Below are 71,126 nucleotides of genomic sequence, written 5' to 3' on the forward strand. Positions count from 1 at the left end.
AAATGTGATATTTTGATTTTTAGTTCTGATCTCACTGGGATAAGTCAGGCCTTTCATCAACGTGATTATAATGTTTTTCTCTAAGATGGCCACTCAAGAGATAATTGGCTTTTATGGTAAAGCTATTAAGGAATTTTAAGGTAATAGACTTGAGAATTCGATTGGGAATCGGCTTCTCGACCGTGCTCATCTTTAGAGGTTATTATGGCACAGTATAAAACCAATTTGAAATCAAAAATAGGTCGGTTCGACTGAGATGTGTGGTCGATCATGGGTGATTCCACTAAATTGGAAAATTGATTTTATTGTCGTTTTGGTACCTTGTGTCCGTATTTGAATCATTGAGATTTTCACGACAACCAAGAGTTGCCAATGTGTCGAAGAGGTACGTATGGCTCGAAGAAAATCAATCATAAGTCAATTGCACCAAAAATTTATAATAGCTACCCAGTAGGCAAGGTCACACTAAAAGCGTGTTTGATTGAAAATAACCGCGAATTTGAATTCAATTTCATAAATTGGAAGTCATGTCGTGTCGGGGAGTCATTCTAGGAACATCGACTCACCTTTTGAAGAATTTTCGATGAATTTGAGTTTTTTACGGAAAATTGTTGCAAATGATTAGAAAAATAAACAAAAATTCGGATTGGCCAAATGGAAGAGATTTTTGACATCAGGTGTGAGTGAATGGGTGAAGGGAAGTTATGTGGGCTTTTTCTGAATTCAAATTGAATCTCAACCGGATTTGTTTGTTCAGAAAATTAAATCTCGAAAAGAAAGTGAATTAGAATTCGGAATGGAAGGAAATGGCCGTTGTTGTTGCCAAAAACTTGTTTTTGAGGGAAATTTGACGTAAGAAAGCAAGTGAGGATTAAGTACTTGAGCATGGGGATTTTTTGGGATCAATTTGGACTAAACAAGAACAAGTGAGACCAAGAAGTTTTGGTTTAGGAATTTCTTTTATTTTTCTCTCCTTTTTTTCCCTTCGGCCACACGCTCCCTTTTCCCCTCACGCGCAAGTTCTCTCTTTTCTCTCTCTCACGCGAACCCCGCCCCCACACCGACGTCCCCTTTTTCCCCCCTGCCGTGTCCCATTTGCCTTCTCCATTTTCTTTGACTTTGTTAGTCTTCTTTATCCCCTCCCCCACGTTTTCTTTCCCCTCACGCCTTCTGCTTTGTTTGATTTGTTTTGGACCGAAGCAAACCCACAGAAGCTGCCCCATGATTCCTCTTCTCCTCTGCCGTGCCACACTTACGCATGCCTCACCCTCACCGAAACTGAATTTTCTTCCCTTCAGCTCACCCACGTATTTCGTTCGGTCAGCAAATCAGCAATTTCTTCTCGTGGTTGACTCCAGCAGCGATTTCGTTAAGTCCTCCAATTCGTGTGTGCATAGACAGCCCATATGACGTATTAATTTACTAATCGGATCTTAGAGAGTAGAACTTGCTGAGACGTTGTCTCACTGGTTATTGAATAACCATTTTCAGATTCTTAGATGGCATTGGTGAAGGACCAGAGGCCCGAAGTGAAGGAGGGGAAACCTGAAGAATTGACGATCCTATCGGACTAGATAGTCATAGGGCAAATCTCTTTTGTTGGGAGTCAAGTATTTATTGCAGACTTTGTTTTATGACCTTGCGGTTTAAAACCTGACTTGATTTGTAATGTATATAAGTGTGGTTGCTTTTAAAGTGAAAATTTGGAGTCCTACATTTCTATCACATTGTTTTATTATCTGGGGATTTGTAATTGCTTCTGCGTGTGCTTATTAAAATGAATGGGTCGACGATACATCCTGAGATATCGCTAGCAATCGACCAAGAAGTGAAGGATGGGCACGTGACCGAGGAGCGGGGCGTGACACAAGAAATGAGTATTTTTTTTTTTTTTTTTTTTTTTTTTTTCGTTTCAAATTTGTTCGGGAATAAAAGTATAAATAAACGCGTTTCTGTTCTTTTTTTGTTTTCCGGAACAAAAGAACAATAATTGTATTATGGGGAACAGAAACAAAAACCAAACAAACAGCCCTTTCATAGTTCAATTTGTCATGTAAATTAGAAAATAGAAACCCATACCAAATTCGACCAAAAAAAGAAAAAAAGAAACCCTCTTCACTCGCTTGTTCAGCTTGGCCTTGCTTGCCTTGGTCACAACTCACCTCTCTTCGCTTGCCTCACTCACCTTGTCGCTCACTTCTATTCCCTTACCTCACATGTTCATTTTTATGATTTGTTGCTTTTAGCAAGTGTAAGTTCTCATTGTTACCTTATCTTATATTTATGTTTGATGTATTGGTGTTTATAATTTGATTGTTTGATGTCACATTGTTAATGAATATGTAATTTGAAATAATACATTTGTCATTTCAAGTAATATAAAAAAGGAAACAAAAAAAATTAAACGATTGGTCTTAGGTTGACCTTGAAAGCAGACCAAACCCGTAAGGTCGGTCCGGTCCTCAATCCTAGGCTTAAAGAGTTAGTCCTTGATCTCAAAAATTAAGGACCAACATTATGTGGGTTGATCCCTGGGTTAAGTGTTCGAATGGCCTAACTCGGACCATGCTTGCCCCAATTCATCTTTTTTTTAGAAAGAGCAGCCAGCTAGGGTATAGCTAACGAGGCTAGATTGGGCCAATGAGGGTTGACGGGAGGCCGATGAGGGGCTGACGAAGTCGTGTAACAACCACTTGGGTCACACAACCCCAAGCAACAAGGCCTGAGGTCATGCGACCCAAGCAGCCAACACTAGGGTCACGCAACCCCGACCGGCCGCTTGGGTTGCACATTGAGGGTTGCGTGACCCTCGTTAGGGTTGCACGACCTTCAGTGACAACTACCAGTGCTAGATCTGGCTCACTAGTGACAACCATATCCCAAAGGGTTTTTATTTTTTATTTTTAAAAATTAGACCAAGAAGCCCTTTACAAAAAAAAAAAAAAAATTGCCAACCACTATTTAGGACATAGTAGCTTTGTAAATAATTTTTCATCAAATGCAATTTGCATTTTCCGATTAGGTTTCAAGTCGAAGGCATTTGGCCGAACCAAATGCACCTAATTTAAGTTAGGACAACATCCGGCAAAAGTTATACCTCACGATTAGATAGAAGGAATTTGTAGTTTCCCCGGTCAAAGAGGGTCAAAGAGGTGCACAAAATGGTCAGTCTGCGTTAGGTCATAAATTCACCCAGTGAGAAGCAAAATAACAATTCATCCCTCAGATTGTCAAGCCTTAATATATTGATGCATTTTTGTTGTCATCAGGGCAACATCTCAAACCGTCTATTTCATATGCGTATCTAATTTGACAATGCAAAGCGATACCTATTCAAGGTTTTGTAATCTACACATAAAAATAGATCCAAAAGTATTAACTAAAGCCATTATGTCATAACCATAACGTTCTCGTCCAAACAATGATGACTAAGAGTCTGTTTGTTTTCACTTCTTTTTTCTGTTTAAAAACAGTTTTTTTGTTCCTAGAAACAAAAAAGGAACAGAAACATATTTATTTGCGTTTTATTCCAAATCTATTTTTTTGTTCCCAGGAACACATCTGAAACGGAAACAAGAAACAAGAAAAAATTTGTTTCTTGTTTCGGAATAAAATTTAGGAACACTTTTTCTCTCTCTTCCATTTTCTTCTCACTTTTTTTTCTTCTTTTTCTTTGGCCGTCGTCGGCCTCGGCCGTGGCCGGCGACGCCATCGAGGGCTGGTGACCTCGCCGGAGCGTTGCCGGCCCCCGGCGAGGCAAGCATCGCCGGTCCCTGCTGAGGCCAACCTCACGCCGGGCTAGGCGAGCTCGATCTCGCCCCGGCCTCACCGAGCCCAGGCTCGGCTCACCGAGCCATTGCTAGGTCGGCGTCGCCGGGCGGTGGCTCGGCGACGTCGAGCCTAGCCGACCACTAGGAGAGTTTGGCCTCACCGAGTCTAGGCGAGCTTGAGCTCGCCCAACCAAGGCGGCCGAGCCTCGCCCGCAAGGCCGAGCCTCGCCCGGCTACGGTAAGGCTCGGCCTCGTTGGGGGCGGCGGCGAGCCTCGTTGGGGGCGGCGAGCCTCGCTATCTTTGGGCGAGGCCGTCGGCCCCTCGTTGGCCGATCGCTTGACCATGGCCGAGGCCATGATCGGCCAAAAAAGAAGAAAAAAAAAGAAAAAAAAGGAAAAATAAATAAGAAAATAAGAAAAATAAGAAAGAAAATAGAAAAAAATTAAATTAAAAAATTAAAAAATTAAAAGAAATAAAAAAATTATACAAATTTATCAAACGTGTTTCTATTCTTTTATATTTTTGGAATAGATTTATCAAACGCGTTTTTGTTCAAAAATTATTTTCTAAAGCGAAATACTTTTTTTCTATTTATGTTTAAAACAATTTATAAACGAAATATTACCAAACGCACCCTATACCATCACCTTCAAAATTGCCCCATGCAATGAGTCACCTCACTAGACGCCAAATTAGCTCTTTGCTTAGAAAAGCTTGTATCAGGTGAGTAGGCAAGGATGGTGCACGGTTCTGGGACAAGTATCGATTACAAACCTTAACGTTTGAGATTCATTCATGGAGCACAAGACGATGAAAAGATTAATGGAAACTAAGGGTCTATTTGTTAACTGGTCAAATAGTAACTAATCATATTCTTTTATTTTCCAGAACAAAAAAAAAATAGGAATTCATTTGATAACTTTTTTTGTTCTCACAAACAAATTTATTCTCAAAAATAGATTTAAAAAAATTAAGAAATAGAAAAAAATTATTTTTTTTCCTAAGAATAATTCCAGAATCAAGTCAAGTTTTCTATTTTTGTTTTTTTCTCTTTTGCTTTTCTTCTTCTTTCTTATTGCCAATCACCGACCACGGCGATGGCTAGCAATCGGTTGGGCGAGGCTTGGCTTTGCTGGTGGTTAGGCGAGCTCGCCGAGCCATCGGCAAGGCTCGACCTTGCCCTAGCTTAGGGAGGCTCTAGCGAGGTTGTTGGATCTTGCTCAATCGGTCATCAGGCATTGCCATGGTCGACAACTAGCTAAAGAAGAAGAAGAGGGATGGAAAGAAAAGAAAAAAGAGAAAAATATTATAAGAGTGTTGAAAATTAAAAGAAATTCTAATTCACAAAAAAATTGAAATTTTTCTAAACGCATTTTTATCTTGGGAATAAAAATTTTGGACAATTATCAAACGTCTTCAAATGCTCAAAAACCTGTTCAGAAAATAGAATAAAAAATAATCATCTTTAAGTAGAAATTTTTTCGATAATAGAATGGTTATCAAATGTACTCTACAAAATCTAGCGGATAATACCAGTAAATCAAAGAACTTGAATCTTTAGCCACTTGCACTAGCACATCATGCTCCATTTTTGTATTCGACATCCTACAATACACTCAAATGTGGCTACTTCCCCAGTCGCCTGCATTGTTGCTACTATTGAGCTTCAAAACCTAGATCAAGGCAACCAAGTAGGATTTTTCTCTCGACGTCACTCAATTACATGAAAGGACAACAGATGAACCATCACAAAATATTTAGGATGCGCATGATGACTATTCTATTTTTATTCCAGAACTATTTTTCTATATTTCAGACTTGTTTCTAGAATAGAAATTCATTTGATAAAATTATTTTATTTTTTAATTTTTGGAATATATTTATATTCTAGAAATAGGTTTAGAACATAAATAATGAGTAATTTTCTTTTACTTTTCTATTTCTAAAATAGAAATGGGACATAAAAACTCTTCTCAATATTTGTCATTTTTATTAGTCAATTACTCATTTGTCGTCATCGGCCGCCATTCACCATACGTTGTTGCCACTCCTAGTCACTGCCACTGTTGCCGGTCGTCAGCCGTCATCGCCGATCATCGGTCGTTGGCAGCAACTGCCGTCGTTCACCATTCGTTGTCGCCTTTCCCCACCGCCAACCGTCGTTCATCGTCCGCTATCGCCACTCCCAATTGCCGACCACCATCGGTTGTCACCATTTGTTGTCGCCACTTCCAGATACCAACCACTGCTGTCAAAAATCCAGCTACCAACCATTGCTGTCAAATGTTGTTATTAAAAAAATTTCTATTTTAAAAATACAAATTTTATATTATTATCAAACGCGTATTTTTTTCTTATAAATTTATCTAGAAATAGAAATAGAAAAATCTATTTCTCTTTCGTAAATCAATTTCTATTTTTGGACATAATGGTTATAATTTATGCCCTTATACTCGAATTCGACACCGGTAGACCAGCTTATCGAGAGAGCAGCGGTTCATGCCCATTAGATGCAAGATCACACTCAAGGCTGCCAGAGTGAGAAGAAGGGGACAAGAAAATTGAGGCAATGAAATACCGGAAATGATTCACACCGTGGATAATAAGCAGCTTTATCGTATATATTATGGAAATGAACAGTATTTTGGCATCCTCGATTACTACATACGACTTTGTAGTTTTTCTACGCCCATCCTATCTTAAAAAAGGGATGGGACAACATCAAACCATGGAATCTATTATACACCTTGCGACACATCTATAGACATACTCTCAGTGCCTAAGTGCAACGGCTGCTTCTTGAACCAGAGGCTGAGTGACATGAACAAAGTGCTCAGCTTCTCTCTCGACCTGCTCCCAACATCGGTGCAGGTTTTTCCCTTCTTTCATCTTCTTGACAAACGCCACGAACCGCCTCCAGTTGTCGGCTTGGAATAAGTCCGGGTTCATCCTCAGATATGTGAATGCGCACATCTCCTTGTCCTCCTGAGGATAGCCATCGATGTTCAGCAATGCGGACCGCAAAATCTGTTCATGCGCATAATCATCATAGCGCTGCAGTGCGTTTTCCCCAGCAAGAGGAACTTCTGCCTTCTGGGTAGCCAAAGCTACTTGCTTCACCAGCTTCTCAGGTGCGCAGAGCGCATCTTGGGGTTGCTCGTGGTCACGCATTTCGATGCAAGTGAAGTTGAATATAGCACCGTGCCGTGCCAACATCTGGGCAATGGGAAGGTAACCATCCCGATAACGTGTGTTGTAGTATCCTGCTGTCAGCTCAGGAGCATGCGAACGCGTTCCATAGTGCCAGTGAATTCCTGCAACCTTGACTGAAATCTTTGTTCCTGTATTCTCAAAGACTGATTTGGCAGATGAGAGTATTCTCTCACCATGGTCCAGTAGCATCTGAGAATACCACGACAAGAAGAATTCACCATATTGACTGTTCCATCCTCCACCTTCCTTTTTGAAGAATGGGGCATCCTCTGGCCAGTTGTTATAGTGACCAGCATCAGTTGGACCGGTGTGGCCCCATTCTGCTTTGCCAGCAGCCTCGGCTGCAGCTTTCAAGCTACTCAGCATGTACTGCATCAAGAATTTAAAAAATCAGAATACAATGCAATAAAGAAGCAGGGAAAAAAAAAAAAAAAACTTACTTGAGAAAGAAAATGACAGGGCATACCTTGTCGTAACATTGAAAAGCTCCAATTCCTGGAAATTTCCATGTCCCATTTTGCTCGGGGTATGATGGATAACGAAGTTCGCCTGCTGGCCCCATGCCTACTTGAATTTCCTGCAGAATATGTAAGAGAAGTTCAGCATATGCTCCACTAGAGCGGCTCATGGCACTACCTATATGACATGTCAATTGACAAAATGTCTTTCGAGGCAAGGACTTACCACAATGGTTTCACCTAAAAGGTGCTGGAAGTTGTCTCTAAATGCACGCATGAAGTCAGCATAACACTGTACAGGTGTTCGCCCTTTGAGAACCGGGAGGGTGTCACAGCCAAGTGATATGTACTCGTAGTTTCTCCTACCCCACTGGTCTGTATATGCAAGATCTGGATCTTTATCAACTTCTTCCACAGCCCACTTTGGTAGAGGGATGCTGAAAGAAGAAAAACAGCCCAGTCACAACAAAAATCAAACACCACAGATGGATAAAAAGACAAAAAGTTCCTAATGCACACCAGTTCAAATGTCAGACAGTGACTTGAAACATACGAAAAGCCCTCATTCTTAAAGCTTACTGACAGAATAATAGTGCCACTCATAGTCATCCTGAGCAATGTCAAGCCACGTTAATTTGCAACACAGGCATTCAACTTATATCACTGGGTCCTAAGTACATAAATAAAAGTTAGATCCCAATAAGAATAACTACACGCAAGAACCACACCAAGACCAAATCCCCAATTTTCTTTTGGTCCAGAAAATTGGGTCCCAATTTAGAAACCAAGGATTTATGCGTGCAATCCAATATGTTCCAAGCAGGGGAATCTGTATAGCTCTCTAAGGATCTAATCCTCAGGAATGTGGTGGTTGTTGGAACAAACGGGATTGCATCTCATCCAATAATCGTAAACTCTTTAAGTTTGTGTGTTGACACACTTATCTATAATTAGGACCGGGGAGATCGCCCTCTCCTGGACCATGCCCCACCAAGCAGATAATACAGACAGTGTAGTTTTGCACAGCAACAATCAGCATGCCACTGTTATCATGTCAACGTCGAAGACATCCCAGAATCCTCTCAATTGGAGAGATGAAATCAAGAAAGCAGCTTTATATTATATCATCAACGTATCAGCATCCTCAATATCTGTTTCAACATGATCCCATCCCTTCCAAAACGATTTTTACATCTAAAAAAGGTTTCGAAAAAAAAAAAATTGCACAAATACGACCTATATCTAGTCCAAGTATACCAAATCCTTACGCAAAAGCAATTTGCAACCTACCCAAGCATCACATCCAGATATTACCCCAATTCCGATATTCCAAAGCAGAGCAAGCTAAATTAGATTAAAAAAGCAATTACAATCGCTCATGATGAACAAGGAAGCGAGATAACTTACGAGCAAGAGTCACCAACGTTTCCACCGCACTGGTGAAACGACATCACAGCCTGCACTTTCAACCCATGCTTCTTCGCCATCTCCAAAAGCTCCGCATAACCACCCCAATTGTAGCTCCCAGGCTCTCTCTCCACCAATCCCCACCACACGTCCATCATAATCCCCTCCACGCCAGCACTCTTCAACGCCTGCAGACTCGCGTTCATCGCCTTCCTCCGGTTCACGGTGTTATTCATCGTCACGCTGTCCAACGGCATCATCACAAACACCGGCACTCCTCCGCTCCCCTTCTCGCGGGAGCCCGCCGCCGGCGCCACCTCCTTGTGCTCCCTCACCGCCGCCTGCGGCAGCGCCTCCATCTCCGCCGCGAAGGCCTGGCACGCGACGGACAGATCCGGGCGGATCCCTCCCAGGACCGGCGACCTGCACGGGCTCAGCGGCGGCGATAAGGCGTCCAACGCGTCCGGCTTCTGCGCCCTGCACCGGATGCTGGGAGCCGGCGATTTCCACACCGCGGCCGCGCTCACCGTCGCCATCGACGGCTCCCCGGCGCCGCTCCCGGACTCCGCCTGGATCGGCGTCCCGGCGAGCGTCCCGATCTGGTGAGTCATGCTCAGCGCCATGCTTGCTGCTAACTTTCTCGGGAAAATTCAATCAAAACGACGGAAAATCTATCTTTCTCTGACTCGAGTTTCGTTCCTCAGTGGAATTGCTTGTTTCGAGATTTGAACGTGAGGTGGAGGGAGGCCTGTCCGTATATATAGGGACGAGAATTGAGATAAGTTTTTTTATTAAAAGCAACGAAATGAAAATTGAATAATCTTGAGCCATTTATATCTCGCCACGTGTGACTCCACACGTGGCCTAACTAAGGGCGTGGGAGGAGGGTCCGGCTAAGATCGGGCGATGCACGTGACGATGGGCGGTGGAGATCCGGAAGCGCGTGAAGGTTCCGGCTAAAGCGGCACGGCGTTTATGGAGTTCACGAAAAAAAAAAAACATAATCTATGTTGGGTTAATACAAAAAAAATTATATACCGGTACGACTGTGACGTAAACTCTAGATTTGTATGACGGTGACAAATTTAATTTATGTTATTTTTTATTAAAATTTATTATTAAATTGTTAAATTAGATAATATATGATAGTTGATGAATGTACTAATTTGAGATTTTACATATACATGATTTATAATTTTTTGTAGTATTAATTTAATTTAATATGAATCAATAATGAGTAAATTTGTTATATATATATTAGTTTAGAGTTTATAGTAGTCAAAAAAATAGTTTTTGATAAATTTATTATATGCTTATTAATTTAAGATTTTGTTAGGTATATTTGTTGTATGTGTATTAATTTGAAGTTTTTGTGATGTTATGACACGTATAAGATCCTACCATGATAGAGAGTTTGTATGTGTAACATATATATTTAAAAAAAAAGAAGAGATATTTGTGTTATGACAGGCAAAATGATGTATGTACTGCGGTAAAGCATAACTTGAATTTTTTCTGTGGCGTACGCCCAAAATTCTACACGCCGCCCCCAATGGAGACGCAACTCGTTTGGTGGGTGCAAGAGGATCACGTGTCATGAGGCCTTTAAGTTTGAGCCACGAGTTTGGGCTTTTAGTCGTTTTGCTTGATCAGGTTCGTTCGGCGTCGGCGGATGGGAGTTGGGGGGACACGTGTCGCGAGGAGGGGCAGTGAGACGGTGAGTCGGTGCCACGTCTGGTGCGGATAAGGACACGGGCGGGCCAAGAGGGATGAGCTGGTTGCGCGTCGGCCTACGCGACGATCGAACGGTTGCGATTGGAGCGTGTGATCTGTGGCTGCGATTGGCCCAAAGTGGGGCCCGCGTCATCGGATCGGTTTTTTTTTTTTTAAAGGATTGGGCTTTGGTTTGGAGCTATTGACGTTTGTGATCCGACCGTGCCCTGGTGTCCGATTGGTTTGGACAGTGGGACCCACGCGGAACCACTCCTTTTTATTTATAATGACAGAAAACGTTTTTGTTTTGTTAATACACAATAACGAGAGGAAATTATTTTCCTTTTTCTATTATTCTCTTCGTCCTGTTTTTCTTTTCCTATCAAATAATAAGAGGAAATTATTTTTGTCTTCATCCAAAAATTAGGTCAAAGATATTTTCATTATTTCTGTTTTTTATGTGAACGAGCGATAGTGTCTTCGGCACCATAGAAGTAATTGCACGCATATTTTTGTTTTGTTCAACAATATGTAGAGGGAAAAAGTACATTAATTTGATTCGCCAAATTTATGTATAACGAATTATCTAATAAATCAAAATTGTATAACGAATGGAGTAGTTGGTGGTATGATTGAAATTGAGAGTAAAACTGCAATCATACTCTCTCATTCGTGAAAATCAATAGAAAAGTTAATTATAAATAATTTTATGTTGACACATAAATTCAACGACCCATTTAATCATTCATAATTGTATAGAAAATTAGGTTTTAATTTTTAGCCCATAAAAAATAATTTTCATTAAATTACGTGGCATATAGATATTAGGAGCATTTGTATTAATAGTAATAGAATTAAAAAAAAAAAAAAAAAGAAAATATAATAAAATAATATGTGTGTGTGTGTTTTTTTTTTTTTTTAAAGAAGGCCGGGTTCGTTTCCCTTCTTCTTCCTTTTTCCAGGCTGGGCCCGGCCCATTTGTTTTTTCTTTCCCCCAAGCCCGGCCTCTTCCTTCTTCCTCTCCCTCACACTGACGCATTCTGCAGAAAAAGGAAAACGAGGACGACAGAGCGGAGCAGAGGGCAGGGCGTCGGGTGATTCTCGGTCTGGGGCGGGCGCGGAAGCGACAGCTGGCGTCGCAGGAGCCATGTGCGTCTGCAGGCCGAGCTTTAAAGGAGAGGTGGGTCGAGAGAGAGAAAGCGGAGAGAGAAACCGAGGGCGAGGAATTTGTTCCGCTCGCCGGTGGTTCGCCTGAACCGCCCTCGACCTTCGTCGGAAGCCAATTCGCTCGTCATTGTTCCTCACAGCAAGCTCCCGAACTAGGTAACCCCGGAAACGCTCCGCTTCTCCCTTGCTTATTGAGTTCGCGAACGTTGGACCAAACCGACGAGGTTTTGGGAAATCGTAACAAAACCCAAACTGATTTGTTGCCAATAGCGTTGATTTGGAGCTTAATATGCTGGGTTCATGCCACGAACGACGTTAAATCCGCGAACGTGGAAGTGGTATGCCGCATTGCACATAACCGTTCGACAAAATGTTTGAAATAAGTACCGTTCTGCGCTCGGTTTGTTCTAATATTGTTGCATTATCGGATAGAGGCCGCCATAGTCAGTCCATATATGCGTTTTATGTATCTGGTGAGCTTAATGTCGGCGTCTGTTTTTGATGGAGGTTTCAGGTGAGATTAATGTCGCCGGTATGAGTCTGGCGTTAGCTGGAGTAGTGGCCGGCGACGATGACTTGGTGATGGTCAGCGACGTTAGGTGTTGACGTCGGATCAATTAGAGTTCCAGCGTGGGTTCGTGCAGTGAAATTCCAGTGTGGAGTTCACCTTTGGGGAGGCTTCGGCGAGGGCGTGAGCTCGTTGAGGAAGACCGCCCAAGGAGGAAGCCGACCTATGGAAAAGGTGAAGGGAAAAGAAATAAAAAGGAAAACTGAAAGCAAAAGAAATTAGAAGAAGGCTAGAAAATGGGCCAGACGTTCGTGAGGTAGGATGGACAGCTGGGCTGGTTTTTTCAGTTTCTAAGGTTAATTTAGTTTGGTACTTGGGCTGGGCTTGGTTTTAAATTAGGGTTTCTTATGCAAGTAGCTCTAGCTGTAAATTTGTCTCAAATCAAGCCACCCTTCAATCTTAGAAGGGTGAGATGCTGGGTTTCAATCTTAGAAGAGTGAGATGCTGGGTTTAAATCCCCACCTTTTCAGGGGGCTTGGGTGGGAATGATTTCATTTCAAGAGTGGGTTTTGACTTCTACGCCCTGTAAGGAAGCAGGGCAAAAGTTTGAGTGAGTGTTAGAGTAGGATTAGAGTAGGATCGACAAAAAAAAAAAAAAAAAAATAAGTGGCTTGCGGGGCAAAAAGCCCGACGAGTGAGTGTTAGAGTAGGATTAGAGTAAGACCGACAAAAAAAAAAAAACAAAAACCAATAAGTGGTTGCCACTCCGCCAATTTTAGTCCGCGATGTCGATGATAGGTTGTAGTATCTAATATCTGATCATACAACTATAAAAGAGGGTAAAATGTAGTGCTCATTAATAGACTTTAGCATTAACGCTTGCAGTTTATTAATTTAGGTATGCTTCGATTTGTAGAAGCTCGTAGGCCCTTTGAAAGTGTTACTTTTACTTTCATTCGTCATAGGATAATCTACTTGCAAAATGTGTATTCATCATAATAATGTCATAGGAATGCAATTTTTTTTTATTTGCAATGATTTGTGACACGAAACAGAGCTGTAGATAGAATAAGGTGCATCACACTAAGACTTTCGCTAGTCTATAGAATCATTGTTGTTTTTGCCATACATATAGCTTGAAAAGTCTAACGTTGAAGATACATGTCTTTTGGTAAGTCTAGGGCTCTAATCTATATCTCCCTTGCTTATGTTTTTCATTTTGGTAGACAATAGTTACCTAAACAGGTTTGCATTGTAAATGAACATTTAGATCAATTATGATTGTAAATATTTTCTTCTGTTTGTCGGTTGTTTTGCAGAGTCTTAGGCAGGGATGAACTTCTGAAAGAATTTATTAAACTGAGACGAGAGATGCGTGCATATATCTCCATGTGACTAAGAACTAAGCAATTCCAGTTCTCTTCTTGCCTCAAATTAGATATGTAATTTCCTTGGAAAAGAAATCATTGCTTCATTAATTCGATACATGAGAACGTGTATCTCTCGAAAAGAAAGTTTTAGTATGGGGGTTCTTTAAGATCCCACACCCTTTATTTATGGCGTGAAAGTTTTAATTCATTAGTCTCACATGATTTCCTAAATCTATTTTAAGTAGCAAGGGCCATATATTTTTAATCTTGATGTTTCCAAATGTAGGAGTCCTTGCTTATTTCACAAAGAAAGAAGATAAAATATTGCTAAAGCGTCCCTAAATTTCCGGGGTCAAAGCCTAGTTACTTTAAGCATGATAGTTTTCCTCTGGGTTGATGCTACAAGATGTACTGACATGTCTCTTATTGATGAGGGAACCTTTCATTTGCATCAAACCATGGTTTATCAGATCATAAATTAATCAGTGGAAATTGCCACAAACATGTATTGTCATTATACCAGATTTTGTTCATGCGTAGAATACACGTGTCTTTTTTCAGCAATGGCAATGTCTTTGAATGCTTAGTTCGAAATACATATTATATTCTATTTTAATTTGAATTGGTCTCTCCATGATGAAAACATTCTTTAAAGAAGTACTGGTGAAAAGCGTTGGGACTGTCAGCTCTATCCCTTCCAGCAAAGTCGCAAATCAGCAAGAGATGTTAGACAAAGTCTCATCTCGTGGTATTTTCTCAAACCTGGAATGTGATTTTCTTTTGGGAATGTGGACTTGGGTATATTTTTTGTGTACTTTTCATATGTTGTTGCACTTGGTGGCAATCCATGGCATACAGCAATTTGCCAATGTTCTATCGGCTGTTTTCAATATGCTTATTTTGGCAGGGTGGAGGCATTCTCGCTGCAACATTTGTTTGCCAAATATTGTCCCCATATGCCTCCTTCAAGATCTACAATTGCTGCAGCGTTTAGCCCTGATGGAAAAATACTTGCTTCTACACAGTGAGTAGAAGATGCTTATATGTTTGGATAATGGTGGTCACTACTAATATTGATTCTTATGCCAGCTTAAAATGGAGCATATGTCATTTATGAAGTTGGAGTTGATTTTCTTGATTGCAGCGGAGATCATACGGTCAAACTTATTGATTCTCAGATGCGGACTTGCTAAAAGGTGTTAAGGGGTCATAGGAGGACACCGTGGGTGGTAAGCGGCCTTTGTTATATGGCTCCTTGCGCATGCAATGATTTGACGCTGTCCTAGCTTTGTGAGTGATTTTTCAAATGTGCAAGTAAGGTCGAGCAATAATTTTGAATTTTTATATTTAATATATATATTTTCTTTTCTTTTCTTTCTTCCAAGTCTAGTGAGGGTTTAGAAGGAAAAGAAAGGAAAAGAAAGAAAGAAAAATAAAATGAAAAATTCTAAAAATTTTTAAAAATAAAATTATATAAATTGGCCTCACATTTCTAACTCCACTTGATACGGGTTAAAAAAGGGTTTGTCTCTATCTTCCATATTGGTTAGAAATGGATTAGTTATCAATCATTTGAGTTTAACAACTCATTTATGACTCATTTAACCTTTTTTAAAAAAAAAAATTAAGACAACTTGTTACTAGGTTTTCGATTCGGTTCAAAACTAATGCGCCCCTGAATGTTTCGGTTCAGTTTGGGTTTTCAAAAAATCCGAATCAGACTGTTGACACCTTTAAACACAGCTGGTGCTTCCCCTCCTTAGCAAAGGACTCTTACATGTTTTAATTATGAAAGCTGCATGTCCCTTTGGAGGGGAGGTTGCAAGACAGGCTTCTCATGGATTCATATTGAGGAATGACGTGTTTGACTTTACTTATTTGATGAACTAGTGGGGAGCGATGGTTTAGCAAGTTGTGTGGTTGCTACATTCAATGTTCTAGACCAAAGGCATTTATTTTGCAGTACTTATTGGGCAATTCGAAAGAATAAGGAAATCAATGACAATCGTGGTAAATTTTTTTGAAATTTATAGACAGGTGGCAATAACTTTACAAGCTCAAATCCACCCGAACTATAAGATTCCCAGCTAATATTGGGGCATTGATTTTCCAATAATTTGTATCACTTCATCTCTCGAAAAAATTTATTAATCTTATTAGAGTTGATCATGATAGGGTAATGAGACTCATTGTTCGGAGGTTAAATGTTGCGATATTTTGTGTACGAAATGTGATTGTTTAGGGTATTAAGTTTGCATGCTGATATAAACCATGCCGTTTTTTTATTGGATTGTTGGTTCTACTACCTGTGCATGACCGCATCGACGGTGATCAATGGTTAGGGAGAGAATTTTCTAGGGTTTTTCTAAACCATGGTTATGATATTGGTAGACCTTCTACAAAGGCTCCATATGTAATTAATGTTGTTAATGATATTTATAATTACATTCATGACTAGTTGAGGGAACTCTATTGGATATCCGGTTTTTACAAATGTTAGTGCCATTGAATAACATCCCGTGAAAACTTAGGTATCGGGTGAAGTTCCCATCAACCAGTCACTAATATGGTTGCACATATCATTGGTAGCATTAATTATATATGGAGCAGACCAATATCATGACCGTGCTCTCGAATAATCCTAGAGAATTTTCCTCTTAATCACCGATTATCACTAATGAGATCACGCATGGTTTGTGGAGCATCACAGTGCGGTCAACAACAGCTTGGTTTATATTAGCATATTGCATAGATGAGTTGATATCTAGACAATTACATTCCGTAGATATCATAGTATTTAATCTCCCTATTGTGATTGGCTCGCGTGAGACTTGTAATGTTTATAGGATGTAAGTGTGGTGAATTGCTGGAAAATCAATGCCCTAATACTGACCGGTAACTTACAAGTAAAAGCTTGCAGTTTGTGTCCTATTGCCATGCTGTTGTCTTGACCTTCTTGTTCTTTTGTTGCAAATTGCCCAGTATGTCTTGCAAAATAAATGTCTTGGCACGCGTCTTTGAATATTTGATGTGGTCACCACACCTTCAAGGAGAGAGTACCTCTCTCAATTAGTGTACTCTTCAATTTTTTTCAAAACCATCCACTGATTCATTAATTAGGTAAAGTTGAACATGCTGGTCATTTCCTAACATGAATCCATGAGCGGCCTCTAGCAAAAGAGGCCGGTCTTGCCACCTCCTTTCAATGGACCCTACAACTTTCGTAATTTTAACACGTATGGAATTTTCTGGTTGTTGAGGAGGAGAAGCATCAGCTATTTTCGCCATGCGCTGTTGATCGATTGGATGGAGAGAAAAATAGGAGAAAATATTTAGTATGGCTAGGAAAGCTCTGGAGATTCTATGGGAAATGGATTTCTAGGCGATAGATGCCTCAGATGTGGGAATAGAAAAGTGCCATGTCAGCTGCGGATGTGGTGGGCATTTATCTAGTTGGATTATTCAAGGTCTAATGTGGCAAATCATTGTAATTGAAAAAAATACCCTGCAAAAGCTGAAGTTGGAGGAAATATTAAGTGGTATGAGCGCACCACATATCCGATCACGTGATGCGCATGTACCAATAAGATATTGACACGTGTCTCGTGAGTGAGACCCGTTGAAAAATGATAGGGCTGCTTGTTGGCGGGCTCGGCTTAGCTCTGCTACAGAAGAAAAGGCAGGTCTGGTCAATAAATGTATAATACTCCCGCTCAAAATATTTCTCACTCCTCATTTGAATTTTCTAGGTTCTCTCCTCGTAAAAAGACAAAAACAACTGAGACTTCCTTTGTTTCCTTCTCTGTGCATCCCACCCCTCCGCCTCCTTCAGCATTTCATATTTGGTTCTTTAAGCAGGGTTGATAGAGACTCCATTTAACTTAGGTTAATCTTGGCAAAAAGCAGACCTACGTCAAGATAATCCTTCTTTGAAACACTTTGGTAGTGTCGAAACCAAAATAATGAATCGAGCACTCTGTCGAAGGAGGCGAAGGAGGTGGGATGCACGAAGAAACAAAGGAAGTCTGTTATAAGGAGAGAGAACCTAAAAAATTCAAGTGAGAAGAGAGAAATATTTTGAGCGAGAGTATTGCGCATTTATTGATCTTGACCTGGCTTTTCTTCTGTAGCAGAGTTGAGCCGAGCCAGCTAATAAGTAGCCCTTTCATTTTCTAACATTCCCATTTACGGGACACGTGTCGGTATCTCATTGGTAGCACCACGTGAGCAGATGACGTGGTGCACTCATACCATCGAACATTTTAAGTTAGGATCATAAATACATAACAACTTTAATAAAAAGTTGGAAATGGCTGCTCAGCTTTCTCTTTGCTCCTTCGACCCATCTTTTCCAAGAGAAGGACAAAAATCACGTCTTTGTTCCCTTGTCGCTCGAACGTTCCTTTGCCAACTCCACCTTCATCCTCTCACTCTTGCCTCTCCATTCCTCTCCTCAATGCTTTGCCCTTGCCAAGGCCTGGACCAGATCTGCCCAAAACCCTCGGTCTTGCTATTTGCCCCTGAAGGACCTGTCACCCATTTGGAGCAATCGCCCTCCCAAGGAGACAGTCTCCTTGACGGCTGCAACTATGAGCGCTGGTTCATCATCGTGAAGTTCCCCATTGACCGCAAATCCTCTGACGAAAGGGATCAACACTTATGTCAAAACCCTAGCCTCTATTGTCGCAAGGTAAAAGAAGAAGAACTAGTCGATGCTCTCTTTCTTTTCTTTTAATTTCTGGTCATAGTTCAAGCTGAATGTGTTTGTTTATTTGTTTCTTGTTGCTGATTTGGATGCATTTGAAGTTTCAATGAGTAGTCTCAGTTGGACATTGATGCTTCGGTGGTTAGGACCGGAAGAAATGTGATTGTAGTTGAGGTTAAGTTAAAAATGAAAAAAATATCTGAGAAGCTTGCCTTCACTACTCGAGCAACCTTTTTTAATATTCCGCTTGCCAAGTTGTGAGAATCTGAAGTAAAATTACGGGCGTATGTAACCAGAATAATGATATTCAGTCTTTATGTTTGATTGCTGATCTCAAGTGTCCATGTACCTGGTAATGTTGGACTTAGAAAGATGTGGTCTAGTTTGCCTCTTGTTTTACAGACGTATCTTTTGTTTTTCATTCCTTGCAAACCGTGTCTTGCAATAATCTGAACTAAATTCATTCAACTCTGCTATGCTCATTGACTCGCCTCTCTCTCTCTCTCTCTCTCTCTCTCTCTCTCGCAATAGTACTTACCACTCTTTTCTGTCGATATTCAATCGTGCCCTGTTGGTTTGAGAGATCCAGATGAGTTTTCTCAAATGTTGGTCGGTGCATTTTTTATGATTGCTTTGTGGTTGTTCTGAGCACAGGATGCTGCTTGAAGCAATGCCTCCTACATATTTGACAGATTTGAAACAATGCCAATTGATGAGGCAGTGAGCAGGGGGAAATTGGATGTAGTCGATGTGATCAATGGTGCCCTAGCTCAAGTTGAACATAGCACGAGCATGTTCCTGATGGGAGAGATGATCGGGATGATATGCTTGTAGCTATCTCGATATCTGTGTTTCTTTATGGGAGACATGCTAGTAGGCTTATGTGATGAGAGAGTTTAGTCACATTACGTGGTGGTTCTCGTGGTTGACAGCAAGACATTGTCGGAAGACTAGAAAAATTGAAGGAAACAATACAGAAGAGTCTTTAGTCCCATAAATTTTGAGCTGAGTAGACTAGATCTTTAATATTCCGTGAGAAAATTTTCTTTTGATTCAATGCTCATTTTAGTGACGTATGTCTAATGAAAATCATACCATAGACATTTCTGTACTATAAGAATGAAAAATTTCTTTTGATTTGAAGCTCATTTTAGTGATGTATGTAATGACTTATGAAAAGCATGCCATAGATGCTGTAGTTTTATCGCGATATTTGTGATATCTTACTACCGATATCATCTTTGCCGAGACTCATTTGGTGCTTGCTTAAGAATTGACTTGGACTTGTCCTGTCACTTGAAGAACCTCCTTTTCTCAGGTAAAGCACTTGTGATAAATTGGAAAATTGCTTGTTTCTTTCCGTTCATTGAGAAACCAATGCAACTCCCCTTTCTTTTAACTTGCGCATGTTTTTGATAAATTGGAACATTTGCTTGGTCACCACGCTGAAACCTGAACGCATGCCCTTTACTGCGCATTTATTCTCAGCGGCCACACATCAGCAGAGTTTACCTAATAATTAGTTTATTTTTGTCATCCAATGTACGGAAAAGCTTTCAGATGTGTTTAAAGTCGATGATAAGTAGAGAGGAAACATCATCGACCAATGCGGCACGGAAGTCCAGTGGCAAAAAGGAAATCAATGCGCTTTTCATATCCACTAAAGCAACACAACCAACAGCATTCACAAATGAGGTCAGGATTTTCCAGATAATCTCCACCTTCTGAGAACATGAATGTAAAATAGAAGCTGAACAAAAAACTGATTACAAGATATCCTAAAGAGTCAAAGATGGATACTTTTTCACGTTTCCGTCGAGATAAGTAGCAAGACCAGAGAGTCTAGATGCCCTGGTTTGCAGAATTGTTACGGTTATGGGATTATGCACCCTTGACGAATTCTTTGGAAAAACGACAGCCACAGGAATCTTCATGAGATTAGTATGATGACCTGAAACCAAGAAAACGGAAACGTGCGAAAAAAGTCCTAAATCTTTTATATTTGTGCCAATTTAGTCCTAAGCCTTTTTACTTAATGCCGATTCAGTCATTTCCAACTAATTTTGGCCAAATTTTGCTGACTGACGTGGGCCGATGTGGCGGTATTGACGTGGACAACTTTTAATAATATTTTAATATTTTTTTCTTTTTTCTTTTTTTTCTTTCTCCTCCTTCCTCTCGGGTCGCTGGTGGGACCACAACGAGGTAACAATCGATGAAGTTGACCTCGTTGGCCACCTCGCCAAGTGGTCGCGAGGGCGGCCTCATGCCGGGCAACGCCGACAAGGCTCGCCCTTGCCGGATCTAGCAAGGGTCAAACTCGCCCATGGTCAACGAGGCTCGACCTCGCTAGATCTCGTGAGGGCGAGCCTCGTCGGCGTCGCCCGGACCGCGATTCGGCGAGGGTCGAGCCTCCCCATTGCCGGCGGGGCTCGACCTCGCCGAATCACGATAGCCTCGTTGGCCATAGGCAAGGCTCCACCCTCGTCGCCCAGCACGAGGCTACCCTCATGGTAATTGGCGTGGTGGTCGACAAGCCTTGCCAGTCCGGCCGACGGCCAGAGGAAGGAGGAGAGAAGAAAAAAAGAAAAAAAGAAAGAAGAAAAAGAAAAAGAATAAAAAAAAATTCAAAAATATTAAAATATTATTAAAAATTATCTACGTCAAAGACCGACAGAATTCCACGTCAAGAAAATTTGGCCAAAATTGGCCGGAAAATACTGAATCAACACTAAGTAAAAAGATTTAGGATTAAATTGGCACAAAGTTGAAAATGGCCACATACTCTCTCATTCAAATAGAACTCTGCCAGGCAAAAATAATTATCTTCCGGAGAATATCTTCAATCCTGCAACAGCAGCAAGTTCCATTAAAATAGTCATGCGTAAGTGGCTACTTCAGAAGCTCAGCACCAAATGCGCAGACCCGGAGGGATAGAACTACAAACCATCATCTAGATCTGGTTCACTGAACCATTCAATATCACTGATTTCTGGGAATGTTTGAATGGCACATATGGTTTCTTCAGATGGTTCATCTTCTAAAGAGAAGATTAATTCAAGGTCACCTTCTTCGAGGGACGCTCCTATCTACTTCTCGATTTTCTGCAACAAATGCATGCCTTCCTTCTTAGCCCGAGGACAATTTTTGGCGAAGTGTCCTCTTCGTCCGTGGATGAACTATCTTTTTTTTTTATCTTCTTACTTGAGAATCTCGGTTTACGAATGAATTTCCGTTTTTCTCTCCTTGTATAGAAGATTCAAATTGAATCTTCTTGAAATGTCGTTTCTTCTTGTTGTAATAGTTACAGTAAGAATCTTTATTTGAACACTTGTTTCCAGGTCGGGCTTCTTGCAAGTCTTGCCATAGAATTATCGAGCAATTAATCTTTAATTGCCTGTCTTCTTTGACATGTCTCTTCTGCGGTACTTTCAAACAATCAAAAGTTGGTGTAGAAGTCAAATCACTTGATTGAAGTCATGCATGACCAAGAAGGCCTTCTGGTCCTGTTTACCAAAAAAAAAAACAAAGATGTCATCAATCTCGGGGACTTCCTATGAGCCTGTTAAGAATTCCGTAAGAATATGTTTGTGGGCTAAAATTAATTGTTCAATAGATGTCCATCAATCTCGGGGACTTTCTTTTTTTATACTTGATTACGATGAATCTTGTCTCCTTATGAAATGACTTTGTATTGTGTTATGGCGTTTTCGTACTTAATTATATGGCAAACGAGCCGTATCACTATATATTGCATTTGGGGTACTTCTAAAGTGCCCATGCACGATCAGTTTAAGAAGAAAAATAAATTCATAAAAATATATTTAATAACAAGAAAAGTACCTCTTTGTCTTGCTTTAGATTTCTTAACTTATCCATTGCTTTTTTCTCTCATATCCACCTATTTCTTAAATAGCCTCACACTTTCTTTCTCTGTTCTCATTATTAGATTTTCTAAAGTATCTAATTTTTGTTTATCTTTTCCTAATTGATCATGCATAACTATATATTCTCTTCTTATATATAGCTAGCTAATTATGTGTACGTGCGTGGCGCGTGCCTTAACCCTAGTTTTTTTTTTTTTATCATTAATATATGATAGTTGATATGAATGTCAATTGTCCAGGAGCAAAACTTCTTCAAAACTTAATAAAATTGTTCCTTTTCTTTTCACCTGTCTTTCGTATAGTGGATGGGATTTTATCATAAACACATTCTCTTTAAAATTTTATTTAGACTCACCTCTCTCTAAGAAGCCAATAATTTTAGTGAACAGCTTGTAAATTTCAAGAAACTCCATTACGACCATGGCAGAATTTGATCAACAACGGCGATAGTTGAATTTCGTCTTGGAGCTCGATGAATTTCAAGCGACCATGGCTGAGCTCGAGGATGCTCCAACGGCCATAAGCACGAGCTCAAAGAAGCTGCAGCTGCCATGGCCCTAAGTTCTTCAGAGTTCGAGCTACCGTGGCTATGATCTTGAAGAAGCTTCGGCCCCCACGGCGACAAGCCCCAAATCCCTCTCCCCTATTTTTTTTTTTTTTTTTTTTTTTTTTTTAGCATACAAACATAATTGCATTACTAGGAAACGTTTTTAGTAGATACAACACTAGCATCAACACACAATGAGTCCATAAGAGCTGACGATGGGTTATTAACCCAATTCCTAGGAAGACACCCCATTTGACAACCACCTTGTTCTTGGTTTGACTCAATGAGCTAATGTAAGACCCGACACTTGTTCCAGTTTTCGCTTTGCCTAGTCCATTAGAGGTTGTATCTCCCAACTAAAGGTCTTCAAAGAGAGACCCCATTCACTAGCGTCTACAATTAGAATATATGAATATCTCTTTTTCAGTTTTAATCGAGGCCAGCTTTGAGGAAATAAAATCTAAGATTTCAACCAAGGCCATTGCCTCCAATTTCACCTCCACAGATTTAGTAAAGCCATCAATAATTCTTCCCAGATTGTCCCTGCAAATGCAAGCCACAGCTCCTTTGAAGGAAAGGGGGTCGCTGCTGAGGCGGCGACGTTAAATAAAGGAAATTTCGCGTCTTCTCACAGGACGCGTGTGGTAAGACATCTGGCTGTCCATGTCAGCAAAAATCGACAGGCGATAAAAAAAAAATTGTAAAGAAAAACTAACGGTGGCAAATTTCAAAAGAAATATAAGGACGGGTATTGAATAAAACATTCAAAAATAAAAGCGACGGTTTCTGATTTACGGACAAAAAGTATTTTGGGGAGACATTTCCCTGAATCCCTCAACGGTTTGCCTCGCCCCTGTTCGGAAAATCCGAGGGAAAAATAGGTTCGAAACCTGCCTCGCCTCAAAGATGGGATCGAACCGGAATGATTAGACCCTTGATTAGGGTTCTCTCACATTCGATCCCCTGAAATTATCATCATCATCATCATCATCATCAAATCGAATCCATTTTCAGGATCATTTTGAGTTTCGAGTTCGATCTCCATTGCCGATCCGATCTCGGGAGGACGAGAAGGGACGCGGCGCAAAGATTTCGGTGCGTGAAGGAGGTTGTTCCGGGGACGACAAATGATGAGGGGCTTCTCGTGTACGGAAGATGGCGATGCGCCTTCGACCTCGAGTACTTCGCCGCCGCCGCCGCCGCCGCCGCCCCATCGACAGCAGATGCAGGCGCCTCGAGCTTCTTCTTCTTCTTCTGGGCAGCCGACGAGCCGGCGGAGGTGAAATTCGAGCTCTCCCCTGTTTTGAGCCGTCGCGTGTTGCTGCGGCAATTTTCGATGCCGATGAGTGCGCGCGCGAGCGTTTGGATGCGGGGGTCGATGGTGAGGTTATGAGAGATTTTGGGCGATGCCCGTGTTCCGGAATGACTTGAGTTTGCGGTGTGAGGATCCGGTGTGTGAAATTGGATCCGTGTGTGTGATTTAGTCTGGTTAGCTTGGTTCGTGAGGGAGAGGGGCCAATGGAGTTCTTTGAAATGAATTCCCCTTTTGATAATGCGGGATGCTGTGGGGCGACGTCGTTGATTTTTGGTTTGAGTTCTGCAAAATCTGTTTGAATTTAGAGGATCGCGTCTCTTAGTTGGATGTGGTCATCTAATTATAAGAAGGATCCTGCCATTCTATCGAAACAGTTATCCAGGCCATGCTCTGTTTAATAATCTGTCAGTTTTCCCAATCAGCGGAAAAATTGATCAAAGCGTTGTCTATATCGCGTATCTTAGGATTTTGGTGATTATGCTTGCTTGTGTGAAATAATGATAGTTCTAGATGTTTAACATTATGTTATGAAAACCAAGACTGAGGAGGTAATTGATAAGGTTACCACAAATGATGTCACAGGCCAAATTCTTTTTGACTTGTAGAATGATTTTTTATTTCCAAGAAAACAGGGCTTTTTTTGTACCGTGAACATTTGAGGTTGAATGTTTTAGGAGGCGTTATAGTTGAATAATATTGTACAGCAAGTTTAATTACATGTTGACGTGAGTCTTTTGTTGAATTCTATTCCATGTTCCACTGGTTCTTGTGGGATATCCTGGAAGGAAAGGATCATGGAGTGCATGATTATGGGGTTAGGTCTACAAGATAATATTTGATTCCGTTATTGGAGTCTAAAAAGATCTCTATCGCATGTATATCCAACATTTGATAGATCTTAGGAAGCGGATGTACTAATAAGAAGCTATTGCTACTTTTATTTTCTGTAATTTTGTTATTGCAAGAATGGACTCAGATAGCGACTTTAGCTGTTGCTGGCCAGAAGGGTTTCTTATGTGAGTTACTCTTAGGTGTAAATTTGCTCCTCTAATCAACCAAGAGTGGTTGCTGCTCCACCAAATTTAGTCCATGATGATGATGAGAGAGGGTTTCAATTTAGGGTTTCTTATGTGAGTAACTCTAGATGTAAATTTGTGTCTCAAATCAACCAATAGTGGTTGCTGCTCCGCCAAATTTAGTCCACGATGATGACGATAGGTTGAAAGCATCTAATATCTGATCGTACAACTATAAAAGAGGGTAGAATGGATTGCTCATTAAAGGATTTTAGTTTTAACTTTTGCAGTTTATTAATTTAGATATATTTTGATTTGCAGAAGCTTATAGGCCCTTTGAAAGTGTTACTTTTACATAATTCGTAATAGTATAATCTACTTGAAAAATATGTATTCATCATAATAATGTCATAGGAATGCAATGTTAGTTTATTTGCAATAACTTATGACACAAAACAGAGTTGTAAATAAAAATAAGGTGCATCATACCAACACTTTCTGCTAGTGTATAGAATCATTGTTCTTTTTGCCAGACATGTAGCTTGAAAAGTCTAATGTTTGAAGATGTACTATATCTTTTGGTAAGTCTAGGGCTCTAATCGATATCAATTTCTAGTTCTCCCTTGCTGATTTTTTCATTTTTGGTAATCAATTGTTATCCATTTCTTCAGGTTTGTATTATAAATGAACATATAGATCAATTATGATTATAAATTTCTTCTATCTGTTGTTTGTTTTGCGTAGTCTTAGACAGTGACGTAGTTCTGAAAGAATTTATTAAAATGCATCCATGTGAATATGAATTAAGAAATTCCAGTTCTATATCTACCTCAAATTAGATTTATAATTTCCTTTGGTTGAATGACATAGAAGAAAGGCATTTTGATATGAAATTTTCAATCATTAGTCTCACATGATTTCCTAGATTATTCTAAGCAGCAAGAGCCATATATTTGATCTTGATGTTTCCATATGTAGGAATCCTCGTTTATTTTGCAAAGAAAGTACATAAAATATTGCTAAAGTGTCCCTAAATTTTCTAGGGTCAAAGCCTAGTTATTTTAAGCGTAATAGTTGTCCTTCTGGTTTATGCGACAACATCTATTAACATGTCTCTTATTAATGGGGGAACCTTTCTTTTGCATCAAACCATGATTTATCAAATCATTAATTCATAAGTGGAAATTACTGGAAACATGTACTGTCTTTACCGAGTTTTCTCCATGCATTTAACTCCTTATATATATGTGTGCGTGTCTTTTTTCAGCACTGGCAATGTCTTTAAACTCTTAGCACGAAGAGAGGTCTCTCCACGTTCAAAACATTCTTTAAAGAAGTTTTGGGGAGAAGCCTCAGAGTGTCAGCTCTGTCCCTTCCAGCAAAGTTATGAAGCAGTAAGAGATGTAAGACGAAGTCTCATCTCATGGTATTTTCTCAAACCTAGAATGTGATTTTCTTTTGGGAATGTGGGCTTTGGTATGTTTGTGTGTACTTTTCATATGATGTTGCACTTGGTGGCAATTTATGGCATACAGCAATTTGCCAATGTTCTGTCGACTGTTTTCAACATGCTCATTTTGCCAGGGTTGAGGCATTTTCACTGCAACATTTGTCTGCCAAATATTGCCCCCTTATGCCTCCTCCAAGATCAACGATTGCTGCAGCCTTTAGTCCTGATGGGAAAATACTTGCTTCAACACAGTGAGTAGAAGATCCTTACATGTTTGGATAATGGTGGTCACTATATCAATTCTTATTCCAGCTTAAAACAGAGCATATATCGATTATCAAGTTGGAGTTGATTTTCTTGATTGCAGTGGAGATCATACTGTCAAACTTATTGATTCTCAGACGGGGAGTTGTTTAAAGGTGTTAAGGGGTCATAGGAGGACACCGTGGGTGGTAAGCTGCCTCTGTTATAAGGGGCCTTGTGTTTCATCGTTTTGATGCTGTCCTTTTAGCATCGTCTGAGTGGTTTTTCAAATTTGCAGGTAAGGTTCCACCCCTTGTACCCAGAGATCCTTGCAAGTGGTAGTTTGGATCATGAAGTTCACCTGTGGGATGCAAATACTGCAGAGTGCATAGGATCTCGCAATTTTTGTAGTTCTCCTTTTGATTTCCCTTTTCTTCCCATATCTTTAAGAAACTGTGTCAATGTTGGGACTTGTTAAGAGGATTACCTGTGTGTTTGTCTTTTCTGCAGACCGTCCTATTGCATCCATTGCGTTCCACGCCCAAGGAGATCTTCTTGCTGTTGCATCTGGTCACAAGGTGCAGATTTTTAATGTGGATTTTTGTGGATTGTGAACTTTGTATTACTTATAGGGGATTTTACCTTAAATTTCTTTATTAGTTGTACATTTGGCACTACAATAGAAGTGGAGAGACATCATCACCAACTATTGTTTTGAGGACACCACGATCTCTTAGGGCTGTGCATTTCCATCCACATGCAGCTCCATTTCTTTTAACAGCTGAGGTGAAGTCTTTATGGTTAACACATTTCTTTCCTCCACCATAGCTTCTCTTGATGTTATCATCTTATCTATTTGCAGGTCAATGACCTTGACTTGACAGATTCGGCTATGACCCTGGCAACTTCTCCCGGTTATTTGCACTACCCTCCTCCTACTATATATCTTGCAGATGCTCATTCTAATGAAAGATCTAGGTTGGAAGATGAACTGCCTCTCATGCCTTCACCATTGTTGATGTGGCCTTCCTTTACTAGAGATGATGGAAGAGCAACCTTGCCACACATAGGTGGGGATGTTGGTCTTAGTGGACAGCAGAGGGTAGACTCGTTGTCTTCAGGGCAGTATGAATTCCATCCATCTCCATTTGAACCTAGCAGCTCTACTTCCATGCATGAAGAGACGGGAACTGATCCTTTCTCTAGTGTAAGGGAATCTGAAGTAACTCAGTCTGCAATGAACATTGTGGACAATACGGAAGTGCAACCTGAAGAGAGAAGTACTTATAGTTTCTCTTTTAGCGACCCAAGGTTTTGGGAGCTGCCTTCGGTGTATGGATGGTTAGTTGGTCAAACCCAAGCTGCCCCTCGAACTGCACCAAGTCCTGGAGCTCTTGAAACTGCATCTGCTCTTGGTGAGGTAGCGAGTGTTTCACCTGTCAGATCTGAATTTATGCCAGGTGGCATGGACCAGCCACGGCTTGGTGGAAGATCTGGGTCTGGATGTCGGTCTTCTGGGTCTCGGATGATGCGCACAGCTGGACTTAATGATCACCCACATGATGAGAACTATCCTCAATCTGTCGTTAGTAAACTCAGGTCTGAACTTGAAGCCTCGCTGGCTGCAGCAGCATCTACAGAGTTGCCATGCACGGTGAAGCTTAGAGTATGGCCATACGACATGAAAGATCCTTGTGCACTTTTTCGTTCAGAAAGTTGCCGCTTAACTATTCCTCATGCAGTTCTATGCAGGTATATCCTGTAATCCAAGATGTAGGCTTTTGTCTTACTCTCTAATTATTCCAAGCAAAGAAAGAATTAGTATTTTCTTTAGAGTTTTTTTTTTTTTTTTTTTTTTTGGGGGGTTTGTGTTGGGGTGTGGGTTTGGAGGAAAAGGAGGGACTGGAGGGAGGAGGGGGAATAAGGCAATCGGAGGGAACAGGGAAGCTAGGTATGAACCAACTACCAGCTAAGACCTCTTGGTCCTTTGTAATGGCCAACCATCAATAGGCCGATCTTTTGTTCCTCACAAATAATGCTTTTCCTGGTGTCCTGCTTATGCTTGCATTAATACTGGCTAATATCCTTTTGATATGCTGCAGTGAAATGGGCGCCCATTTTTCTCCTTGTGGCAGATTCTTTGCTGCCTGTGTTGCATGTGTGCTACCTCAGTTGGAAGCTGATCCTGTATTACACGGCCAGGTCGATCCCGATGTCACTGGAGTGGCAACCTCACCTACTAGACACCCTGTTTCTGCTTATCAAATCATGTATGAGCTTCGGATTTATTCCTTGGAGGAGGCAACGTAATGCTCTAGTCTTCCACCTTACTTCCATACTGACTTTATATGTATCCATCTTTAGATATATTCTTATATTCTTAATGTGATATGCTTTTTGATCATCCAGATTTGGAATGGTGCTTGCATCACGATCCATAAGAGCTGCTCATTGTTTAACCTCCATTCAGGTCAGTTTACACAATTTGGTTTGTGTTTCGCAACAGTGTCTGATTACTAATGCTATTATTCGTCCACTTATCTATGAGTTTCCTTAATAATAATTGTCTGAACACTGAAGTCGTTTCAAGTTAACCCTGCCAAATGTTGGTATCATTTGGCTTCTAGTTTAGTAAGTTATCTGACTTATGCAGAAATAGTCTCCCTATCAGTTGATCGATCATTTGACAATCTTAGCAATGACTCTGGATATTATAAGCTGCTGTATTTTGGAGGAGGGGAAATGCTTGGATGTGTTACTTTCTTTTGCAAGTCCTTGTTTTCTCGACACATGCTTCACTGATATTTGAGGAAGTAACGTATGGAAAGCTTTGCACACATTTGTCAATCTCCCATTGATCTTGAGTTAATTCATGTTTATGCAGTTCTCTCCAACATCTGAACACTTACTGCTCGCCTACGGCCGTCGACATAATTCGCTTCTTAAAAGTATAGTCATTGATGGAGAGAATACAGTGCCTATTTACAGTATATTGGAGGTATAATTGAAATGCTATTTAGATGCAATTTTGAGCTTCTAGCTCCTCCTGCATTTGGAAAGTCCCCCAGTAAAGGCTTTTTATTGATGGAGAGAAGTGTGTTATTTTTATTCTTTTTCTGTGGCTCGAATTACTTGTGTGCTTCTTGATGTATATGTCAATATGTCATGCTTATTGATCTCACCACAGCTAATTTCTCTTTTCTTCCCCTCCTATTATATCACTGAACTCCATTCTGCTATTCTCTTATTAGATTGAAAGTGCAAAATATGAGATGAAATCAATTTCACCTACCATAAATAGTTTCTAATGTCCCCATTCTGCCCCGTTGATGTGTCTACATTAAGCCCTCTGTGCGATATGTCCATTGGTGATGGAGCCTTCAAATCTAAATGATCATGCTAGAAGGAATGATAATTTCTGTCTGATGAGATACTAATGTGTCTTCTTTTTTGTCCTTTTTTCCTGCAACAAAATTATTTCCTCTTATATGGGTCTTCAGATGAGTTGTGAATTAAATTTTCATGCAGTTTTATGTTGTTGAAGCAATTACAAGGATGAAGAACTCATCTGGTATTTATTGGGCATGAACGCATAATGATCGAATTCAAATTGGGGATCAGAGTTTATACAGTTGCAGTGATTTAAAATTCGAAATGTTGTACAGTTCCATTATCTCTCATCTTGCCTAGAAAACAAGAGACTTATGAGTGAAAGGCCTCTTTTCCTCTCTCCTTTGCCTCTCAATGGAATCTGTTAATTCAACTCTAGGTGTGAAAGGTTTTAATTTCTTTTGGGGTAACCAGTTTCCAGAGTCCAAATCTAAGATGTCATTTGTACTTGTTGACAAAGTCGATAGAGATCTTGCATGCATTCATATCCTGCATAAAAAGTTAAGGATGTAGCTTTGGGGGACATTATCACCTGTTTTCCAGCATGCAGCTCAATCATGCCAGTGCTAGTGATTCCTGATGTGAAATCATCCATTCATTTAGCACTAAAAAATTAGCAATCTGTCTGCTTTGTCATATCATTGGACTGTCATTCCATCAAAGGACGAGAGGCCATTGCGCTGCACTGTTAGAGGGAAGTTATGCACATTTTGAAGGAAAGATATGGATTGTTAGACTTATTGGCATGAGAACTTCTTTCTAGGAAAAGAGTGTGATTAAGGATGATGTCCATAACTATCGTTCCGATTGTTTCTATGATTTATTTGCTGAACCCATAGTCACCATCCATTTCAGGAAAAGGTATATGCCCAGCGCTTTCATTGCTTGCAACTGTTGTTTTATTACCAGAATTGGATTGCATGCCTGTTCATTTTTGTGTACTTGGCAAATTCTGGAATAACCATACCTATGATATGAGCCCTTTGATCGATGAGCACAGAAGATATGCAAAATCCATACAGCAATGAGAAGCAGGGTCATATGTATGAGTTTTTAGTTTTCATCTCCATCTTTTCATCTGGGACTTGAGTTGGGATCATTGTCACTCTCAAGTTTATTACAGAATGACCTAGTCGAAGGGGTAGTGGTAGCATTGGTTTTGGTTGCATTTAATGGTTGAATAGCCTAGAACTGCCTCAGAAGTTGATGTTATTGGGCATTGTTTGATGAGCATTGCTTGATGGGCAGTCAGTTTCCTGATCATCTTACGTAGGATAGACACACAGGTGATCATCCAATCCTGGATGTTTTGTTTTTTATGTCCCCCCCCCCCGCCCCCTCCTCTCTCAAATCGAGCAGTGAGCACTGTTCACATTATTTAGCATGGCACAAAAATTATTCTGAGAAAAATTTATCATTGTCTGAAGTGCTGTTATCTGGCTGTTATGTTGGGTGTTTCCATGTCCCTAAGCTGGTTTCTTTAACCAGGTCTACAGAGTTTCTGATATGGAACTTGTGAGAGTTCTTCCCAGTGCGGAAGATGAAGTAAATGTTGCATGCTTTCACCCTTCAGTTGGAGGTGGCCTGATTTATGGAACAAAGGTGAGTAAATCTAATCTAGTATGACTGGACAATCACGGGCTCAAAAGCTATTCTTAAATACTAACATTTCCTTCTCTAAAATTCAGGAAGGGAAGTTAAGGATTCTCCAAATTGACAGTTCTGGGGGCTTAAATCCAAAATCAACTGGTTTTCTTGATGAAAACATGGCAGAGGTGAACAAAGATCCGTGCTTAACTGCTGTTTGTTAGATTTATGCATTGACAGATATTTATGAAGCAAGGCCAGGCCTTTTAATTATTGTTGAGCTTCCAATTTGTTGAATTCTTTGTAATTTGCCAGCAATGCGTGCAGTGCAATATTTTAGTTGACCAGAAATCACCTGCTATAGTTGTCTATTATCTTTTGTTGCGGTGCTGGAGGGTGGTTGTGGATAATCTTTTGCAATGATAATTTACCTCTAGTTCTCAAACTAGGTCTTCACGTCTCTGTTAATGAAGTTTGTGCTCATTGTACTTGACCTTGTTTTATTAGATTGCTTTATCAAAATGACAACTTAAGGCGGCATTTGATTATGTCTGAATGTCTGTTGTTGGTAACTGAGCTGAATGAAGTTAATCACATTGTGGGGGAGAATAAGTGTGTATTTACATGTTGAGTGTAGCTGCATAAACTAACCTTATCTATTCCCTTTATAGGTGCCTACATATGCTTTAGAATGCTAGTAGCTTGGAAGTGCAACACGCTCGTGAAATTTACTGCTCGACCTTGAAGGTTTGTTTCTTGGTTTTTTTTTCTTTGGTTGAAATGAATTCATTTGAGTTTTATGCTCCGTTTGTGTCACGGAAAATAAATTTTTTGGAAAATATTTTCCTAAAAACAATCACTTATATCGATTACAAAAATGAATGAATGAAAAATATTTTTATTGTTCACGAAAATTTTTAGACATAAATTGTTGTCGATAATAAAAACATTTTATGTTGACTAATTATTTCAAGTGATATAAGTGATCATTTATTGAAAAAAAAAAATCCAAACCATTAATTTTGTGAAACAAATGGAGCCTTAGTAGTATTTGATATCCAAGAATAATTAGTGAGTTTTGATATCCAATACTACAGGGTTGTGATGCACAAATATCATTCTGGAATGAATTTGATTTCTTTTGGGTGTATCTCTCTCTTTTTATCTGTCCAAGAACCTACATCAGTTTGGTGCAAGTGTTGATGTGCTATTTTGAGTGCTTGCATCTTACAAAGACCCAGGTCCCTTTAGGAGGTGATACTTGGATATGGGCATAGTACTTTTGACATATATTGCATATATGGGTTTTCTCCTGTGGAAACTTAAACAGTTTTTCAAGCCCAATTCAGATGTAGCACTAACTTTGTTATGTTGGGATTTGTGCTTTCTTCTGTTAGCAGTCTTTTGAAGCATATTATGTCAAAACTGGGAAGAAGTTCATCAATTATGACATCTGAGGTAAACTCATTTGAGTTTTTATTAGGTGATAATATTGCGGATGAGATGATGACATGTCACCTGCACTTCCCAAGTAGTTTGTGGCTTGAGTGTAGCTGTATCTGTTTTTCCACGACTGCAAACCCTCAGCCAGACCAAGGTCCTTGTTCCATTACTTGTCAAATGCAGTTAGTACAATTCTTTGCTATTTGTAAGAGATATCTTCCACTGTCAAGAGCCTTAGGCAGTTGATCTAACTTGGAAGTAGATGTGTTAGTGCAAGACGTCTTGGGATTTATGTTATACGTGTATGTTCATTTTGATCCCACGGACTATTGTATAGGGGGGAAAAGGAAGTTGATCTAACTTGTATGGATTTGTCGGTTTCTGTTCTTTCTCATCATTGTAAGGATGTTGTTTATAGATCAAATGAAAAGTATTCTTAGTTAATTACCTTGCTGTAGAGGTGATCTAGTCTATGTGAGTTAGAATTTTTTTTTTTTTGCCTTGCAACTTCGGCAGAATCAGCACCAATGGGTTTTTGCATTAGCCCCTCCTAAGAAATGAGACCGTCCTGAAGATTTGATATGGTTTGGGGGCTTTTGGTTGAACGTGGGAATAACAGAAGAAAGATGTGGAAAATGGCGTAGCGAGCAGTTCTTGCCACAAATTATAGCAAAGATCTCTACTTATCAAAAGGCAGGCGCTGTTTCGCATTAAATTTGCTTCTTTATTCATGGTCTGAGGAAATACCTGACGGACGGCTTTCCCACTGGCAAAATGGCATCTTCCTGCTGTTTAATCAATTTGATCAAGTGTCATCTTCCGGATAGTCTTGTCCTTGGATGAATATATGAAGGTCTGTGCACTCTGCGTCAGCTCATAGTTTTCAATTTTCCAAATCATAGGTTTTAGCACACCAGTCTCGGGACTGGAAGTACTGATCCGTCGACTGGTTATTTTCTTTTGGGAATGCATGCGTAGTGAGGAGAGAGAACGAACGGTGACTTGCGCTGTTACCATTCTCAGTTCTTTCTGATTGAATTGTCAAGATTATCGACCAGCTCATTAGTTGGTTGCCTCCCTCAATTTCTGAGTTTTGCCGATTCTGAAAATGAATCCCTGATGAGAGCCAATTGGCAAAGTACTCGACATCCCCTAGTCGCATAAGTGTAGCTTTCATCCCGCCTTCCAATTAAGACCCAGTCTCGAGCGTACCTAAGTTCTAACAAAACCTACATTATGTATACTCCTAATTTCATCGTGCATACTCCAATTGTTGCGAGATAAGGGCAATTGATTGGCGAAACCACGAAAAACTTAAGAGAGTGAAACCGCGAAAAACTTAAGAGAGCAAAATCATCGACAACTGACACATAAATAACATTATCACTAGTTGGGACAAAATCCTTTGATACTTCATCTGTTACCCACTTTATTGTATCACGACAACCTACATTATATATACTCCTAATTTCATCGTGCATACTCCAATTGTTGCGAGATAAGGGCAATTGATTGCCGAAACCTCGAAAAACTTAAGAGAGCATAATCATCGACGACTAACACATAAATAACATTATCACTAGTTGGGACAAAATCCTTTGATACTTCATCTGTTACCCACTTTACTGTATCACGACATTATCTATTTCTCAAGTCTGCATTTCAGCAGCTAAACTTCCATAAAATGGAATTTCCTTTGGTTCATGGAATTGAGCAAAACCTCTACAAATCCACACCAGACACTATATTCTGATCTGGCATCTTTTTGTTATAACTCAGTGCAAGTACCGCCGTTCCTCACGCTATGAAGCCTTCAATCACTAGATCACGACTCTAAGTTCCTTACCCATTCAAGCCAGCACATTGACCTAATTACTCTCCGTCCAATCCCCACATGGTACCCAAGTTCCACAGATTAACATGAAGCAAACATCTTGGTGACGACACTATCTCTTTCTAACAAGCTCCATGCATCAGATAACGGCTGAACATGACCCTAATTCCTCTACTAAGTGCATAATTCACCAGCTGCCACATCAACATCTTAGAACACCTCCATCCATCTCCCACTTCATAATGCCTTCAGTTAGTCACCAAAAGTTTTTACTCTTATGGTATTCCATGCAATGGCATAGTGCGATTAACCTTCCTAAACCCTCTGCTGCCACTTGACGTGTCTAATTTACAGTCACGTTAAACCCTCTGCTGCCACCTGATATGTTTAAGTTACAGACATCGTGACGCTTGAGCGTCCCACCACAGACAATCCTCGAATCTGAAGGACGAAGAGAGCACATTACTCCTCCTGGAAGACACAGCTGGACATATTAATGAATCCATCTAGTTTTCACAGGTCAAACCAAGTGGATTCGTGACCTGACTCAGACTCCCTCATACATCTCGTCACCACGAGGCGACACAATTCATCTAGCTTGCTAGAGCATATCCAGTGAAAGAAGGATGTACTACCGGAGCTGTTTTGCCACTTTATGACTCTATAGCTTTGCTAACTTCGTTACCTCATGCGCGTGCAACTGTCCCTAGATCTACACCAACAAGGCCTTCACGCCAGTTCCAATTTATCAGTAACTTCATAGGAAGATATAAAGTCAACAATGTGCGAACATTCAGGATAGAGAATTAATCCCGACAATTGGCTAAAACCCTTTAAAAGCATTCATAAACCCTGCACAAGGGCCAGCACCCCTTGCCCCATATAGCTTACCGATCTGCAGAAGGGGAAAAGGCGACCCTCCCCCGTCTCCCCGAAAAATTACCTGGACCGTAAAACAGAAAGAAACAAAACACCATACAATCTCGAATCTGCGTGTACTTCATGTTCGCCCCCCAAAGCATTAACATTGCCTGTACATCGAAAGCGCATTCAATAATCTAATTGCATTGGAGGGTTTCATACGCGGAATCACCAAAGGGCCGGGCGCCAAGATCCATATCATCGAGACAGAAATTAGTAAACGAAAATCAATTTCTGAATATATATTTATACTGAGGAAGGGTTTAAGAGCAATCCATCACAGCGAGAAGGATGACTGACGAGTTTCTCTCCCCTTCTCCTTCCACGAAGGAGAGGGGGAGGGCGAATGAACCCTAGGGACACACAGAAAGATGCAAGGGCGCGGCCGATGACAGCTCGCGGGGCGGGGGGATATCGAATCAGTTGATGTCGGCGTCGTCGAAGTCGTCCTCGAAGGCGTTGAAGAAATCGGCGTCGGCGAGCTTGTTGTCGACGGAGAGGACGCCCTCGCCGCCGAAGATCTCGAGCGGGTCGACGTCGTCGACGTCCATCGCCACCGTGGTGCCCTGGTCTTCTAGCTCCGCGAAGTAATCCATCGGCGTCGGTCTCATCTTCTCTCTCGCTCGCTCCCGCTCCCGCACCGTCGTCCACCCCGTTCCGCGCTCCAGCTGCTTGTGCAAATGCACGCGAGGGTGCATCGCCAGGTGAACAGTGCTTTTATATTTTAGAGCTAATACCTATTACAATTTTTTTTTTTTTTTTTTATAACAAAAATCTTCAAATTGATATACCATGATAAATTTATTCATATTAGTTTCCAATTTAATTGTCAAACTGCTGAGTTTAATAACACAGATAATTGATATTGGGTGTTATTGTCTATTTGACTTTTTTTCCATATTATTAATTTAATAAAAATTAAAATAAATTTATTATTTATCATTGAGATTTTTGATTGTTAATATTTTTGTCACAGTTATATTAATTTAGAATTTTTTATAATAAAAAAGTTTATTATAAATTTATAATAAATATATCAATTTAGAGTGACGAAATAATTATTAAGATGATGACGTGGTAAGTGCATGAGAAATTGTCATTTTTGAAGTAAACCATATTAATTTTTTCTCCGAATTCAACTCAATATGAGGGCTCTCGTTGAATAAATTGTCGTGTCAATTATGTTGCATAACACATTCACTAACTATAAAATTTGCCATCTTTGTTTAGATGTCGAGCGATGAGGTTTAACAGCTCGACATGTTTTTGGTGACGTTACATTCACAGAAGATGCTTCTATTTATATATGCTTGCTCTTAAAAATGTTTAAGCTGCATCTGCTTTTTAATATGCTTTTCTTGTCTTCGGACAAATTTATTTGTGTGAAAGAATTTTCTATGAATTAACTTTTTGAACTTTTACACATTTGATAACTGAAAATGATTCGTCAATGAAAAATGAGAAATGATTGTATGATCTTTTAATTTATTATGAGAATAACAGTTTATTTTGAATTACTAAAAAATCAAATTATAAATAATTATAAATTATTAAGGACTAAAATTTTTTCTCATATTATTTCAAATAATCTATAATAAACTATTATTTTCACAGTATCCCTAAGAAAATATTGTTATGCTGAAAAAGTACCCCAATGGTTACTCAAAACCTAGCAAAAAAATGAGAAATCATTCATGGTTAAAGAAAATATGCGTGCTTAGATAATGCATTCCTAACACAAAGAAGGGAAATATTTTCTTAAAAAATTGTTTCCAAAAAAGCATATTCATTAATTATGAACTTTTCTTCAACAAATATACTCTTTAGGGTTAATACCCTAAAAATCTCAAACTGATATAAGTGTAACAAATTTACCTTCAAACTAATTTTTTAATCATAAAAACTCAAATTGGTATATCCGTGATAAATTTATCCTAAATAACCAAAAAAAAATCTTTAACTAGTATATTTATGATAAATTTATCCCAAATCGATTTATTCGACTTCCAAACCTTCCAAAATTGATAGATTAAATAGCAAATATACACAAAATTTGAATTAATATTACAAAAAATCACAAAAATTTAAAATTCCAAACCGATTCACTAGTCAACTGTCACATATAATCCGGCTTAGCAATTTGATAGTAAAATTTAACGAAAACTAACAAAAGTTAAATTTGTCACGAGTATATCAGTTTTGGGTAAATTTGCCAAATGTATTAGGGTTTTTTGAAGTCAAAAAAATAATTTGAGGCAAATTTGTCACAAATATATCAGTTTGGGTTTTTAAGATATTAACCCTAGTCTTTATATTGTCACATTCTCTTTTCTTCTTATTTCAAAGTTTAGTCATTCTTGAAGTACATAATATAACTCTACACATTTATTACAACCATTCGAAGTAACTATTTGGCACCCGTTTTCATCCTTACACATGTTGTATAATTATTTAACATATAGAGCGAGTGCTGAAATTAACTATTAGGAAAACATATGTATATTGTGAAATTATAGCTCAACGTGTTTTAAAACTTTCTAAATAGTTGACACCTTTAAATAAAAGAGAAAAGACTATCAATAACTCTATATTTTGCCCAAAGTGACAAATTTATCCAAAATTTTTTTTTGTAACATGAAAAATCCCAAACTTTGCAAATAGTAACACATTTACCCCACCAATGACATGTTCATCTTTTTTTTTTTTTTTTTGGCCTTTTCCTTTTCCCTTTTTTCTTCTTCTTCTCTCTTTTGTCCGCCGGCCATGGCGGAGGGAAGTCGAAGTCAGGCAATGGTTGCCCTCACCGGCATCGGGCAAAGGTCACCCTCGTCTGGGCTGGCTAGGGTCGCCCTCGTTGGCATCGGGTAAAGGCAACTCTTGGTTGGGTCGGGCGAGGGCCTCCCTCGCCAAATTTGGCAAGGGCCACCCTTGCTTGATCCGGGCGAGGCTGGCAAGGGAAGCCCTCACCCGACCCAACCAAGGGTTGCCTTTTGTGACATCTCGATTTTCCAATTCTAGTTTCAATTAAATAAGTCGGGCATTTCATCTTCACGCCTATAGCTCTCTTCTCTGAGTTGGCCACTCACAAGAAAACTAGTCTTTCGAGGGTGAAGCCGTTAAGGAATCTAAACACAATAAACTTGAGAATTCGACCAAGAACCGACTGCTCGACCGTGCTAATTTGTAAGAGTCATTATGGCACAGATCGATTATGGACTGGAGATAGTTCGATTTGACAGAACCATGTGATTAAATGTGGGTGATTCCACTTAATTACAAAATTCTGATCGATCGGCACTAGACTGATTTCTTTATCCTTTTGGTACCATGTGTCCGTATTTGAAATCTCGAGATTTCCACGATAACCGAGAGTCACCAATGTGTCGAAGATGCATTTTGTAGCTTGAAAAGAATTAACCACAGGTCAATGGCATAGAAAATTCTTAAAAGTTATCCGATAGGTTAGGACACGCTAAAATCACGTCGATTGAATTTAACAATGAAATTGAACCCAATTACATAAATTGGAAGTTCAGTCAAGTCACAATTCATTTTAGAAACGTCAACTCATCCTTAGAAGATTTTTTTACAAACCGAGATTTTTGGCGAAAAAGCAAAGTAATGCTGTTTTTGTTCGAGATTGTCAGAGAGCCATTTTTGATTGAATCTTCGGGATGCAAGTTGGATCATTTGACGGGAAAATATCATGAGAAGGCCGATGACACGTGGGTTAATTTAACTGAGCTTTAATTGGATGGAATTGATTGAATTAAGTGTACAAATGTTCAAAATTCGAAATCCCCTTGGCACACAACATTTTGGACACTTTGGCAAGCTTGTGGATAAAGCTTAAGAAGAGAGAGTGGCTGAGGTCATGTGATGTCATGGTGGGGGCAAAGCCAATGAGAAGATGGCAAGTGTTGAGCTCTAGAGAGCCTAAGGAGACCCCCCACTCTTCAGCAGCTTCTTCTCCCTTAATCCAAGGCTTTCTCCATTGTTGTTGAAGGAGAGAAGGTCAGCAAAACCGGAGGAACCGAGCGACATCAACCCTCCACCGTCGCATGCCCATCGGACCCCATTTCCTCCTCCGTTTTCCCCTCGTTCCAGTTTCTACTCCAGCTGACATTTCACCAAAGATTCGAGTTAAAAATTGTCTTCCCGTGAGAATCAGCCAACACTCCACCCACCATTGTGACGAGCACACCCAACCTGTACCGGAGCACCTCGCCGCTCGCAATAATGATTCTCCGGCCGTCCTGAAGGTGGCGCGAAGCCACCGGTCACAAGATCGCCTGGTTCCGCCCTACTCTGCCTGTTTCGCGTTTTCTTGCTGTTTCGCCCCTTTCCGACCCTTTCTTTGCCCATCCCAACCTCCAATAAGATTCCCTTGACCCCTAGGAGCCGCCGGTTGCCAACCACCCGCTCATCGGAGCTCCGATCGGCCCGTTTTTGCCGTTGAAGTTGGTAGTTTCTTCTCTGTAGTTCAGCCCACATCAGAAGCAGAAGATAGCAAGGTTTTGGAGACTTCATGGCCCGTTTTCAAGCCCTTCCCGGCCTTCGTTGGTGCCGCCGCTTGGAGGATTGTCGACCGCCTTGGTATCGTGGTTGCCGTGAACTCACCGGTGCTCAAAACCGGTGAGTTTAGCCTCTAATCTTTGCTTAGTGAGTTAATTATGTTTAATGGGTGTTTAGATTAGTCTAAATAGGTTTAGGTGGTTAGATTAGATTATTTAAATATTAATTAGATTAGTTGTATGATTAGTTTAATTGATGTTTAATTAGGGCTAATTGTATGTTTAAATTAGTGTAATATAGTTTAAGCCATAATTAATTAATTTTAATTAATTAATTTTTTCGAATTTATAAATATTATTTTATTAAATTATATTATTATAATATAATATTTACTTATTTAATTTTCGGAATTAAATTTAATTATTTAATAATTTTGAAAATTTTGTCGGGATGGCGGTAGTTAGAATTTCACGCTGATCGCAGCAGTGCAGTCAGTTTGTGCTAATTGAATGTTAAATTGAAAAATTGAGTGAAAATGATGATTATGGTTAATTACTCTAAAGTGTGGAATTGTGTGAAATTTGAGAAGTTTTGGTATTTAACTTGAAAATACCTAGTGTCAATTTTTGGCACCGTGAGTGGTTGGTAGGACCAGTCTGTATCGATTGATTGAATGGATGTTTATGTGGGGATTCATCCCAAATTTGTTTAATGTTGGTATTCAATTGGAATTTCGACCATGAAAGGTTGTGAGTGGATTTGGAAAATCATCGAAGCTCGGCCGTGCCTTGTTGGGCCGTGATATACCATCGAATTGGGAATTGATCGTGTCCACTGGGGCCGTAAATTGCCACCTGATAAAGGTCGCGCCCGTTGGGCCGTAAATTGCCACCCGATAAGGGTCGCGCCTGATAAGACCGTAATTCGCCATCTATTAAAGGTCGCGCTCATTGAGCCATAATTTGCCACTTAAAGATTGGTCGTGTCCTTTGGACCGTGGTTTATAGTGAATGGATTGATTGATTATTGAAATATACTAACATGCAGGAAGGGCCTAAGGGGTGGTAAGTCCTCCTTTCTATTTGTGTGGTTAGAGCCCTAAGGCTTATTTTCTTCCTAATCGAGTCTTAGAGGGTAGGACTCGTTGAGACATTATTTCACCCCATTGTGGGATAATATTTTCAGGTCCTTAGATGGCGGTTGTGGAGGACTCGAAGCCATTGACATTTGTGGATGTGGAGATCGAAGAATCGGCGAACGTATCTAACTAGTTGGTCATAGGACAGTTCCCTTCTTGTTGAGCTAGTCTATTTTGTAGACAATCCAGTGTTGTATATAAACCTATGTATTTATAAGAAAGCTTGATTGGTTGTGATTGATTACTTGCTTTTCTATCCCAAGTTAATTGTTGTCAGGGAATTTGTATCGCTTCCACATGCGTTATAAAATGAATGGGTCGGCAACGTGTCTTGGGAAGTCGCATTTCTATCGACCACAGTGGGATGTGTGCGTGCTCGAAGTTCGGGGTATAACACATTTGCCCAATGCCGACGAGGGCGACCCTAGCCAGCCCAGACGAGGGTGACCCTTGCCTGATGCTGGTGAGGGCAGCCGTCGCCTGACTCCAACTTCCCTCCGCCATGGTGGCGAAGGAAAGAGAGAAGAAGAAGAAAAAAAAAGAAAAACAAAAGATTTAAAAAAGAGAGTAAAAGACCAAAATGTCATATAGTCTTTTCAAAAAAAAAAAAAGTCCTATAGTTTAAAGTAAATGTATCACACGAAATACAAGTTCAGAATTTTTTATATCATGAAAAAAAATTTGGGGTGAATTAGTCATGTTGGGTAAAGTTTGAGATTTTTTATGATCTTTTCCCTAAATAAAAATAGAGTTGTGATAAATTTGGTGTTTTCTAAATTTTTTCTCAATAGTTTTAATCCCTGAATTAATTTAATTTAATAATTCAATATCACATATTTCTTTTCTCATTGCAAAGTGCCACACGAATGCAATTGAACCACAAGAATGACATGAAGTGGTAGCTTTGATTATGGATATGTGAACTTGTTGTTTTACAAATTGGACAACAAAAGTATATTACGAGTCTCGAAACTTGACACAGTGGACACCTAATTGCCAAAACTTTCAAAATGTGTACTTAGACAATGCATTGTAATTTTTATATGTTTCTTTGCTTTTTTATTTTCTTGTTTCTAGGAATAGAAAAATAACAGAAATCCATTTTATAACGTTAGTTAATTTTTCTATTCCTTAAAATAAAAAGGTATCTGGGGAATAGATATGAGACAAAAAAAAAAATAGAAAAAAGTAATTTCTTAATTTCGGAAATAATTTCTAGAAATAAATCATTTTCTTTCTTTTTTTCCTCTCTTCTTCTTCCTCGCCGCCCATTGCCCCTCGTTGTTCGCCGCCTTGCACATGTCACTAGTTGTTGTCACTTGCCCCCCCCTTCCTTTCTTCTTCTAAAAATTTACCAAACGTGTTGTTTTATTCATAAATTATTTTAGGGAGTAGAAATAAAAATAACTATTTTTGAAAATTTTCTTTCCAAAAAATAGAAATGTCACCAAACGTATCTTAAGTGCCTATTTTTTTTTTTGAAAATTTGGGCACCTAATGTCAATTTCGGTGAGGGTAGCTGTAAATTCGATGTGGCTTATTTTTAAAACTTGCTGAAAAATGCAAAATGATGTCGTACTAGTTTTTTTTTTTTTTTTTTTAAGATCAATTTTGGGGACGAAACATCATTTTGGGATAAACAAGTCATGCCGGCGCCACATGGATACTTTAAAAAAATGCCACCTTAGTAAAAAAATGTAGCAAGAAAATGTAATGTTAGTATTTTGGCAAGAATTTCTCATCGTTGGCATTTAAGTGTTTTTTTTTTTCTCTTATCTTAACACTTAAGTATATATTTTGGAAGTTTTAGATTTAAGTATCTACCCATGCCAAGTTTTGGCATTTGAGGTATCCGGCACTCCAAATTGGGCAGAATTATCATTTATTCTCTCAAGTCCTTTTCATAATAGAGATTTCTTAATTTTTTAAGCAATATTACTAATCATTTTTGAAATTCATGAAACAAACGCATTCTAAGTAGAATGAGAAATTAAGAATTTACTTTAATAGCCTGGAGTGTCCACTCATGTTAATTGTAATTAAAAAAGGCTAATACAATCAGAAATCTCAAATCTCAAATCACGACACATTTTTCTCAAATTAATTCATCATCTCACAAAGAATTACAAATTAGAAATCCAACGGCACATTTACTATAAACCAATCTTGTTTCATGAAGAATCCTAAAATGGTGCTTCAGATCTGAATCTACCCTTCTTCACATCAGATCTCAAATTTAGGATGGATCGGGTTAGGCTACTGTCTCATGACATGAAAATTAATTCACTTTAAAATGTGTCATGACACTATTGGTTTGAAATTCTTTTAGACCAATATTAGTTTCGAATAAACAACTCAGGTGGGTACTAATTTTTGGGAGTTTCGATGGAATTAATTTTCATTAAAAATTTGCAAAAGAGACAAGAGAGGAAAAAATTGTGATGACCAACGCTAAACGAGGTTTAGAAGGTATCATTAGAGCAAACTGCTTGAAAACCACGAAAGGGATGGGGATTATAATATCACCCTACTCGTCCGATTATGCGCCACACAAGAATCTGAAAGTCGAGAAAAGAAGAAAAATGGAAGAAAGCTGGAGGGAAGAAGAGCAGCAGATAACGCGGAAGGCGCGGGCGACGGATGGAGCTCTTGCACTTGCAGCTGCAGGTCCTCCCTCCTCCTCCTCCTCCTCCTCCATGGAGGCTCTCGCCGTCGTCTCCGCCGCTGCTTCCGCCGTGCGAGCCGAGGAGCCTCGCTTCCGGGCTGCCCACGAGCTCGGCCCTCCTCTTCTTCCGTCGCCGGAGGAGAACCGACCGGACCCTCGTGGCCAGGTACGTCGGGTGGGGCTCCAATGCCGGGAACCGGGGGCTGGGCGGATTCGGCCACGACCTTCGAGACGGCGGCGTCGGGTTTGATAGGTGGGTCAGGAGGAAGGAGAAGAGGAGGAAGAAGCGTTGGTGGCCGTGCTATTATGATTCCTCGAAGAGGCGTTGGTGGTACGACGACGACGGAGATGAAGACGAGGAGGAGGAGGAGGAGGAAGAGCCTGTTGGGATTTGGGAGGAGGTGATTGACTCGCTTTGGATCCTCAAGGTATGTTCCAATGATTTCTTTCGAGTTCTTTTTGTTGGCCGAACCATTTCTTTCGATTTAGCGAATGTTTCGTAATTTTCTTGAATTCGATGAATCGGGTCTGGTGCGTTGTGATGATGTGCTACACAAAAATGTCTGCTTTTGCTTAAATTCGCCACGCTCGTGTAATTTTGTATCATGTGCGGCAGCATTTCCTGATTGGAAAGAGTTCGCTAATGAACAAAGCGTGAAACTCGGTTGTCCTGCTGGGCAAATGGTGGTTGTTTGCTGTTAATTTTATGCTGGAGAGTTTCACGAATAATGACAAATGCGGATTGCAGAGAGAAGTTTTGATGTCCTGTTTTGCTTGAGTATGTTGAGGCATGTGCACGTTTCAGTTGTCAGGATTGAAGATTTCACCGTAGGGAGTCAGGGACTGGTAGATTTCTTAATGTTACTGTCGTGGTTGATATGGCGTGGTTAAGTTGACAATCAATCTGACTAACAAGGGCATTAAATGACTTTTTGTTCCTGACACACGTTGAAAAATGTGGTCCTGGGATGAGCTTTGTGTTGGAGCAGACAGAACTTTTGTAGTTGACGGTGGGATTCCTCATGAATTTTGGGTGGAGATGCTTAGATCACCGCTGCATAGTGCACCTCTTAAACTTCATGTCAATGCCTTTGCACCAGCTTATCATGATCTTCTAAGAACTTGAATGCCTCCTGGTGTCCAAATTCGACTTCTTACTGTTCTCACAGTCAGGGCCTGCTGATTCAATCTCCTGCCTTCATTTACTATTGTCCTCGGGGTGGAGGGCTGTCATGGTTATCCCACTGGTACTAAGCATGACTAGATGAGCAGGAGTGTGCACTTTGATCAAAGTGTTCTTCTCTTCCAGATGCGGATAATTCAGACCGAACTCTTGCATTCATAGCATTACCAACTGTGCTGTCAGCTGCAATACCCTTCTCTACTAGTCCTGCATGCTCAAATTCATCAACTAATCCAACAAACTAAGTTAGTAGCCCATTTTGATATATCTTCTACTTTTGATTGGCTTGGGTAGCTCCTCGGTCCATCTATCCTTCCTTGTCCTTGTACTTTGAAATTGAGAACCATACCAAAGTTCATCCTCACGTAAAAATCAGTGGCTCGGTGCCTGTTACATGACTAATTGCTACAAATTATGGAAGTTGATGAGTTCCAAAACGGCGCCAATTGTCCATTTCTCTTTTTTTTTTTTTTTTTTGGTAAGATTCAAATTTCTTTCAAGTTGAGTAATACCCATCAAAGCTATTTCAATCACGTCTGTGTTTTCACATGCGTGGGATCTTTTTCTGTGGTTTCCCATTGATGGTACTTAATCTCCATCATATTGGCCTGGCAATTCCCTCATAGTGCTTGGTTTGAGCCTCGATCCTACCCAAATTGCGCATGTACTTTCCATAACTTTGGCATTCGATGGGCTGCGATGTGGATGTGGTTTGAGATTGTCAATTAACTAACCAAGAAGAGGGAGGGATGATACTTGTAGGCCCCGCTGATATCTACACTTGATAACTATTCCAATGCGTTTGCTATTATCAAATTATTTAAATGTGTATTTGTCTATGCACATATCAAGTTAAGTTTTCTTTGGTTGATATCTGCTTTAAACCTTTTTGGTTACAATTTTGATTTCAAATTTTGAAATTTGATTTTTTTCTAGTTGTGAGTAGTTCATGTTTATAAGAACATATGAATAGCAACATCTAATGTTATTAAGTTGTGTGAACTTATTCACAGCTTCTCTGTTAAAAACAGAAGAAATGTAGCTGTTGTACCAGGAAAGCAAAACACGTGTGGAGTAACTAAAAAGAAGCACACCGATAGCATGTGAAAATTCTTAGTATGTAGACAACACATAAATCACAAAGCATTTGCCTTGCAATGTGCATATTGTTGTGTACTTGCTATATGTCAAGTTCGTCATCAACTATTATTCTTACTAAACTTATATAATAAGTTCTCATCTAGCTCCAAAGATTATGGTGTTCTAGCCTCAAGTTTTGTCAATGTTATACAGAAAGCATTTTGTATTTTTTTTGTTGATATTGCTTGTTAATAACATTGTATCATCTAATTTTCCTCATTTAAAGAAATAAAAAGCTTAAATAATATTGGATATGAAGCAATGGAGACTTGCCTCTTTGGATGTTTGACCATGAGAACCTCTGGAGGTGAATTTGTTCTTGTAGGCAATACACAATTTATAAGAAGCTTCTCAATTCAATTATGTGATTTTTTTTAGGAAGAATGCAAGAGGGTTCTTTCCCATTATTTTGCAAAAAATGATTCCTGCAATATTTTCCCCTTGTCTGTTTTAATAAGTTTAGTTTAAGTTTAGTGTTTCAACTGTGATTTCTGGCCAGTGTAGGTATTCAAATCCTATGGTTGGACACTTCCTATCATCCTCATCTCATGGCTGATAGCTACTGGTCCAAAAGCTTTTCTCATTACTCTGGCTCTTCCTTTTGGACAATCGGCCCTTGCTTTACTAATTAAGAAATTGTGGCCTGGAAAAAAGAACAAATCAAAAGGTAAACCCAGGAGAAGGAGAAGGAAAAGATATTCTTACCGTGCAAACAATATCAGAACAAAGGAAGAACGAGATTGGAGGAGATGGAACAGGAAGGATAAGATAGAGTATGAATCATGGGAGTCTGAGGGAGATTTTTCTGCCCCCGAGTATAAGGGAGATACAAACGGTTTTGGTGGATGGGACGAGCTGGAGGGGAAGCAATTCACAGGGAAGTCGTCCCCGGTTTCAGAGAGACCGCGAAGACCACAGATGGATATTGGCAAGTATAGTAGAAAGGCAAGCAGAGATGATGTTCCGTTGCTGTTGAGACTTTTGATTGCGATGTTCCCATTCCTCGGCTCTTGGACTAAAATGTTCTGGTGATTTGCTAAAGTAAGCTTGAGTTTATGAGCAGTTTTGTTTGATCTTGCTTGGTTGGGAACTCAGAACGAGTCACTGCCTGAGGTCGGGAAACTACTAGCTTGTTGGTAAATCGGATACTTTGATTGTTGATAATTTTCCTCGTTGAGGATCATTTCTTTAATCTGTGATGAAGAAGAAAGCACTGCCATATTCGGGATACCAATATGCGTGCATCTCATTGTTTAAGACTTAGAGCTCCAAGTAGAAGCCAAGTCCACTTTTCTTTTCTATTCTTTAGCCTCTAAATGGCATTTTCAGATTCATCCTCTCCTGTAACTTGTCTTCCATTCTCTACGTGTAGTGGACAGTGGGTTTTGGTCACTTGTATCGTGACCCTTATAGGTTTGAGGAATAATGTGGCGAATTACCACGCAAATGATTTGCAATGTTAACATGTTTCGGAACATTTTACTTTTTAAGGGAATTTTGCTCTATTTCCTCGAGTATATGCTACACTGTTAACGGCCTTGAGCCTTGCCAGGCGTTTCATCTCGAAGAATCATGTAGATGAATGCAACAATGAGCGGTTCTGAGCCCAAATTCCTACTTGGGCTTGCATAGATCTGTAGCATCATTAGCTCATGTAGCCTCGTTCATTAACTATTTTCCCAAACTGCAACCAGGAAAGCGTAGCCAAGAAACGCAGAGGAGAGGAAAAAGGGGGGGAGGGGAGAGGAGAGAGAAAATAAGATACTACTTTCGATAAGCCATCACCGGTCAAATCAAAGGCAGCTCATCCAAGATACCAGCCTCCCAGAACACTTCAGACCATCAAGGATTGATGAGATGCGGTAATTTCGCAAATATAGTCTAACGAGCACCATGTTTCTCCTTGATCCATTGCAAAGAAAACGGTCAATGACAAGTAACTTGATGAGGACTGCACTGCCCCCAGCAGCATCTAAAAGAATGTTAAACCAATCAAAGAATGTAGCCTGGAGATGGCTTGATTTGTTAAGCTTCGGAAGCACCCGTCATCTTGTAAACAGTAGGTTTCTGTTCACATAGCAACTTGATGCTGGATCTTGGAGGCAGCCACAAAATGCCTCCTCATCTTTGGGAAATGGCTTGGGAAGAGGATGATCAGGAATTACACCCACCTAAATAAGAGCAAGGGGACTTAGCGCAGACCAGATATTACAGAGAGAGAGAGAGAGAGAGAGAGAGAGAGAGAGAGAGAGGGGTGGGAGGGAGGGAGGGAGACCTTGTCAATATCATTGTGCGCGGGAGTCTCATAACGAGCAACTGTGACTGCTAGCCCAGAGCCGTCAGATAGCTGGAAGACTGACTGGATTTTGCTGTAGAGTTGGTAAGATAAATTGATGTCAGAACTATGCAATGGAATGCATGGAATAGGGATAAAAGCTATCACCCTTTGCCAAATGTGGGTTCCCCAAATAGCACTGCTCGTTTGTTGTCTTTCAATGCTCCTGCTAATATTTCGCTTGCGCTTGCTGTGCCCTTGTTCACCTGAGAGAAGCCCCACAGACATGAGTAATTTACTATGGAAGATGATGAGTACCATAATTCTGTTCACTTTAGCGAAAGCATGCATGCAGAGCTGCCCTGCCTCACCATGACACACTTATATTGAGAGAGAGAGAGAGAGAGAGAGCAAAACTTGTACTTTTGAAAGTCACATGCTGCAGTCTAATGGAAAAGAAGACTATGGCATGTAGATAAAAGAAAAATCTTCCCGGCATTATCTATTCTACTCAAAATAAAGAGATACCGCAGCTTTAGGTTAGCTACATTCCTTATACATGATATACATCAAATATAGCTAATCATAGTAATAGAAATATTCACAAAATTCAACAAGCCCCTACCAGAACAGCCAGGGGTTCTGATGCTGCCATAGCTTTGCCTCCATCTGTGTCATATATATCTCGAACGCCACGACTATCACAAATATAAACAATGACCCCTTTATCCAGCCTGGGATACAAAATGAAGTTAACACTAACGCCACATTTGGATGAATAAATTGCTTCAATTTAAGTGTTGAAAACGGAAAGAAAATAAGATAATGATGGGGAAAGTGAAGCCCCCCGGGATCCAGATAATGGAACTGTGGGCCAGCTTGTTAAATAATACTAGCAAGATATTATGGCAGATACCATGCTCTTTGTCATCAGGGCATACCCAATCAACCAAATAATCATAAGCAAAGAATGCAAGTATGGGGGTGATTTGGTAAATGAATTGGTGTGGAAAACAAGTTCATTACCATATATTGGTGGACAGGCAGGATACTTCCATAATTTAATATAGTTAAATGATGCATCATTATATAAGATGTGTCACAATTGTGGCATTTACTTTGGACGGCCATGTGCTAGCTACTGCCTTGCTTTGCTGAACACAAATCATACAGATTCCACTTTATCAGCTAGAATAGAGAAGAAGAGCTTACCAGAGTTTAGCAATTTCAACACCCTCAGGAAAAAGGCCACCGCTGCAGCAAGATAAAACCTTCAGAAGCCTGATAAGTCTATGGAGCAAAATCAACGACAGAGCAAGTAAGCTAATTACCTATTATCTCGAAGGTCCAATATGAAGGCATTGACATCATTGCTCCTTAGTGTCTCAATAGCTTCTTTTACAGCAGCTACAGCATAAAAAACTGTGAGATGAGATCCCCTGTGTGCGCTTAGAGAGAAAGAGAGAGAGAGAGAGAGAGAGAGAGAGAGATAGACTTCATTGCATAAATTCATTGCATAAGAAAGTTAAAATAAAATCGTACTTTCTGTTTATTGTGTAAGACCTACGCAAAAACAGTTTGAACACAAGTTATACTTTCCACAGTAGTGCAACATAGAATACTTTCCTGAAGAAGGTTTTTAGACATGCATTGTTATAAAACTCTTGATACAAAACAATATTCTTATATCCATTTCTAAAAGTTCAATTACATCAATGTGACATTCAAAGAGGTCAACAGCAGATAATTTCAACGAGCCAAGATTTCAATTTATTTATTTATTGAATAAATCATAACAATCAGTTATCAGGCCACTCTCTCAATAGCCTTCCCTCAACATCTCTGATAACTTGAATGTTAACCATTTGTTCTAAAAACTCAAGCTATTTAAGAATGACACAGACTATATTTTAAATCTTAACACCTCTTACTCAAAGACCGGTATTATGCCGAAGGACTTAAGGTGGGAGAACTTAATTCAAGTATGTGAAAGAATTCATGGGAGCCCAAGGCGCACAAATAAGGGAAACTCATAAATAGATGAGGCGGAGTACAATGAACTAAATAGGAGACATCTTGCACTGCATAATATTAGAGTTTCACACAACTATTCATCTAAAAGCTTAAGTTGTGAGATAACACAATATAATTTAAATCTTAACACCTCTCCCTCCCAAAGTGTCCATGAATTGGCAATACACACAACCTCTCAGTTAAAGAAAACATGTATATAAACTCATGAGTAGAAAGATTTTGACAATTACGGCATAAACATTACGGAACAAACATGATAGCTTTTAGTGCACGTCTTTCTTTTTGGCAACAGGAGCTTTTCATGCATGCTTTGGCATTGTCGAGACAAAACTAAGGGTGCTTACCAGAAGCATTTTGGGTAAATGACGTTAGCTTGATATACCCAATTCGTGGAGAATCTTTTCCAGAGCCAGGTACCTCACAAAGCCTTGATTTAACTGGGTTTAGTGATACCTTCTCTCTCCTGGAAAGAGGCAGTTTATTATAAAGACCCACTGCTCTAGATTTACATAACCAATGAAATAGAGCCTACAGCCAGAATAAATGTAAACTGGAACTCATTTTCAGTGATTATTTAAAGCTCACATGGGGTACCTAAATGCTTTTACTTGCCTATGTCATTGTAAAAGTTCCAACTCTACCAGAGATGAACATTATATCAGTTCTCGTTAAGCAGCACTGAAATTGAACTTACGTGAGGGCTAGATGCTTTATTTCATTTCCACTTTGAAGAGTTAATTCCACTGTACTTCCTTCAGGACCCCTGCAATTTATGATGAAAGTTTATGGAGACCCTCGGGCAAGTTTAATAATTCTTACTATGGCACATTATTTTGAATTTAAACTCAATATTATAGGCACTCAAAGAAGGAAGACGATAATCTGTGTTCAAGTCTCATGATATAATAGATTCAACCGTGGTATGAATATGCATGTAACTAGTTATTATAAGGATAGACATAGACTACATAGATGAACCCCCAGGCATCAGTCTGATAGCCTTGGGGGGTTATGTTTGGGGTGGAAGTGTGCTAGGATCAAATCCCAGCAGGAAAAAAAAGGAACTGACCAATGGAAAAACTAAAACTACTCACTGCAATTTCTCTGCAGCATCATATATTCCCATAGTTTCTGTACTTGAATTATCAATCGCAAGTAGAACATCTCCGGATAAAATGCCAGCTCTCTTTGCAGGACCTCCTGGAGCTGCAGAAATTACTACCAGCCCAGCAGGTGAATTATCAATTCGAGCTGGATACCCAATTGAGAGTCCTACACCCGTTAGAGCACCTTGAGTTCCAGACTGCCTTCACAAAATTCAGAAAAATGACTAAATATTTTGCTAATCTCTACAGTGCAGAGAAAAAATGTGTTCCCTATTTGACAGAAGAAAGGATCTAGAATGTCAGTGAAGAGAAGGTATGTACTCTCAAACTCCTGAACTTTTCAGGTTCCAGGAAACGGGTAAAAGGATCATCCAGTGTGGCAATCATCTTCCTTATTGCAGTATCTGATATGCCAATGGAAAATGATGATCAGACTGGTTATAAACAAGAAACACCAATTTCATAATACTGTTATTTGATTACTTCATATTTTGCTATTTCAGTTTCCCCTGTTCCCACCAATTGGTATTCTGTTCTGTAATTATGCCACATGTTCACACCCTTAGTCAGAACATCATCCTTTCTCATCTAATCCTGGAGACAAATTTATGCCTCAACAGTAAGAGAAAAAAATGCACTTTGGGCTGCAAAACACATCCAAACCCGCTCTCTCTATCTATGCATCTAAACTAGGTACAACTTCTCTACTCCTCTCTAAATCGTAGCACCACCAGCAAACGCACAAAGGAAGTGAAGGCCAATATACATACATGTCTCTTCCCTCGTATTCATCGGCTCGTTGCGCAGTGCATTCTCTCTATACCTAAACCAACTCTGTCCATTGAAATTCTTGTCAATGTAGGCGCGGTCGAGAGTCCTCCACGCCTCTAAGAAGAGCAAATTCTCTTCACTGAGAGCCCCTGCGCCACATCAGCATCACCGGAAAAAAGAAAAAGAAACAGAAAAAGATTCCTCATTTCAGCCGCCGACACTAAAAAATCCAAACAGCACGTAAGCGACGACAACGGACTCACACGAAGGAGTATTGCTAACGGCTAAAGAGAACGACACGACCAGCATCGCGCCGACGAGCAGCTTCAGGAACGCCCGGGAGACGCGCCGCTTGAGCCCGTCCAACGACAGGCGCCCGTCGAGCCTCCACACCTGCGTCCTCCAAAACTCGCGACCGCGACCGCGACCGCCGGCGCCCTTGCTTAAGAAGCTCGCGCACGCTATCCGAGCTCCAAGGCTCATCGCGGACCGAGGCTTCCGTTGGCCGGCGGGGACGCGGCGAGAGATGATGGCTCGATCAGAATCGCTTTCCACGGACCGGACGGCGACCGATTGCGGGACTGAGAACGGAGGGATCGGGGAGAGGGTTACCTGAGGAGGAGCGAGCTTGAGAGCAACAATGGCGGCGGTAGGGATAGCGCGGGGTCTGGCGGCGCCGGAGGGAACGAAGCGCGGGCGGAGAGTGGATAGAGAAGAAGTGGAGGTCGCGAGGATTTCCATGGCCTTCGGATGTCCAGTTGGCTGCTCTTTTTCGGTCGTTGGTTTTTACGTTGCTCCTTATCAGTTTGCTTCCCGGTTCGGTGGAGTCTGGATCCATGGAGGCTCGGTCGGATCGAGTCGGGTCGGGACAACAACGGTGTCTATGGTTGCTATTTTCCTTTTCCCGAAAATATGAGAGAATTAGCTTCTACGATTTAGAGTCAATATCACCAAAAAAAAAAAAAAAAAAAATCTAAATTGATATATATGTGATAAATTTATCTTAAATTAATTTTTTTACCATAAAAAAATTTAAATTAGCACACTTGACAAATTTATTCATTGTTAGTTTATATTAAATTAGATTAATACTATAAAAATCACAAATCGGAACATTAGTGATAAATAGAGGGGAAAACCCCAAATTGATATGTCCTTCAATTATCACACATCATTCAATTTAGCAATTTGACGGTAAAATTTTGATAGAAGAAAGTGTGTATATATAAATCAAGATTTGGTGCAAATGCTGAAGAGATTTTGTCTATTTTACAATTAACCTAAAACGTGAGAGACCTAAACCAGCGTTGATTGACCGAAATAAATGGGATGGCAAATTGAAGCCAAATCACTTCTCTGTTGGTTAGTGCCCTCCAACAATTATGGCATAATGAAGTCACTTTTGATGCCACAATCTGCATCATTCATGTGTCATAGTGTCGAGGTTTTCTGAGATCAAAGTATCATATTACATCCAAGAAGACTGAACAAGTCACTTAGGGTTTTTGAAACATTCCCAAGATGAGCAATACAATAGATGTACTAAGCTCTAGAGCATTTTTGGCATAAATATTGATGGTTGGTAGATGGAGAGAGATGCGATCTCCATCTTTAGATTGATAAGCCATCAAAGATTATAATCCAAGGGACTCTTGTATAAATAGGGATGTCCTTCCTCCCATTTATATCCATCCAAACTCCTGAGCAATACAAAACATTCTCTCCTAGAACCCTCTCTTTAGAAAGTTTCTTTCTCTACGATTTAGCTAAGCAAGTAAGTGATCAATCTTGGAAAAGACCTAGCTTAGGCACTTCCATCGATCCAAGGAAGTCTAAGTTGCAACATGGTTCAAAACCCAATTAATTAGCCTATGACAAATGCCCAATGGATGATTTGGAGGTCACCCAACTCTTTCATCATCAAACCAATGTCGCATTAAATTATGGCGCACACAGGATCCATTTTCTTGTGAACTATGGCCAATACCAGGGCGAGAAGCCATTGATGATTCTTCCTTCCGCAACTCATTGCACCAACCCATGTTGCTATACCATGAGGTTGAAGAAGACAAAATGAAACCCTCACGTATTACAATACTAAAATGTAATGAATCCGAAGAAGACCTAAAGCTTTAATTATCAAAACTCTAGTAGCCATTAACCAAATGAAAGGTTGGTTGGAATTTGTTAACTTGGACACTAGTCATCCTACTTGACACGGCCAATGTAATGCCTCCAGGTCTTCTGACTAGTCAAGAGCATTTTCATCTAGAGTTTTCTTTTGCCATGTACATCTTCTTGTTAGCCAATAAGACAAATTATCCCGAAAGTCTACAAATTAAATGATTTTTAATCCTATATTTGCATGATTAATGAAAATGCAATCTAAATCCTAGGTGCGAGATGACATAAGTTTATTTCTAAGATAATACGTGCATGTAATTAGTAGTGATTTCAAATCGAGAGGTTAAGTGTATTCTGACAGCCGGCAGAGTTTAGTTTTTGGGTGATAGAGAAAAAGTTGACAGATAAGTTTACTTTACTTCCACTCTAGAAAATCGTACATGAGATTTTTTACTCATATGACTTCTCGTTCAATTCTTTTGAAGTCACTAGGTCCTTTTCATATACTTCTTCTCAAAGAGTAACTAGAACCAATTTAGTTATGTTTTCAAATTCTAATTGAACATTTTTCATTTTGATGTTCACAAACTATTGGTTGAACACACCTTACCAAAACAAAAAAAACTACTAGTTGAACACATGATTATTTTATTTTGGTAAACTAATTATCTTTATAGCATGAAACTGAAAAATGTCCAACACAAACCTAGAATTAACAACTAGGCTGAAGTATTGTAAATGAAACACAAATAAATACTAGTAGAAGAATGATTCAACATAACATTACAAACCTTCAATTTGCCATCCTGCATAAAAGGTTTTAACGGATGATCCAAACTCAAGGACATCTTCACCTTGACAGCAAACACTATTTAACACCCCATCAACTAGAGCAGCAACATTATCATGAAGAGTTGTATCCCTCTCTCTCTTCAAGTAATGTAGTTAACACCATTTAGGGCCAATTTCAACAACTTCTTAGCAAAATTTGACCGGAAAAAAAATTCTTAGCATAGGACTTGCCTTTTAAATACATCACTTCCTAGTCCAACTCTGAATTCCAATGTCCACTAGCAAGATGAACACCGGCAAGGAATAGAACGATTCCAGACTATCTTCAAAAAGGAGCAATCAAAGAACAAATGTGATCTTAATTCAAGAGCCAAAGCTATAAAGTCATATCTTAACACATTTGGATACCAAATTATGCCAAATAGCCTACTTTCTCATTCTAACTAGATTCCAGCAATCACTAGAAGGGAAATCACCATTACAAGTCCTATAAGAACCACAAAGTCCCCAGCTTCAGAGCAAGGAACAGTAGCACCACATCAGCAGCCCGAAATATCAACAAGTGCATCAAATCGACCTGGTGGTCGATGCCACTCATTTCCCCTTGCAACTAAACACACTCTTGTATTTATGCCCAAACCAGAGTCATACTTGTCCCTATGAGGGAAGACTAAAGAAAACACACCAAAGGCTTCCAATTATCATGCCGCTGTTGTTACCAATCAAATACTTTTTTTTTTACTACACATGGCTGCCGAGGTATGCGTACTAAACCTACACGCTCGTTAGCCCATCGGCTCAACAAGATTGCATCAAGATTCTGGATTTGCCTCCCTATGACCTGCCTTGCCAACTTCTGTAGCCCAACGCTCCTTATCTCCTCTCGACCCTGCTCCCTTGCGGCTAGGAGTCCACATCTTGGTAACGTCGAGGCGGTAGTCACAGAAAACCTTATTCACGTCTTCGTGGATGCCAACTCCGACGAAGAAGAGGCAAGAGTCGCAGAGGAAGTCGGCCAGGAACTTGGCTGTCGTCGGCTAGTCAGTGTGCAAGAGGAAGAAGAAAGAGAGAATAGAAGAAAAGAAAAAAAAAAAAAAAACATAAGAAAAAAAATGTCAAAATGCTGATGTCGTTATGACTAGTTAGTGATTTAGGCTCTTATAGGAGATTGTGTTGGCTACTTTAGGTCTTTATTTAGAAAAAGTTAACTCTGAACCTTTTTTTTCTTTAAATTGAAGCCATTTCAAATTCTTATTTAGAATTATTCTCCTTTTTAATGGACAAAAAAGTTCATTAAAAGGAGATGTGAATTAATGCAGAAGAGATTTTCCTAGAACTGGGCAGTATATGTACAACTTACAATGTTGGTTCTACATCATTGCAAAATCATCTACTTGATACATCATTAAAGTTTTCCTCTTTTTTTTGGATAATTGCCAAAACCACTTCAAACTTGGGCGACGTTGTACAGTAGCTCCCGAATTTTGAAAGATTACAGATTTTACCCTCATAATATTTGATTTTATTGCGGTCACTAATTTTTCTGTCTATAATTGTATAGCCATTGGGTGTTATTTAAAAATGGACTTATCTTCTTCTTTTTGTAGACCAAAATAAGTCTATTACATGATTAACAAAAATCGAAACATAGGAGGGCTGATTTGTAACTTTCCAAGTTTAAGGTCAATTGCGCAACGATGTTAAAGTTCAGGAGGGTAAATTTATCATTTTTCAAAGTTTAGGGGTTATTATGTAATGATGTCAATGTTTAGGAGGATGTTGAGCGATTAACTTTTTTTTGGGCCTGCGCTGCTTATGACTCATATTAAAGCAACATGCTATGGGCTCGCATTTGAAGGGCTTTGTTTCGATTTGACCTCATTCATAAACCCACAAGCAGTAATTTCCATCTTGAAAGTGGAGGTGGATTCGTACGGTAGCAATAGCATACATACAATGATAATCGCAACACCTTAAAGAAAATCGGAATGAAAATCCTACGTGTTAAATGTATTCCTTCTCTTGGCGAAGTAAAAGTGCATCATGCCTTAAGATGACTCCAGTCAATTTTCCACCGTCGTTCTAGAATTACTTGAGGACATTCCGTCCTGATCATCACCTAATCCGTTAACTTGTTCGTCGAAGAGCCGAGTCCTAATACCTGTCCACCCTCTTTTACAACCGGGTCAATGCCGCAGATGCCGATAACTCCTCACAAAACTAGTATCAGACTGATACATGAACGGTAGAGGGAGGGATTGATTCAGGACGTGGTCTATCTAGAAGTGTAGACCCATTTCACCAAATCTAGTTTGTATTAATTTGTAGACTGAATGAATGGGGACTTAGTTTAGCACTGAAGGATAGATAATCGGAGGAAATCGAAAGATTTAGGACTTTTGATTTGCGGAATTTTACCACAAGATCATTGTCCTTCTTTACCATATTTTGCAAACATGTCATCCCTTGGGCAAGGCTGAATCAGTCGAAGGCAAGGCTGCTGGTCTGGACTATTTTCATCGCCGTTGAGCCGCCGTCAACTGGTCCTTCACAGGGCCCGAGATGACAATGGGCCTCAACTTATGTCAAGATTTTTGGCAAATGCAACCAATGTGATCAAGTTGCCAAAGTTGTCCGTCTGGCTTTTGTTGTATCCTGGAATCGGATAGTCCATAGGTTTGCTTGTTTACTATTGCATCATCCCCTTGTGTAATTGCTATTACAATATGCCTGCAATAGTTATTTTCAATTTAAGCTCCTTGGTTTGAGTCGAAGAAGCAATGTCACTTGATCATTATCAAATTGCATATAATCTTTCTTTTATTTGCAAAATCTCATAAATTATGATCAGTTCATTCCATATTTCCTTTTTAGAGGACAAATTTTCACATTTAGATGATGTTTTGGATGTACTAATACCCTATCACATCCACCTAGAAATCTTGGTTCAGACCCTTTGCTACTTGGTGAAGGCAAGCCTATTTATTTATTATCTATGTTATACCAAATGTTCTATGGACTTTTCATTGTGGATGGAATCGCCCTAGAAGGGTTGAACATCAATCTATTGTCTGTTAAGGCTTGTTAGTTAGACTTCCGAAATTCTAAATGCCGGTGGAAACTCTTTACTTGCTTGCATTCATAACACAAGACTTTGCTACTCAAGCTACGTTATATACTCATCACCAATACATCGCAAGATTCATCATGATAGGGCTTTTGCTCATGGGGTTCACTAGAGATTACAATTTGGAATAGAACAAGGATAATGTATTGGCAAGAATGTTAGACCATAAAGAAACTATCATATCCCATTTAAGTTGGGCCACCACACATTGGGCGTTATGTTGAAAATGATGTTGTGCTTGCTTATAAACAAATCTCAATCGAACCTATATGTGCCCAATGGATACAATCTGCTTACGGTTAAACCATTTTTGTTCAGTTAGATAACCAAATTAGATGATTGATTCATTCTATATTAGAAATAATCGTAGGAAATCTTTTGATAACACGGATTTCTATTTCTCAATGATATTCCGCAATCAAGACAATTGGCTGAATCTGTGAAACCACTTCATAGAAATTCATTGACATCTTCTTTTATAAAACATCTTCTTTTTATAAAGCAAATTGACTTCGATTTTTAAATAAGTCACATCACTTTTGCTTTTATTGTAACAAAAGATTCCCCTTTTTATGTGAAAATGACTTGTATCAATAATTATGTTTTACATTTCCCATAAAATTGGCTTCTTTTCCTGAATTTTACTCTTAGAAACTCTTATGTTCAAAGCAAAATGTTGTCTAATTAGCTCACGAATTACACATCTCTGAGTTGGGATTTGAAAAGATAGGATTTGATTAGACCAAGCTTGGATTTGAATTTTGAAATTGGATTTTAACTACTAGTTGAAATCATTGAATCTATAACGATCACATCTTTGCCAAAAAAATATTCACGAAAAGAAGGTACAGTCATCTAAATTATCATACAACTCATTGTATTTTTATAATATACTTATTATCCTAATCACTAATCATATTATAGTTGATGCTCAAATTGTTATTTAATTATTGTTTCAATTATAGTACTAATTATGTAATGAATAGTATTATGAACATATATATGACATTAAAATCATGAATTTTAATTAACTATCATAATAATAACTATTACATTCTCTCTAATTCTGATGTGAAGGTTACTTTGAGAATTCCGATACTACTCTAGCCTTATTACATGTGTCATTTATAAAATCAAATAGTTTTTTTTTTTTTTTTTTTTTTTGTCAATCCTACTCTACTATTCCTATTCTAACTCTCACTCTCAGATTTTTGCATTCTTCCTTACTACAGGGCGTGGGAGTCGAACTTACACCTAAAACTAATTCGTCCTCATCCCAACTCTATGAGAAAGTGGAGATTCGAAACCCGCCCCCCCCCCTTCCATGTTGGAAGGGGGAAAAGGAACTACATTTATACTACATTGCAACATAATAACTATAACGGACCCCACTTAATTTCCATCCACTGTCAATGATATATTCGTATTTAAGAAAGAGAAATTAATTAGAAAAAACAAGATTGAAGCTGAAAAGAAAATTGAGATTTTGTTTGTTCAGTATAAAATGAGTGATTTGGAAGACTTTTTCCTAAATATGATCGCATGTCTCACATATAAAAATGAATAAATGAAAAATATTTTCATCGTTTATGAAAAGATAATAAAAACATATTTTGTTAACTAATTATTCCGACCAATATAGGTAATTATTTCTTTAAAAATATATATATTTTTTAAATTATTTATTTTTCGCGAAATAAGTAAAGTTGATTAAACCTAATCAATTAAAATTCGAAGTCAACTATACAATGTGTGTGCGCCAATATTGACCTAGACCGTGATTATTAATTTCCAATTAAATGAACGCAGATGGGGCCGTACACATTGAAGTGGAAGCCACAATCGATAGACGTCATCTTCTTTGTTCTCTCCGGTCAACAAAGCAAAACACCAAAAAGTCAAATGAAGATTAATATGACAGAGACGCCCACCTAATTTCCACCCCATGGTTCCAAAGAGAATGATTGCTCTTGCTGGCTTTATGAATTCAAAGTTTCATTCATAAGATATAAATAATTTTCAAAATATGTTCTAGAAATGACCTTCACTATTACTTATAAAAATGTAATGAAATTTCATTGATTAATTATATGAAGCGGTACAAATAGTTATATTAATGAAATATATTTCAAATTATTTATTAATCGGGAGATAAAAGGAACTGAAATTTCGAAACTTTCATTAGCAAAAACCCTAGAGGATGGATTTTTAAAGAGATCGAGCATGTCAAGTATTGAAACTTAGTGCTTGATTTGGCCGTTTTTCTCCTCCTAACGCGTTAGCCTTGCTTTCCACCGCTAAGTGAAAGGTTAACTTTCTTTTCCCTATCTAGAAGGCTAGAAAGTAGTACTGAAACGCAAAGGAGACGAGGATACATGGACCAAAGCCGAAAGCAGAAGTGCGAAGTGTTTATTAGCTAGTCGTGCCCATATCCTACTCTCCACGATGTGAAAACGAGCAGACATTCACTAGCCAGAGTTCGAAATACAATGAAAGAGAGAGGACTCTATAAAACCCTAGCCCCAAATACCCTCAGAAGCTCTCATATACTTTCAAGATGTTATAGAACAAATGTTTGTGACAGAACCCTATAAGAAAATACCAAACGTCCGAATTGATCCACATCGCATAGGGCGGACCCCTCGCACCCATTGAGACCTTCCAATCAGGTTATTACAAAGTTTATTGGATCAGATGGACCAACGCACAAAAAGGTTGCAATTAACAAAAAGGATTCATGTGGTGCTGGCAAGAATTATTAGATTATTAACTTGAGAGCAAAGTCTTGAAATAACTGAACACAACTATCAAGGGGTTGAATTGATTGTAAGTTTAAAAACCTTTTTGTAATGGAAGTTTATAATGTGTTTCTCGAATGGAAAATAGTTATGCAAATAAAAAAAGTTGAAATGATATAAGAGTTGTAAAACAAATTTACAGTGGTTCGTCTTTCTATCTAACTTACTCCATTCTCTCAATTCTAACATTCCCATTCTACTCGAGTATTACTTACTTTAGTTGCTATATGAGATCTCGAGTTAGAACGATTAAATGCGAAAATAACAGTTCTTCATAGTGATTTGGATGAACGGACTTATATGGGTCAATCGAAGAGATTTGCTATTTCAGAGAAGGTTGATCATATATGTTTATGAAAAAAAAATCTCTTTCATGATTAGTCGAGATTATTCGAAAAGTCTGCTGAATAACTATTTACTTAAAAGTTTAGAAAATGGGTTTTTGATTTATTTGTTTTGATTTATTTGTTTTATATTATGTTATTCAGACTTCAGCTACAATTTCATCTTATCAAGAAACGGCTCTTTCGTGACAAAACTTAAAGAAAAAGGGATGTCGGTTCACATTTCAACACGGTCTGAGACATACACTGAACCAAATTGATTTGGTCACGTCGAAGAAGATTCTCTCATTGAGGTTCGTGTCTTGAATGAATGCATTCGACTTTTCGTTTTGTGGTACATGTGCATTAGCTGTAAAACATCTTTTCTAGCTCGCAACGTAACTGGAGAACCAAAAGAACAAATTGCAATCACATCCGCATCATTTTTGCATGATTAGACACGGAATGCGACTAATATGGGAAAAGTTCATATTTGATCCCACACTTCTATATTTGTCCAAAAATCGAACTTATAATTTATTCAAATCAAGTTCATTAAATTTACAAGTTTTTTTTTTTTTTTTTTTTTTTCTGATCAAGTCCTTCTGCGGATAGTTCTGGCAACTTGAAGGAGATGTGTGATGATCAATGTGGATAAAAAGTTTGATGTTTTGAAATAGTCAATGCCACTATAGCACATAAAGCTATTGAAATTTTGTTTAACTGTGTCTCGAGTTATTGACACTAGACTCAAAACAATTGCCCAAGTCGCCCGAATTTCGTCTATATTTAGCTCCATCGATATATGCGACATTTTCAATTTGCCAAAAAAAAAAAAAAAAAAAGTGACTTGATTGGAAAAATTCAACAAATTAAGCAATTTGATTGCACAAATGACAAGTTTGAATATTGTTATGAAAATACAATGCAAATTCTTATCAAATAATGAGAGAGAGAGAGAGGGAGGAGTGATTTATTAATACAATATGGTACTGCCTCATCAATCATTCCGTCACTAAAAACAAAAAAGAAAAAGTCGACCGATTGATAAACCTCAATCATAGAACACATAACATGATACATTGTTGGCCACTTCTACAAGACAATATAATTTCATACGATATCGACCATCAATTATTTGATGGCACCAATCGACAAGAAAATCAATCGATCCATAATTTTTCCAGGTTAAATGACAATGATCCGGTACATTCTTGGGCAAATAAATTTTTTGGTTCAAAAAAAGAAAATTCTTGTTTCGCAATTGGGTCCTAACCGGCAGCATCCGCGCGAGAACAAGGGTACTCATGATCCATATTAATTTGCGGAATTGAGGAGCCAATGAGAATGAGCAATTTGTGCTTTGTCCCTTTGTGACTAAAGAGCAGCCGTTCAAATGTGTCGTCTCCATAGACAGTGATAGTCAATCGTGGGAGAAAGCATGGCCACATTTCATCCTGTATTCTACACCTCTCACACATTATCTTTTTGGGAAAAGCAATTTCATTCATTAAATCCTGAAAATATAAGGGATTAAAAAAGACCCTTATTTATTGTGTACTGAGTTTTTTTTTTTAAATTGTTCTATTTTTGGATTATATCTTGGGTTTGTTGTTTCATGAAAAAAATTGATACTGCTAAAGATGAATAACCAAGAAAATCTTTTTTAGGTAATATGATAGTCGCTGTTTTGTATTTTTATGGTCGTTCAAAATGGAGTTCAAGATCATTTGCTGTCATTTATTCCATGGACTCGGTGTCGACCGCTGGAATCTCGGTTTTGGATGGATTCTTGCTCCTATTGTTGGGCAAAACAACTTGACGTAAGCTCTTATTGTTTCCCTAAAAATGAATCTCCGTTATTTAGTATGAAAAATCTAATTTGATTTTTTTGGGAAAAATTACTAAAATATTTGAATTTTTTTATTTTTCTTTTATTCTTCCTTTTTCTTTTTTCCTTCTTCCTTGGCGGTCATTGCTAGCCATAGCCTATGAAGCACCGATACTCTCCACGAGCCTTCGTGTCATGTTGGACACTTCGATACGTGTCCAACACTCTCCGACACTCTTGGACACTCGGTCAACGTGTGTTGGAAAATCAGACACCCGGTCTATTTATTCAACGCTCTTCGACACTCGAGTCGGAATTCCAACATACGAGTTTTGATACGTGACAATATCGAGGTCAATTTTAAAATTTTTTAATAAATGAGATGTCAAAATGTATATATGTGAAAAATAAAACACAATAATAAAAATAATAAATGGAAAAAGAAGAAAAACATAGTCTTATCTTCTCTTCTGACTCCCACTTTCCGTGATACACAATTCACCCCTTAAGTTTTTTTTTCCTTCTTCTGACATATTTGACATGCTAGTCCGGAACGTCGATCACTTGTTTTTTCTCTAAGTTTTATGAATTATTGAAATAGAGTTTAATTTGTCAAATTGAAATAATGAATGATATTAATAAATGGTGAATTAATGCTTTTAGTGTAAATTCATTCTAGGCCTTTTTAATTATTTCTTTATTTGTGAATTTGAATAAAATTAATTTGATTATTAAATGATAATTTATTATGTATATAAAAAAAAAATATTTAACATATAACGTGTCCTAACGTGTCGGAATTCTCTATTTTTTGAAAAATGATGTGTCGGCGTGTCGTGTCGTGTCATGTCGCGTGTTAGTGTTGGTGCTACTTAGGCCATAACAATGGCCACATGATCAACCAAGGCAAATGATGAGCTCGCCCAAAGCCAGCAAGGCTCGAGCTTGCCAAACTTTGATGAGCTGAGTTAAGCCAATTTTAGGCAATGCTCCACCTCGCTAGATCGGCGAGCTTTGAGCTTGCTAGAGGTCAACGCGGCTTAAGGCCTTGCCAGATCCTCAAGCTCAAGCCTCACTAGATTTCGGTGAGCTTAACCTAATTAGCCTTGGGCAAGTTTATCCCTTGTGGTTAGATGTCAGCCAAAAGACAAGGAAAAAGGAAAAGGAAAAAAAAAGTTAACAATTAAAAATTTGATTTAAAAAAGAAAATCTAAAAATAAAAATAATTACAAGGAGTCTGCGGATGAGAACGTGCTCTGAATTAAAGAAAGAGGATGGAAAATAATTTTCTATTTTTGAAAAAAATAAATCATTTTCTCCACTTTTAAAGGTGTTTCTTTCATTCACATAATTATTTTCCTTGACTAGTTTATTTTTGTAACCCGTCAGAAAATTCGAAAAAAATTATCTTGAGATTATGTGAAATAAATGGAACCTTAATCCTAGTAATCAAGCCCTCCAAAAGTATAATTATCAAGGTGTTGAAATTGAGATCAATTGTTTAAATTCCTAATCGCAATTGTCAAATCACTTTATGACATAATTTTATACATCAATTTGCGGATTAGTAGCCCTAGTATCAAATTAGGGGCAGCAAATAATGGTTACTAAATGGGCAACGATAATTGCCCTTTGGAAAACTCACGTTCGCCACAACATTTTAAATCGCAACCAGAACCGCTTATGCTGTCAATTAACTTGAAGGGGATGTGCGATGATAAGTAATTATACCTTGGAGATGTAGACTCTAGAGTGCCATAACTTGGCAGGAAGGGACACTTAAGTGGCATAACTTTCGAAAAGTACACTTAAGTGCCAAAGTCGGAGCAAAGTGGATCACTTGAATGCCAATCCGGCCAATTTGCATACGTGGCATTTTTCCGGCGAAGCGAATGCAAAACGACGCCGTTTTGCAGGTTGACGTGGCAAAATAATGCAAAAATGGCGTCGTTTTGGGTTGACGTGGTAAAAAATATATATAAAAATAAATTAAATTAAATTAATCTAAAATATTTAAAAATAATAATTTTAATATTTTTTTAAAAGGGGGGGGGGAGGAAGGTGGTTGAGGGCTCAATCTTTAGCCATCATTGCCACCGAGAAGGGCCGACGATGGAGGAGGGTCGGCTAGGGTCGCCGAGCCCTAGCCGGGTGGTGACCTTGGTCGGCCGTGCGAGGGCTCGCAACCGTCGCCCAGATTCGGCAGAGTTGGCGGCCCTCGCCCGGCTAGGCCAAGGGCCGCCGCTCGCTAAGGCGACTCCCGGCGGGTGGCGGCCCTTGGCTTGGCCGGGCAAGGGCCGCCGACCCTCGCCCAAATCTAGCCATAGGAGGGGGAAGAGGAGGAAGGAAAGGGGGAGGAGGAAGAGGGAGGCGGTGGCGACGAGGACGCATGCTCTTGGCTCTCGGCTCGGGCTCGGCGGCCCGGCCGACCCTCCCCTACCTTCCGGTGATGGCGGGAGGCGGCGGCGGCGAGGGCTTAGCCCTTAGTGCCGGTTGCCTTCCTCTTCCGTTTTTTAAAAATAAATTTTTTTAAATAATAATAATAATAATAAATATAAATTATATTATTATTATTTTTAATTTTAAAAAAATTAAATTTTTATATTGTATTAAAATTCAAATTATGCCAAAATGACGTCATTTTAGGTGAATTAGAGCTGACTCGGCTCTCCGGCAAGTCACCACCTCAACAAGAAATATTAATATTTAATTGTCATGTATGATTTCCGGCGGGTTTATTTGGAGGTGACACTTAGGTGTCACACTTTTATTCAAATGTGGCACTTAAGTGTATTTTTCGAAAGTTATGACACTTAAGTGTCCATTTATGCTAAGTTATGGCACTTGTAGTGTTTTTATCCCTTACACCTTATTAAAGTTCAAAAGTTATTGTATAATGATGTCAAAGTTAAGGATGTCAAGCAATTAACCCTTTCTTTTCTTTCGTCGCCTGCGCGGCCAATGACTCAATACTACAGTAGCATTGTCTTGATTTCTTCTCATGATTCTGCTTAGACGACAACCGGAATGGAGAATGACGTTAAAACTACTTCAACCGAGATATGCAAATTGCCATGGGAATTAACCTTATTGCCATGAGAATTAACCGTACTCGGAAAGCCACGTTGGGAAGCAGTAAGTTCCATCTTGAAAGTGGAGGTGACCGCAAGTAAACAAGGCAGAGAAACAAAAAAAATTGGGACACTCTTGTTGATTGATTGCCTGATGGGTAACAAAATTCTAATTTTTTTTTTCCTTAGGTCCTTTTCATTTATGGATATGGGTCTTTTTTTTTTTTTTTATCTTTTCGGGGACGGAGGCGATTTCTTTTTTTTTTTTTTTTTTTTTTGGTCAGAGACGGAGGCCGATTTCAAATGTTGATTTTATAGGGTGGCATAGACACAGCAAGGAACGTCAGACATCAAAGAAAATCGGGATGAAATTGCAAGCGTATCCGATGTATTCCTTCTTCTTGTGAAGTGAATGTGAACCGTGCCTTCAAGATGACGACCTGGATTTCCACTACCATTCTAACATTTAAGTGGCCTCAATACTGGCACACGACACAGGATAGAACACGACACGACAATGTTGTTTCTCAAAAAATAAAAAATTTCAACACATTTTGAGGATACGTTATATATTAAATGTATATTTATATATATACATAATAAATAATCATTAATCAAATTTATTTGATTCAAATTTTCAAATAAATAAATAAATAAAAGCCTCAAATGAAATTATACTAAAAACATTAATCTATAATTTATTAATATTATTTATTGTTTGAATTTGATAGATTCAACTCCATTTCGATAATCCATAAAACTTGGAGGAAAAAAACAAGTAATTTACATTCCGGACTCATGTGGCAAATGTGTCGGAAGAGAAGAGAAAAAAAAACTTGGCTCTTGAATTGTGTATCATAAGAAGTGAGAATTAGAAAAGAAGAGAAGATTTTGTTTTTTTTTTTCTCTCATTTCCCTCATTTAATCACGTGTTGGAAATTTGCATATTAGAATTTGGACTCAAGTATTGGAGAGTATAAGAAAGTTGATCATGTATCGAATTTTCTAATACGTGTTGATCGAGTATTGGAAAGTGCCTAAAAGTATCGGAGTATCCAACAAGATATAAATGCTCTCGAAGAATATCAGTGCTTCCTAGTCTAAGATCTCTCGGGACGTTTCGTCTCAATTTGTCCCTGATCCGTTAACTTGTCCTACGAAGAGCAGAGTCCCACTACTTGTTCGCCCTCTTTGCACGGCTAGGCAGCCGCCGACGACTAACATAACAAGCACCAGACTGACGTCCTACAGGAGGAATTAAATCAGGAGATGGCCTATCTGGGAGTGTACACTCATTTCACCTTTGTAGATTGAATGACTGTAGGACTTTATTATTGAGCACTGAAAAATAATAGATTGTGGATTCAACTGGAAGAACCAAAAAAGGCCAGTGACTCCATTAATTGCAGTAGCTTCCCATTATATCGACGTCCTTTACTGTACCAAGTGTGTAACCGTGCTGTGATAGCTATTTCCAAGTTATCACCGTCTCTTTTCTCCCACCATCACTTTAGATTGTTAAGTATATTAATGTTTATCTTATATTATTTTGGTAATCATATTACTAATTAATTATCGACATTAACACATATCATATGATTACTAAGCGAAATGTTAAAGATAAGTAAATGAATAATATCAATAATTATGTTGTCTTAATAATGCATAGTTAAACTCATGGATCTTAATCGATTATCAAATAATAATTATCATATTCTCTCTAATTCTAATGTTAAGGGCATTTAAAGAATTCTAATACTATTCCACCATTATTACATATATAATTATGAAACCACATGGCGTGATAGTTACTACATTTATATTGCATTGCAACGTAAATGAATACATATATGAATGTTAGACCATTGTTACAAAGCTAGAGTTTACGAGTTCAATTTTCTAGGAACTCCAGACTTTTATTTCCACCACATGGTAATGCACCCCACTTTATATTCGTGCTTTATCAATGATATATCCGTTTGTTATGAGTTTATTATAACCATAACAATGAGAAATTATTCTTAAAAAAGAGAATAATGACATGAAGGGTTCTTAAACTTTGACTTAATGTGCAATATAATTTCTAAACTTTAAATCCATTTAACATGGTCCTTGAACTTTAGGTCAACGTGTAATATGATTTCTAAATTTTTAATTTATTCGATATTTGTTACATTTAACATTTTCATATAATTTATGGATTAATTTGAACATATACAAAAAATTCATGAACCATTTTGAACAAATCGAAATTCAAGGATCACATTGCATATTTGATCATAATTCAAAAATCATATTGGATAAATCGAAAGCTTAATAATTATATTACATATCGAGACAAAATTCATGAATCATTTCTCCAATTTTCCTTACAAAAAGAAGACTAAAACAATGAGATTATTGGGGCGCTGCAACAATTGAAAGGTAGCAAAAGAGAATCGGAGCAAGCATGCTCGTCAACCATACTGTGTGAATATTGACTTTTTTTTTTTTTTTGAACGAGTGTGTGAATATTGACTTTGACCACGAGAAAATTTACTCTTTCCAATTAAATGTAGTGCACATAGGGGGCCGTACGCATTGAAGTGGAAGCCACGATCGATAGGCGTCATCTTTCTGTACTCCCCGGTCACATTGGCTTCCCATGCGCACCAAATCCACTCCCCGCGATTCCATAGGGAAAGATTGCTTTTGCCTGCTTCATATTACTTACTTTTGAAAATTGGGAAGACCAACAAACGTATTTATAAATTAAATTAACTGTACCTAATTACTCATATCCTAACCACTTCTATTCTCCTAAAAAATAATAGTTTGTATTACTTATTTGTATCATTCACAAAAATAACTAGATATAAATTATTAAAAATAAAAAATAATATCACAAAAATTTAAAATCGATATACTAATGATAAATTTACTCTAAATAAAAAAAAAATCTCAAAATGGTACATTTTGTGACAAATTTATTCGACCGTCAAAAACTTCAAACCGATACATTTGTGACAAATACATCATTCGTTAAATTGGATTAATACTACAAAAAAATCATAAAAATAATATAATTGTGATAAACGGAGAGTAAATCCTAAACCGATACACTAATTAACCAATCTAACTTAACAATTTGAAACATAAACTAATAAAATGTAAATTTGTCATAAATTTATCGATTTTAGGTAAATGTGGATAAAAATTAATTTGAGAGATGTATCAATTTAAGATTTTTCAGGATTTAATCTTTTAAACTATATAAATAATCGCTTTTAAAAAAATAATTCTTAATTTTGTTTTTTATGAAATAAATGAAGCCCATGTGCTGAAACTTTTCTCTCGCAACGACCCTCGAGAGTCGATCCTCGAAGAGATAGACCATGTCACGTATCAAACTTCGTGCTTGATTTTTGTCTTTTAGTTCTCCTAACATGTTGCCCTTGCTTTCCACAGCGACGTGAAAGGTTTTTTGACTTCCTTTTTCCCATCTAGATGGCTAGAAAAGGAAGATTGGAAAAGCTAAGGCGACGAGAGAATCCATAAACTAAAGTAGAAAGCAGCAACTTCCTCTTCCATACGTTACTCTCCGCACGAAAGAGAGAGGAGGGCTCTCAGAAAACCCTATCCCCCAAATTTTCTCTATGTCTCTCACATGCTTTGAAGATGTTAAGAAATTAATGTTTTAGACTTAAATAATCTTTCAACGTTGATTGATCATATAATATGATCATTAAAATTTGAATTTGTTTAATATAATTATCGACCTTTAATTTAATATGTAATGTAATTCTTAACTTTTTGTATATATTTAACTTAGCTTATAAATATATAAAAATGATCAATATTATCTCTAAACTTGAACTAATGAAAGTTGAAAGGTGTGGACTATATTAAATATTCACAAAAAAATATAAGAATCACATTACATATTACATTAAAATTTATGAACTATATTGAATAAATTAAATGTTCAAAAATAATATTGTGTATTAATCAAAAGTTCAAGCACCATTTATGTAATTTTCCCATCTCTATAATAGAGTACTAATCAATCCAATTGACCCCCATCACAAAGGGCAAACTCCTCGCACCCTCTAAGACCTCCGCTTCCCCCACACTACTCATGAAAAGTTTCGACTGGATTGTCAAAATGTCCCACTGTAACAAATAAACTTACGAATAATGAAAAGGATTGATGCAGCACCAGCTAAAAATTATTAAATTTCTCAGCCGAGGGTAAAGCCTTGAAATAATTAAGCACAACAAACAAGATTGAGTGAGTTGGTTGCTCTTG

At 38.8% G+C, this 71,126-nt stretch overlaps 5 protein-coding genes across 11 annotated transcripts; 2 read left to right on the forward strand and 3 right to left on the reverse strand.

Moving 5' to 3' along the window:
- Positions 1-6,367: 6,367 nt before the first annotated feature.
- Positions 6,368-9,472, reverse strand: LOC104414396 (beta-amylase 1, chloroplastic). The gene is made up of 4 exons (XM_010025482.3): positions 8,850-9,472; positions 7,669-7,879; positions 7,451-7,561; positions 6,368-7,353 (listed from the first exon to the last, which is right to left on the reverse strand). The coding sequence occupies exons 1-4, from the start codon at positions 9,470-9,472 to the stop codon at positions 6,544-6,546; spliced, it is 1,755 nt and encodes a 584-aa protein (XP_010023784.2). The 3' UTR covers positions 6,368-6,543.
- Positions 9,473-11,666: 2,194 nt separating this feature from the next.
- LOC104414398 lies at positions 11,667-33,637 on the forward strand. Of its 7 annotated transcripts, none has more exons than XM_018861436.2 (16): positions 11,667-11,885; positions 12,237-12,553; positions 14,263-14,355; positions 14,515-14,631; positions 26,895-26,979; positions 27,069-27,177; positions 27,281-27,348; positions 27,431-27,556; positions 27,633-28,522; positions 28,873-29,076; positions 29,180-29,240; positions 29,655-29,768; positions 31,649-31,762; positions 31,849-31,935; positions 32,419-32,494; positions 33,148-33,637. In XM_018861436.2, the coding sequence occupies exons 2-15, from the start codon at positions 12,534-12,536 to the stop codon at positions 32,443-32,445; spliced, it is 2,115 nt and encodes a 704-aa protein (XP_018716981.2). In that variant the 5' UTR covers positions 11,667-11,885; positions 12,237-12,533; the 3' UTR covers positions 32,446-32,494; positions 33,148-33,637. The 7 variants fall into 7 exon arrangements, with proteins under 7 accessions (XP_018716981.2, XP_018716982.2, XP_010023788.2 ...); XM_010025486.3 differs by lacking the exons at positions 11,667-11,885; positions 12,237-12,553; positions 14,263-14,355; positions 14,515-14,631 and adding exons at positions 23,523-23,627; positions 23,761-24,025; positions 26,345-26,503; positions 26,662-26,778; XM_018861437.2 differs by lacking the exon at positions 14,263-14,355 and having other exon boundaries at positions 11,669-11,885.
- A 2,521-nt stretch (positions 33,638-36,158) lies between these two features.
- On the reverse strand, positions 36,159-36,652 carry LOC104414399 (small acidic protein 1). The gene has a single exon (XM_010025489.3). The coding sequence runs from the start codon at positions 36,641-36,643 to the stop codon at positions 36,365-36,367; it is 279 nt and encodes a 92-aa protein (XP_010023791.2). The 5' UTR covers positions 36,644-36,652; the 3' UTR covers positions 36,159-36,364.
- A 7,485-nt stretch (positions 36,653-44,137) lies between these two features.
- On the forward strand, positions 44,138-48,076 carry LOC104414400. The gene is made up of 2 exons (XM_010025490.3): positions 44,138-44,691; positions 47,091-48,076. Exons 1-2 carry the CDS (start codon positions 44,239-44,241, stop codon positions 47,616-47,618), a joined length of 981 nt encoding a protein of 326 aa, XP_010023792.2. The 5' UTR covers positions 44,138-44,238; the 3' UTR covers positions 47,619-48,076.
- A 278-nt stretch (positions 48,077-48,354) lies between these two features.
- On the reverse strand, positions 48,355-53,518 carry LOC104417159 (carboxyl-terminal-processing peptidase 2, chloroplastic). The gene is made up of 13 exons (XM_039300820.1): positions 53,385-53,518; positions 53,036-53,267; positions 52,772-52,921; positions 52,323-52,405; positions 51,990-52,198; positions 51,590-51,658; positions 51,240-51,358; positions 50,193-50,268; positions 50,074-50,115; positions 49,487-49,595; positions 49,030-49,127; positions 48,862-48,955; positions 48,355-48,757 (listed from the first exon to the last, which is right to left on the reverse strand). Exons 1-13 carry the CDS (start codon positions 53,511-53,513, stop codon positions 48,632-48,634), a joined length of 1,536 nt encoding a protein of 511 aa, XP_039156754.1. The 5' UTR covers positions 53,514-53,518; the 3' UTR covers positions 48,355-48,631.
- Positions 53,519-71,126: the final 17,608 nt, after the last annotated feature.

The sequence above is a fragment of the Eucalyptus grandis genome, chromosome 8, assembly GCF_016545825.1.
Source record: "Eucalyptus grandis isolate ANBG69807.140 chromosome 8, ASM1654582v1, whole genome shotgun sequence".
NCBI lineage: Eukaryota > Viridiplantae > Streptophyta > Magnoliopsida > Myrtales > Myrtaceae > Eucalyptus > Eucalyptus grandis.

What these genes read in the sequence shown, in the direction of transcription:
- LOC104414398 (XM_010025486.3), top strand. Translation starts at nt 23,874, where the DNA reads ATGATGAGGGGCTTCTCGTGTACGGAAGATGGCGATGCGCCTTCGACC. An exon ending in ATAGGAGGACACCGTGGGTG is followed by an intron (nt 26,980 to 27,068) that starts GTAAGCTGCCTC and finishes TCAAATTTGCAG; the next exon opens with GTAAGGTTCCACCCCTTGTA. An exon ending in CATAGGATCTCGCAATTTTT is followed by an intron (nt 27,178 to 27,280) that starts GTAGTTCTCCTT and finishes TCTTTTCTGCAG; the next exon opens with ACCGTCCTATTGCATCCATT.
- LOC104417159 (XM_039300820.1), bottom strand. Translation starts at nt 53,513, where the DNA reads ATGGAAATCCTCGCGACCTCCACTTCTTCTCTATCCACTCTCCGCCCG. An exon ending in GTTGAAATTGCTAAACTCTG is followed by an intron (nt 49,596 to 50,073) that starts GTAAGCTCTTCT and finishes TTTGTATCCCAG; the next exon opens with GCTGGATAAAGGGGTCATTG. An exon ending in CGCACAATGATATTGACAAG is followed by an intron (nt 48,758 to 48,861) that starts GTCTCCCTCCCT and finishes GCTCTTATTTAG; the next exon opens with GTGGGTGTAATTCCTGATCA.
- LOC104414396 (XM_010025482.3), bottom strand. Translation starts at nt 9,472, where the DNA reads ATGGCGCTGAGCATGACTCACCAGATCGGGACGCTCGCCGGGACGCCG. An exon ending in AACGTTGGTGACTCTTGCTC is followed by an intron (nt 7,880 to 8,849) that starts GTAAGTTATCTC and finishes TTCTTCTTTCAG; the next exon opens with CATCCCTCTACCAAAGTGGG. An exon ending in TTTTAGGTGAAACCATTGTG is followed by an intron (nt 7,562 to 7,668) that starts GTAAGTCCTTGC and finishes CATATTCTGCAG; the next exon opens with GAAATTCAAGTAGGCATGGG.
- LOC104414399 (XM_010025489.3), bottom strand. Translation starts at nt 36,643, where the DNA reads ATGCACCCTCGCGTGCATTTGCACAAGCAGCTGGAGCGCGGAACGGGG.
- LOC104414400 (XM_010025490.3), top strand. Translation starts at nt 44,239, where the DNA reads ATGGAGCTCTTGCACTTGCAGCTGCAGGTCCTCCCTCCTCCTCCTCCT. An exon ending in ACTCGCTTTGGATCCTCAAG is followed by an intron (nt 44,692 to 47,090) that starts GTATGTTCCAAT and finishes TGGCCAGTGTAG; the next exon opens with GTATTCAAATCCTATGGTTG.